Source organism: Populus alba, chromosome 1, assembly GCF_005239225.2.
Source record: "Populus alba chromosome 1, ASM523922v2, whole genome shotgun sequence".
NCBI lineage: Eukaryota > Viridiplantae > Streptophyta > Magnoliopsida > Malpighiales > Salicaceae > Populus > Populus alba.
The window spans coordinates 28363336-28435424 of NC_133284.1; the positions used below are offsets into that span (position 1 = coordinate 28363336).

The window sequence follows — 72089 nt, forward strand, 5'->3', positions numbered from 1 at the left end:
CAGATAGTCCTTTCCACATCCATCACATAAGATCTTTTATAGAGACTAATTATTGCCACCTTGACTTTCTAGACATTACCTGTTACAACAAACTACTAACAATCTTGAATTTTTTATATCAAGCTATAAAACACCTTTACTAGAAAAAAAAAAATGAATTAAATTACTTGAATGAAGTGATTAATTACATTCTATCAGAAACCAAAATAAAATGTATGTTCCACGGGATTTCTTCATGTTTGAGACTTAGATGAAGCATTGATTAGTAGTATAAAAGACTGAGGAACTTATATATATATATAAAAAAGCTTTAGGCTCCGTTTGTTTGCAGGAAAGTGGTTTCCTTTTGGAAAGTGAATTCCGGGGAAAGTGAATTCCTGGAAAGTGAATTCCGGGAAAGTATTTTCCGATGTTTGGTAGTGTTATGGAAAATGAACTGGAAAACACTTTCCAGTGTTTGGTTGTGTGTATGGAAAATGAACTGAAAAATAATTTATTAATGAATTAATTTTTTTTTCAAGTTTATCTAATATATATAAAATATTTAATATAAAATATTTAATCACTTACAATTGTCATAACCCAATTTTGATCTTTTTATTTTTATTATTTAAAAAAAAAATGATGAAAAATAAAAATAAAATAAATGAAGGATGAATTTAAAATTTGGGTTAAGGGCAACATGATTGGAAGTTTAAAAATTTAATTAAACTCTTGACTAGTTTAATTAATTAAATCAAGAGTTTAATTGGAGAATTGATTTAATTAAATTTTAGATTATTTTAATTAATAAAATCAAGAGTTTAATTGAAGAGTTAATTAAACTTTGATTTAATAAAAAAACCCATACTTAAATAAAATAAACCAACTCTTTGCATTTTAATTCACTGCTACAGTAGCAGCGAATTATAATTCAATGCTACAGTAGCATTGAATTTATAATTCGCTGCTACTGTAGCAGTGAATTAAAATGCGATGATACTGTAGTAGTGAATTAAAATTCACTGGCAGGCGTGCGGAAAGTGTTTTCCTTTCTTTAACCGAAGGAAAACACTTTCCTTTCTCAAGTAAGGATTTTACGTTGACCGGAATTAAGTTTCCGTTGACTTACTGTTTAACATTTGTTCCCAAACATGGGAAAGTCAGGAAAACGAATTCCAGGAATTCGTTTTCCTTGAAACAAACAGAGCATTAGTGTTTGTTACATAGGAATATAAAACCATTTTAAAAAATTTCATAAAAGTTTTATTACTTTTTAAATTAAATTAGTTTTTTTTACATAATATTAAAGTGTTAAATGATCAAACAATGAGTTTAAATTTCATCAATATCATTTTTCTATTTTATAGTTTTAAGTTTTAAAAAAAATTATTTAATAATTTTTAATAAAAAATAATATAAAATTATTCATAAACCTTTATTTAATAACTTAAGTTTTTGGTAGATAATAATTTTTTGATTATGTTGGAATATATAATATTGTGAAGTCACCGATTTTCTCCTTGTATTTGTGGCAAATAGTCAATTTTGTTTCAAAATCCTACCAATCGACAAAAAATCATTAAAATGGTTGTCAATTCATCCTGATCAATAATTTCCGTTAAATAGGCTATCATGAAGGAGAAATTCGCATGTTTTCAAAATATAATTAAGTATTTGATTAAACTAGTTTGAAAAATTCCTCCCACAATGGTGTTGTTCACCGATCAGTTGTTCGAGCGGAAAAATCTTACGGAAGATTTGAATTTTAAATTTTGTATGACTAGAAATATTGTAGCTTAACGATGCAGAACACAGCCTCTCCGGCTATACCATAAAAGTCCAACAAACAGGCCTTTTAAAAGAAAGATTAAGAGCCTGTTTTCAAATTCAAAAACGATGTGGACAGATCAGCTCCTGGCCACCTTGTCCGCCCTATCCAAGTGCAGTTCCGGCCAGAATCAACAACCGAAACATCATGGCCGACACCACCACCGGCGACAGCCAGCCCCGCAATCCCACCTCATCCTCTATCAATTCCAAAACCCACAGCACAAAAAGACAGCTTCTCCAGCCCTCTTATCTGCCACGTTCCAAAATTTTGCTCACACCGCAAACTGCAAATTATAATATACAAATGTTTCTTACAGATAACACACTTGTCTTTAGGCCCGTTGGTTTTTCCTTTTTGTGAACTTTAGGCCCCATTAGCTTTTCGGGAAGGGTAGAAAAACTATTCTAACCTTCCTATGCTTGAAGCAACTTTTGAAAACCAGTGAAAAAAAGATGAAACAGTAAAAATTATATCTCTCCATTATTCTTTCATGGCTTGTCCCTAACTATATGCAAAATAAAAAATTTGTTAGAAACTTTTGATTAAATATTATATTCTTAATCCTATTCTATAATAATATCCAAGTAAAGTATAAGATTTTTAACTGAAACTCAGTCGATAATTTGGCCATTCCCAAATCATATGGTTTCTTGAGACAGCCTATACGCTGTATATAAAGGTTGCAGCAGCTGGCTTTTTAATTTATGTCAGACTGCATGTGCAATAGTGAACTAAAGCTTCCTGTTTACATTATCTGTTTTGTGATTCTTCCAAGAATTAACGCGCAGGCGCCACTTCTATTACAGCCCTTGCCAAACATGTGGCGATCTCTTTCGCGAAGCGGGAACCATATGTTTATGATGCAGTTGACCTGTTCTTAATAAGTTTCGTACTTCCATCAGAGCAAAAGCTCCATGATTCCATACAAGACTAGCAAACAGTTAACTGGTACCATTGGTTTTTTTTCTTTGGATGATGATAATAACACAGTTCTTTATTAGGATGCATCATCTGCTGTAGATTTCGCCAATTAGCCTGTCAATGAGACGGGGAGGGAGCGGGGGGGAAGAAGACAAGCGAATGTGTTAAGGCTGCAATTCTACTTTCCTTTACGGCAAGAAATTTCTAGATATTAGGGATAGCATTTCACATGAAAGAAAGCAAAAAAGCCGTACCCTGTTAAACGTTTTGATAAGGAATTAGATTCCCGCACCACTTAGCTGCGTTCTTTATGAGGTTTCACCTCTAATCAAATTAAAGCAATCTTCCAGATTTGAGATAAAATCAACTGCTGGTTTCACGATGCATGCAAATTATTAATTTATAAATTAAGTCGAAACTAGAAAGTTTTATGAGCTTCCATGCACGTGAAATGTTGCAGTTTATCGCAATTTTTAAAGAGAGCTACAAGTTTTAGTTGGAATATCAAATCCAACACACCCTTTAAAGCTTAATTATAGAAATAAAAACAATAAAAAAAAATTAAGAATGAGAAAAGGAACAATATATAGTGATAAATATTTTTACATGATTTAGCTATCAGACTCCACAATAAAGACCAGAGTGATTCTACCAACTTCTTCTTTATTTACAAAATAAACAATTTCTATTAGAATGATTGAAAAAAATTAAAGTGAAATCAAGACAAACACACACGTGGTGGGAAAATTAAAATTTACAACGGATATATTGATATAAACTCATTCTTTTAAAAGTATTTCATAATAATATATTTTTTATTTTTTTTAAAAATTATTTTAATCTAAAAAAATAAATTTAAACTAATTTAAAAAAAAAATTCATAGAATATTGCGTTTCCAAACAGTACCATAACCGCGTCCATGAACATGGTCCAGATTTCCAGGGCCGTATGTAGATTCCGTAGGACATGGTTTAGGAAAGTGGCTCTTGTATTAGGACCTACCTTCTGCTGACATGCTGTCTTTAATTCCCGACCATGAGCATCGTGATAATGATTCTTGATTCGTTGTCGCTATACATTGCATGTATCACCACCATCTACTTCTTTTCTTTCTGCCCATCAAGAGTCGCTGCGTGCTTTTGACATACTATGTGATAGCTTTTTTCTACTCTCAGATCTCATCCCCATTTTTCCTAAACTTACAATAATGTAAATCTCAAAATTAATCTCTGAAATGTTACCGATCATTTGTTTTCATGGATAGACCTCCAACCCTGCTATGCTACGCCAGTGAAACTGTGTAGCAGAGATAAATAAAACTCTGTGATCTGTTTTTCTTGGCTTTCACTGACCAGTCCCAAAATTTAACAAAAAATAAGTCAAACCAAATACTATGAATTTGTACGTGGGGATCGTAGTGTAGATTACAGATCATAGTCTAGAGTATTGTTAGTCATGAAATCATTATAGCACCTATTTTTTATTATTTTTTTCATGATTTCATATATGTACTTTGAGATAGTTAGATTCAAAAGATTTTATTATCACGAGTTCATTCATATCAGTGAGGCTTGAGAATCTTTTTGTCTAAAAAACTAAAAACCAAACTTTTGTGTTTATTTGAGGGTGACAGTGATTTTGATATTGGGATATTATTTGTGAGATTGAAAGTCTTGTTTTGGTTATCTTTGGAGGAGATTTGGTACTAAGAAATGGTGGAGCTTTGCCAGTGAACAATGATACAGGGGATTCCAATCCAAAATATGCTCAATATATAATTCATATATTAAAAAAAAAAATTACAAATTAAGGATGCTGGTAAAAATGGAAATAGTTCTGAGAATTTTGGTATATTTTAACCAGATTGTTGAGAGGTAATTGAATAATGAAAGTAAACACAATTTATCATCAAGACCTGAACATTCATTGACCGGATCATGGCTACACTGAAAATCCTTGGAAGGGCATGCAACGTCAGAATTGGACGAAAAGAGGAGATGGAAGAATTTGAACCAGTCCACCACTGGTTAAAATCTTTCCCTTTTTCACTCTTACATTATAGTTACTCTAAACATGTCACTTAAGTTACTTTAATATGGAAAACACTCCCTTGAACTTCAATTTTAACAATGCTGATAGTATAATTTCTTTGTAAAGTTGAAATGAGGACCCTGACAGCATCAAACTTCAGATGATATTGTAATATGTCTCCCTCATGACAAACAAAAGGATCGAGAAAATTCAATACCCCAGATCTGAAGAGGGATGCCTTCAATCCTAAGCCAGACAAATCTTTCTTTGGCAATCAATTCAGGTTCCCATGGCCTCAGACTTCCAGGCCATTGACTAAACCGATCACCACTACACCCAATAGCCTCCAACACGCTTTCTCTATATTCAAAGGTCACAACTCACAAGCATCCACCCAATAATTTAACGTTGGTACACATATTGTATCCCTCAACAATGCGATAAAAAAAAAAAAAACTCGGAATAAGTTCAGAATTGTAAGCGTAGACCACAGCACTTTTTATCCATCCAGCTTGCATTAATTATCCTCTAAAGGTTCAAATTGAGGGATTGAATGATTACGGTTCATATATTTGTTGTTAGTGGCCACCTTCTTCGTCATCTCCCTTTCAAACAATTTCTATTCAGGCTTCAATTCCCAGTACCCTTCTCATCGAATTAGCCTTTACCACATCAGAAAAGGTCCTTCCATCCACCTGACTATGAAGAAAAGAAACTCCCTTCTTCTTAAACTCTATTGATTTATCCGAAGATTTCCTTTTAGGACCATTGTTACTTCTCTCAAATTAAGCTCGCCAATTATGCATGGACCTTGTATATACCTTCCAACCCAGATATCACCAATATCTTTATACAAACTTTGCAGGTTAGATCAATCCAAACAAACAGACAAAACCAAATCTTCGTCCCGCCTTCGAGAGTCTTTACGAGATGAAGAGATCAGAAACCTGACCAAGCTCCCCAAAAAGTATGCGCGAATACCATGGTGGAAAGTTCTCAAAATAAAAGGAACGACGTAAAGAGGGTTCAGGATGGTTGGTGGCTTGAGGAGAAGGTTTATATATATATATATGGTTGGGTGAGGGTTTTTGATGAGGAAAGGATATGTGATAGGGCGATGTCTTTTGGTGGGGAAAAAGAATCCTGGCAGGGAGAGAAGTCATGCCCTAACACCACCTTATATTCTCGCTAGCTTTTGTTAAGGGTGTCTCTTTGAAATGCAGTTTTAACCATTAAGAACATGCTACTAAGACTTCGTACTTTAATTTTTAGTTTAAATATATAGAGTATGTGTGGTTAACAGTGTAATAACACACATAAGGCTTCATACAAATAAAGTGTTAAAAATTTAAAATTTAAAATTAAGTCACATGCTTGCACAATTGTTAAATAATCTTAGTAGAAAAAGATATGTAAAGAATAATTGTTGTCGCTCAGCCTCTCTTCTTGACCTCATTAATTAGGCTTCTTTATAGAGTTGGTCAACACATGAAATTGCATCTTTAAACAATGAAATGACTCGGTATTACCACCTTGCCTAATATCTTTTAAAATGCGATTATCTTTAAGGATTTTTAAAATAAGATCATTAACCTAGATTTTTTTTTTAGCTATGATCATGTTCATCATTTATAAATGAATATGTAATTTTAATGTCTCGTAAAAACTAAAAATTTTGAGCATTCAGATGAAAACCTGATACAATTAAATAAGGATTTGACCTAGATATACCATATATATGGTATAATAAATGTTTTTATGAACTAGTTGAATAGGTCTCAATCTAAGAAAAGATCTGGTTTTGTTGGACTGTATTAGTACCTTAAAACAACGATAATAAGAGATTCAACTATTAGATTGCACATAAATATTTTAAGGTGATTCTACAAGCAGTTTTTCTGTGGGAAGTATTGTGTTGTTTATTAGATTGTTCGATCTTTCAGGATTAGACCCAGAAGTTGTTTGAGCAATTTTATTATTTTCCTATATTTTATGGATTTATTATTTTTATTTCATATTCTATTTTAATTTCCTTAATGTTTCTAGATTTTAGGTTGTTTAGTAGTAAGATGTAAGTTTTCTTGGCCTATTTAATTAAAAGCATTATAAACCTCGAGGCATCCAACATATACTTAATTTTTAGAAAATAAAATTATTAATTTAGGGTTTATATTTGCAATTCTTTTTGTTTATTAAAATTTTCTTGTTTTTTGTGTTTTGTTGCCTTTCTTGCTTTTGCCTACATCAAATTTATTTTTTAAAAAAATTTATGTAATCATATCTAATCTAGGATGATTCAAAATCTAACTTAAATCTCTAATAAAGAAATAAAATATAATTTTAAATATTATAATGAAAAAAAAAACTCAAATATAGCAATCTGATCTACCTAAAATGCATATTTTTTATCGCTTCTATGACCATGTGTAAATATAACAACATGTAAATAAAAATAAAAATTCATTTATTGAAAAGGGAAATATTAAAAAAAAAAAAAAGAAGTGCTCTTGACACAACTTTAAAGTTTGTGTACATTAGTTAACATAAATAACCCTATTTCTTTCACAGTGTCAAATAATCATCTCAATCCAATTGCTTAAACTGTTAAGTGATGTTTCAAGATATAATTTATTTTATTATTTAACATACCCTCTCGAGTGAAATCTCTTTTGAGCTTAAAATTTGCACAGGTCCATATTATATTTTGTTTAATGTTTATTAAATAAATGAGGATGATGAGATTTGAACTCGTGACCGCTTGGTCATCAGGCTTTGATACCATGTCAAATAACTAAGTTAACCCAAAAGTTTAAGCTATTAAGTAAGGTCCCAAAATATAATTTATATTAAGATGTGTTGATATAAAAAATCTTAAAAAAATTATTTTGATGTATTTTCAAGCAAAAAAGATATTTTAAAAAGCATTATATATTACAATACCAAACAATCCCTAAAACACAAAAAAAAAAAAAAATAGGAAAAAGCTATGCCAACCATACGCTTTCTTAAGAAAAAAAAAAAAATAAAAAAATAAAAACAATTAAATCCTTCATTTTTTCCCCTTTCTATTTCAATTTTTTTTAAAAACTCATAAATGCATCAAAAGTTGCAAACTATGTGTATTGATTCTCTTAAAATTCATAAATCAAACTAAACTAAATTGAATTTTAAACTTTATTATCTTTTGCTTAGATTTTCTCACTTGCAATTATATCTTTGACCAAGCAGTGAATAATTTTTTTCTCTTAAAGCCCCCTTCTCTCTTCTTTTTTCTCTTCCCGGTTCTTCCAAAATTATAAATTTTATGTCCTTCTCTCTATTCTCTTCCCGCTTCTCCAAAAATTCAAAATCCAAAAACTTTTGAATTCCTTTCTTTGCAGGTAATTTCCTCTTTCACATGGATCAGAAAGAAAACCCTAAAAACTTAGCCTCACTTACCCAAACGCCACACTAATGGCGCAAACAATCAGTCTACGCAAAGGCAACACCCGTCTCGTCTCCTCACTATTTATAAAAGCCACACTTTTGACATATTCATGGATGGAATCATAAGGATCTTACATCAATGGCAGATCAAAAGGGCATTTGAATACTAGTTTAACTGATCATTGGCTTTTCTTGATGACAACAAGCATCGTCTCTTTGCGGATCATGTCAAGAAAACTCGTTCTATAGCATGGATGAAAAAGGATGGCCTCGAGTTTTTAGTTTCTCTTCTTCCCAGCAACTTCTTACACATTTCTGTATAACATGTAGTGAATCTGTTAGGCTTTCTTTCTGTATAAGCGTAGCTAATCAAAGTAATGTATAATTCATTTCAGACTGAAAGATGTAATGGAAAGCATATCGAAATGTTTTGCATGTTAATCTGCCTCTGTAGAATCTGAATCAATCCCTTATTTTAGTGCTAGGGCATAAGTCAATTTCAAAAGATCTTGTCCTTCAAGATATGAGAATAGTCAATGGATTATTCGTTTAATTTCACTGCTAATAAATCAATAATATATAGTCCGTTGTTGATCAGCAATGAATACAAATTAAAAAAATAAATTTTTAATTTTCATAAATTAACAATTACAAATTTGCTAATTTAATATATATATATATATAGTAGTCATGTCCACTTAGGATACGTTCAGAGTAAATACTATTATCAGCATGCATGTTTTTCTTCTTGATTAAGGAATCTGATACTATTAGTACAAGATGTCCAAATTAGAGTAATAATTACTATTTGCTTTGTATATTGTCGATTCTCAACAAGGGAAAAGCGAGCGTTAATATGCCTATGCATCTCGACCGACGATCCATGTGTGCCATTGCTGATGATCAAGAAATGAGCCCTAAAGAACACAAGACCGGTGCTTCATGCTTAAGCAATACACTGATATATATACTTTTGTTAATTAAAGCTGAAGCTCAAAGCCGCAAACAATTAGAAAAGAAAGTCGCCAAGTAATTAACATAGTAATATTCTAGGCTTTTATGAACACTTATCTTAAAATTAAGATTGCGAGAGAAACACTGAGAATCACTTATCTTAAAATTAACTAGCTGATGATAAGAACATTAATAATGCGCTAATATATAGTAGTTTTCATCGCTTGGGCCAACGCACCAGGGAGGATCATAGTAAATGTGCAGCAACAGAATTAAAAATTTAATTCCGTGGTGGGGCACTGATCCCACCACAATGGACAGACACTGATGATCTGCTTTGTTATGCTCAGCTTTCCCTCTCCCTATTCCATGCATGAGTCACAGCCCTCTTTTTGAGCACTACAATCACAAAGCCAGTCCACAGCATCACAGATTTAAAGAAAGCTTACAGTCGAAGAAACTTTTTCCACTAGCTCAAACCCTAAAATCATAAAAAAGAAAAGCAAAAAAAGATGGGAACGAGAGAATAAAGCAGGGGGAGAAAAATAATTAAGGAAAAGCCTCATCTATCTTTCCTTCAAACCTTGCCTTTAATTCTCTTTGCTTTTCCTTTCTTTGCTCTGGTACTCTGTTAGTGTGATTCTCCACCTTATTTTCCTTCCTAAATACCCATCAACCTTTATAAAAGAAAAAGAAGAAGAAGATCAAAACTATGGTGTTCTCTTCAGTTCAATTCTATTTAGATCCTCCCAACTGGCAGCAGGTAAGGTTTTCTTCAATTTCCATCCACATAGCTTCTTGAAAACTCCCCACTCCCATCCCAAAAGAAAAAAAGAACCATATCAAAAAGAAAATTGTTCATATTCCTTTTATTGAATATACTAGATTTAATTTCTTTCCCTTTAATAATATTAGCAACCCCTGAATGTTTCAATCTTGCAGCAGCAACCAAGTCAACAGCCTGGAGCAAGCAATGAAAGCCCCCAGCTTCCACCTCTTCCTCCACCAACTCATGTTGGTGGTAGTGGCACCGCTGGCTCAATTAGACCTGGTTCGATGGCTGATCGAGCTCGGTTGGCCAAGATACCTCAGCCAGAGGTAGCTCTAAAGTGCCCAAGGTGTGAATCTAGCAACACCAAGTTTTGTTACTTCAATAACTATAACCTCTCTCAGCCCCGCCACTTTTGCAAAACCTGTCGGCGATACTGGACTAGAGGGGGTGCCCTTAGAAGTGTTCCTGTAGGTGGTGGATGCCGTAGAAACAAGAAAAGAAAAGTCCAAAGTAGCTCAAAGTCTCCAGTTTCGAGTGAAAGGCAAGTGGGTTCAACTTCCAGCTCCACAAGTGCACTTCCATCACAGGTTATTGGTCATTTGCCTCAACAACAATCTCAATTACCCTACATGACCTCACTGCATAACCTGGCTCAATTCGGCGAGGGAAACATTGGGTTAAACTTTGGTGGAATTCAGGGACAGTTGGGATCAGCAAGTGGTGCTAGTGGACAGGCTGACATGGGGTTTCAGATAGGGAGCAACTCAGGAATGAATAGCAGTGCTATTTTATCAGCCGGAGGAGTGCATCAATTTCCTTTCTTTGAGTTTTCACCCTCAGGTTTATATCCACTTCAAAGTGAGGGTGCTGAACCTCCGATTAGTGTTAATGGGGACAACCAGCTTCAATCTATGACTTCGAGCTCTAGGGTTTCTCAGTTAGCTCCAGTGAAGACAGAAGGAAACCAAGGTTTAAATTTATCGAAGCCATATTTGGGTGTCCCACAAAATAATCAGTACTATTGGAGTGGAAATACCTGGGCAGATTTATCAGGTCTCAATTCTTCTTCCACTAGCCATCTCTTAAGATAAGATATTGACCTCTTGATTGAAAGGAAACAATTATCAGCACCATGAAGCATATATCTAAACCATCAGTCAGTAATTGACTCAAAGTTGCATGCATCTTCGACTGAAGTACTGCCTTGACTTGCAAGTTCCTACCCAATGGAGAACCTATCTGATGATCACTATTATGGTGGTCAGATTGAGAACCAAGAATTGGTAGAACAATTTGTTATAAATTTTAATTTTCTTTTTACCTTTGTTTGGGGTTCTGTATTGTATGGCTTGTTTACAAGTTAAGCGTGTGAGGTCATGGGGTTTAATTTGTGATAAGACATGCTGAGTTATTATAACAATAACTTGTTTTCCTTTTATTTCTTCATGCATTAATTTAGCATCATCGAACTGAAAATTGTATGATTTATGCAAAATTTCCTAATTAGGTTAATCTTAAGATTAAGAAGAACTAAAACAAACTTGTACAATTTGACGTGGTTTTAAATCCTAAACACAAATAAACCTTCACATTATGGGCGAGATGGCTAAAGACCTCACAAGAAAGTGATGTTGCTGGAGCCGAACACCTACAAAACAAATCTCTTTGAAAGGTTTTAACAAACCTCCAATACTTAATTAATTAAGTCCAAACGGGAGTGATATATGTAAGTTAAAGGAGGTTGTGAGTGCGAGTACGTATATTATAGAGAAAATGATGAGAGGTTGAAGAAGGAGATGAGTGCAAGGCCTAAAAGAATGGAACCCCTTGTCGTGGGTTCATAGCTCACCAACTTGTGTGAGGACATACAAAAATGTTAGCTCGCTTGAATCTTATTATTTAAGGTGATAGCCTCTAATGATTAGTGAATTACAGTTAACGTCATAGACATTGCTCATATGTGAAATGAGCGCCCGCCCTAGCTCTAACATCATCTCGTGAGCCCCTAAATAACAAGAAGATAGATGTGCATTTAGTGCTCGGACCAATCTAAGTTTAGTATGTGGAGTAACAGGAGTGATGTCTGGCGAGCACACACCCTCGTATATACATGTGTTATCTGACTGATCTAGTTGGATGGGTTTGATAGGTGTTCCGAGCCAATTGTTACACATGGCGATGATGTGGGTTCAAGGACTGAGAATCCCCTCCTCGGATACATTGTAACTCGGCTATATCACAACTCATGATGTGCCTTGAACGTTCTACGTACCTTTACATAAATATTATTCAAGCTTGAATCTCTTTTCTATTTCTTGTGTTTAACTGATCTTCTTGATCATGATAAAACTCTTAAAACTAGCTATTGTATATATGATCATCTGGTCACTTCGTTTATGAGTGTGGCATCTCCAACTATAGGCAAAGGTAGAATTACTACTAGCTATAGTTTATTAAAGATTTAATCTCCTCAATCCATATCTGGTTAAACTGTGAAAAAAGACTTCATAAATGATTTTATATAATCTTTAATATACGTAGCCCCATCACTATACTATGTTTAGTTTTTAATTTATTAAGGAGAATGAAGCTGTTAGATTCAAACTTGTGACCTAGCAGTAACTTATGATATATATCATATTGAAGAACATTTCATTTCAAGAATTTAGTCTATTGGATGAAGCTCTAAAAAGATTTTATATTAACTCTAACACAGACTATCAAACAAGTATGCTAAAAACATTGAAGTTGCAGGAACTTTTGGAACCATCTAAGTACGTCTGTTTTGCTCAGCGCAAGTCTCTCTCTCTCTCTCTCTATATATATATATGTGTGTGTGTGTGTGTGTGTGTGTGTGTGTGTGTGACATGTCTCGCATTTATGAAAGCTTCAATCGTCCATTCGTTCCAAAAGGCTTGATGCACCATATGTCGTCCTTAATAAAATGAGCTACTCGATGTTCTCTGCTCCAGAATTTATGCTGCTTTGTGACAGACACTTCCCGTTTTGAATGCTTTCCATATCCGTGGTTATGTTTTAAGACTTGATTTCCAAGAAAGCTCCTTGTTGTCTCACATTTTTACCTGATGTATCTACGGGTTCGTACTAGTTTTCCGCCTTCACTTCCCTAAAAAACTGTTTTTACATAAATTGTATCCGCGAGGTTTGTACTTCTTTTCAGTCTTCACTTCCCTGAAACATTGTTTTTTACTAGATTAAAACTCCATGACATCTAAGATATGGTGTGCATGCATGGAGGGAGGGAGAGAGAGAGAGAGAGGATTACCATCGCATACCGTTTTAATGATTTCATAATTATGTGGAAAGGACGTGATGCTTGTTCTTTTTACTTGGTGGTGACTCCTTTCCTTGTGCTTTTTGCTGTCGTGAAGTGAATAACAACAAACAGTCTAAGAAAACGCCAAGAACCCCCACTCAAAACCATGCAATTCCATTTCCAACTGTGAGAGGAGTGTCCTTGAGTTCCATCAACAACGAAAGTTGAAACCTACACGGTCAAAAGCATTAAAGAAGTCATAACACCTTTGAACCTGTGGCCTCTCTCTCTCTCTCTCTCTCTCCAAACCAAACCAATCGTTACATAAAAACAAAGTTATCATCATAACTACGCAAATCTTCCACACTGATGACTACATACTATATAGAAGTGTATTGTATTATAATCCAACTGGGGTTTCTGTGGTCTCGTATAAAAAGAGCAGAATCGATAGGATTTTTTCTAGCTTTTGCAAGGACCAAGACTATTGCCTTGCTAAACGAATAAAGCAAAACCAATAGTCTTGCTAAAACGAATAAAGCAAAGCAATCAAACCAGCTGCAGAGACACAAGCCAAAAAGCGCACAATCCCCCCCCCCCTCTCTCTCTCTCTCTATCTCTCTCTTAATTATAAGTCAATTGGACATGAGACGTAGGAAAGTGAAAACAGTAAAATTTTGATACCAAAACTATGAGGATATATATGGCTCTGGTGTAGAAAAGATAAAGCAAGTAAGAGAAAAAGAGGAGTGGTTGCCGTTGATGTGATTGTAAGTTGTGGAGTGTTAAAGTACAAGGAGAGCAATCACAGGCGGGCACGGAAATCCACGATTTTAATGACGTGTAGACGTCGTTATGACCACATAGATTTACGTGTATTAAATTTAATATTTAAGTTTCGATTATATTAAAAAAAAAAAAAACTTGAAAATTCATGTTGGCAAATATATTATTATTGTTGTTATTGTTATAAAATAATATAAATTATATTTTAAAATTGTATTTAATAGTTTAAGTTATTGGGATAAAATGATTTTTTGATATAGTATCGAAAGCCTTAATAACCAAGCGGTTATGAATTTGAATATCATTATCTTCATTTATTTGATAAAAATTAAATATAAGGTAATGTAGACTTGTGTAAGTTTCTAGCTCAAAGGGCTTTCACTTGAGGGGGTGTGTTAGAGAATAATATAAATAATATATTAGAACCTTACCTATAATTTAATCTATTGAGTTGAGATGATTTTTTGATAATTATCGATTAATAATATTATTTTGAATTTTTATATTTAAAAGATGTGAGATCGTTTTTTTTAAAAAAAAATTTTTTTTATTTATAATTTATATTTTTATATTGTTAAATTAATGATATGAAGTTTGGATTTTTGTTAATAAGTCTCATTTTGAGAAGCATATTATTAAGAAATTTTATATATATTTTGATTGATGTTGTCTCTTATTAATCAAGTTTTAGTATTACTATTCTCTAATGTTGTGCGAGTACTATCTTTGAGTTAATTGGCTCGAAGGTATATGCACGGCTGACCTTGTCGTAATGGTATCCTTTATCTTTAAAATTTCTTAATTTAATTCTGATTTGCTTTTTTCTAGAAAGGTGTTTATTTCCTTTTTTATGATTATTTTTTTCAAATGTAAAAGAACATACTCCAAAGAATATTCTAAAGTACCTAACAATCAAATAACATCGTCAGAACCACCAATCACATATGAAATAAATAAATAATATAATATAATATAAGGGTAATATATAAAGTTGAGAATGGATCAATCACCTGTCATAGGGTTAAGTCTTAAAATAAAATTCAAACTTAACTACTATAGGTGCGGAGCCATTAAAATTCAAGGATCCAATAAAGATCTTTGAGCTCAATCCACTTTCACAACCCTTATAAAATAGGTTGTAAATGAGAGGAATAGTAAGAACAACCAATCTTATATATAGAATAAATAAGCATTAGAAAAATAACGTATAAAATTAAAAATAAGTTATTAAGTATGTTGCATGTGTGTGACATCGCGATAATTATTCTCCCGGATCAGGATGAATCAGGAATGATATGGGTGGAAAGTATAAGGAATTTTGATTCTTTATCAGTAGAAAAAAAAAAACTGAGAGTCGTTACCTAAAATTTTTATCACTAGAAATCCTAATTGATTTCAAAAAAAAAATAAATAAAACCGATTGTGTAAAGAAATGTATGAATACCCCTAATACTCCTTACCTAAGATAAGCTATACTGTTTACTTGTTTGATATAAACTAAAAAAAAATTATGTTTTATAACCGTTAATTTATCTAAGGTTTTAAAAAAAATCATTTTCAGTAAGAAGGTCTTTATCTTATCATATTATAAACATAATTGTTCTAATGCCAACAAAAAAAATAAATTATCTTTTTTATTTAAATTAGAAATATATTTTACATATAAGTTCATAATCCCGCGTATTAAAAGAAACAAAATAATTTTTTTAGTCTTTTTAAAATATAGGCCAAAATCCTTTGGAAATTTACAAACTTGTTGTAAAATCCATGCAATATATTTTTTAAAACATGTTAAAGTATTTTACTTTTTTAAAAAGAAAATTGCTTAAATAACTTAGCAACGTGAACTCAAATCTAGACAAACACATAGATTTCATGAAATCAAAAGCAGAAAAAGGTTATAGATCATTCACTTGGATTATTATTAAATCATCACGATTTGTCCAAAATGGATTTCAGTTTAAAACATAAATTTTAGGATTAAAAATCATTATAAACATGTTATTGATGCAAATAAACACTAAATTATTAATTAATTAGCAAAATAAAAGGTTATGTGCAAAGAAATGGACCAACATTGATCCAAATAAAAGGGTGAAGGCAGTATTCTTCTCAAGAACACAAAGAATATTGCACAGAACCTAGCAAAAAACCCATCTATAAGGTAGACATTACCAAGCTCATAAATGGGAATTTTTGGTCTCTAAAACATGCTTTCTTTATTTAAATGAGTCACAATATCATATACAAACATGTATGAGATTAAAACTAAGAAAAAAAAATCAAAATCAAGTATGAGATACCAAATTTAAAAACTAACAACCTAAAACATCCTACATGTTCATGCAACATGGATTCAAAATTGATTTTCTAAATCTATTTTATGCATGAACAAGCTTAAAAAAATAAGGATAAATGCACTTGCTTTAAAATGCATAGCTTACATTAAATCAAAGCTAAAACAACATTAATATATCAAAAAGAAACCTTAAACAACAACTTTAATACATCAAAAACTTTTTTAAAAAAACCTTCATTAAATAGAAATCATAACAACAAAGAGGTGAATGCAACATTATTTGTTAAACATTCCAAATATATTTTCTATATTTGTAACTATAAATGCAAAAAAAAAAAAAAAAAAAAAACAACAACAACAACAAACCATAAAGAAACCTACTTTTAGGTCTGCAATGTATACCTAAAATAACTATTCTCTCTTGGCTTTCCTCTAGAAATTTTTACCTCTCACAAACTTACAAAACTTTTAAAAAAATTGTTTTTCTTTTTATCGAACCTCTACCCTTATATTTTTTTTTTATTGATATTTCTCTCCTCTTTCTTATCTTATCTTATCTTTTTCTTTTTTCTTTTGTTTTTTTTTTTTAGCCCTTTTTTTTTCATCTTAAGGGGAGTATTGATAGGGTTTTGTTATGATTTCAGGATGTCTTGAATCCATTTCTGATATTTTGATCTTGAGGGAAGTATTATGAACCTTTGATAAGAACCCATTGAGGAGTCTTTGTGTGTGAACACATAAAAACCAAATTATTTTTTGCATGATAGTTACACTATTAATGCTGATTGAGTTGCCTACTTTTGAGATCTCATCAGAGCAATTCTGACATCATCGTTGCATGAGACCACTTGAAATTAGTAAAGGGGTGTGCACCTTTTATTTGGATCCAACCTTGCCCAATTTAAAAGTCTGTAACTTCATATTCATGCGTTTGAGGTTGCTAACTCGATTAGCTAAAATTATAAAAAATAAAGGTGCAAGCTGATGAATGACGTGTCAGTTACCATTTCTTCATTAAGTTTGAATGACATGTCATTTGGGATTCTTAATTTTGGATTTGAAAAAATTCAATTGAGTCCGTGTTCTTTCAATTGCTTTTAATTGTACCTATAATTGCCTTCAGACTTTTAATTTCATACAATTTTACTATTATCAAACTCAATTGTCATCCCTAAAGTTGACTGCTATTTTCAAATTAGTTCTTAGTTCTGAATTTGTGCTTTTTAACCCTCAATTGACCAACAAACTTTTAATTTCTTCAATTTGGCCATTGATTTGGTCTATTTTAACTCCTACATTTACACGTCTTTTTCAGTTTTATTTTTTATTTTGATTTTTCAATCAAGTTTCTAATTGCCCATCAAACTTCAATATTTATGCAATTAAGCCTCTAATTTGACCAAATTAACTCTTAAAAATTACAATTTAACCCCTAAATTTTATTTTTTTTCTAATTACAGCTTAAATTAACTTCAAAAATAAATTTTTCTTGCAATTAAGATCTTAATAAATTTAATTAAACCTTGAAAATTTTCAATCTCAGTCCTTAAACATCCAATTTTGAATTTTCTTTCTTAAATTGAATTTTCATTTGCCATCGAGGCTTTCATCAATCGAAAAAATAATGTTAAATTTTTTAATCTTATATATTTTGATCTTCTTCAACTCATCTTTGGTAATTTTCTGGGCATTCTGATATATTCTTTTTAATAATATATATTTTTTTATTTTCTTCCTATATATTATATATTTTTTTTTTTGGTATTTTCTCTTCTTTCTTTTTTTGTTTATTTTGGGGGGGGTAGAAAAAAGGTAACAACAAAGTACAAGATTTAAGTTTCTTAATGTGACCTTACTTAATTATTAAATTCAATAATGATAAAGGGACTGACGACATGGATGGAGCAATAACACAAAAGCTAGATTAAGAAATTTTAAAAAAGTATGAATGTCATTAAGACAATATCAATAGGATATATAGCTGAGTACCCTCGAACACATTAGCATTCCATAAATCACGTAATAATGTCCAAACAATCATGTATCACGCTTAGAATCTAAAATCTCATTGAAATTAAAATTTATAAAATAAAAAATCCAGATTAAACTCAAAATCTAAGGAAAAGTTAAGAGAAATCGGATCCTATTTAAATTCAGATCTTCAGACTATAAATAAAGAAGAATAAACTTAGAATTAACGTTTCTTAATCAATTTTGTTTCATTTGTTTATTTTTATCCCCACCTAACATATAAAAATTAGCATGTATAGTGCTGCCATTATGACGTCATACACAATTAATCCCTATATGGTAAAAAGAGTGTTAATAAATTAATGAAGAGATTTTCAAAAGTAGTAGAACGATAAAAGAGTTGCAGAAAATAAAATGAGAGATCAGAAGTCAATTTCTCTTGATGACAAATATAAATGAGCAATTTCCAAAACTTTGACACTGGATCATGACTTTTCTTAAAATTTTCTTTATATGTCATCAGGTGTCGTTTCTTGACTTAGTCATAAAGAATGTAGATGTGGATTGGCTAATTTCATGATATAAAGTCTCTCTCAATTTTCATATTAATGGAAATTCTATCTTAAAAGGAAAGGGAGAGAAAGGGGGCATGATTTTCCATGTCGTTTATTGCTTGTAGAAATCTGAACCCTCCGACTAACACCTTAATTTATATGGACTCACAAGAGCGACTCCACGATAAAAGGGTTGGATAAGACGTTCTCACCCTTTTTTGGGGGGCACCAACCAAGCCCACGGGTCTCATTTATTTCGCAGTCGTGCTAAAATGGCTAGGACCTTATCCAAGATTTATGTAACTTGCATTGAAAGAGTATGGGCTTAAGTTACTTGTCCGAAGAAAGACATGCAAGCAAGCAAATTGTTGTTTTTTCTTTTTTTTAACCTTGAATCGCTAGGTTGATGTATTTTTTTTTATATAATTATCATAGATTTATTCAATATTAATTATAAAGTAGGTTAAGAAAACAACTGTAAGTCTATATAATTATTATAATATTTTTTTTATTCCATCTTACGGAATTTTTTATAATTGCCCTTGAAACAGGACAGAAGCCCATGTTGCAAGGTTTGTTGGAAAGATATTGCCATGTATATATGGTGCTGCAATAAATGCCTTTCTCGCTCTCTCTGTCCCCGTACTAGTGCTTCGTAGCAGAGCCAAATTGTTTCGCTAGAACAAATCATAATCCCAGTGAAGCTCCACAAGCATAGAGAAACAGTTTCTTCTTCCAAGGGGCTGGATCACAACAAATTGTTCACGCTTGAGGAGCAGCTAAACGAAATTAGAAATATAGTTTCCGTTGTAGCAAAGGAGCAACTAATAAAAGCATTTACATAGACTAATGTCATTTCATTGTTTCCTTTCTGTAAGTTGAACCGTGGTATCTTATTCTTATATATGACTTGATGTGAGTAAAGAAGACATCTCTTCAATAAAAACCGAGGATGATTGCATGTTACAATGGTACAATTTCACGTACAAGTAGGATTCATTTTGGAGTTTTCGCTTCATTCTCCAATTCCTGTTGGATCTTGAGTAGTTCCCTGACAGAGCAGCAGTCCTCACCCCACACAAACAAATGAACGACTTAAAGAGAAAGGCAGCTTCCACCTTTCTCTTCCAAAGCAAGGATGCCTCTTGGAATCTTGAAAAGGAACAAAAACCAAACAAACAGACAGTGAACCAAAATGTCAACTATCACCAAAATTAGCCATGGAGGATGGCTGAGGCTGCTGGATATGAGCCTCAGTTTGTGCCTGAGAGTGATTTTGTTGCTCAACAAATCTGCTTATACGCTCAAGCAACTGTTGAGCCTTCCTCTTTCCCCGGTCTGTGCCATTTTGTGCCAAATCCACCAGCGGTCCCATAACTCCATGTTCTTGTGCCTCTACCATATGTTTCTGGTCTCCAGAACAAAGATGCACCAGCACTGCTGCTGCATTCTCTCTGTTCCTGGGTGACCCATTCCTGATAACTTCCACCAAAACTGGCACTGCCTCTGCAGCTCCAATGGTTGCCTTCCCTTCAGGGTGGCTAGCCAGTATTGCTAGTATAGCCAGTGCCTCATCCACCATTCCACCTCCCGTTTCTGTTAATAGACACATCAATGTGGGCACAACTCCAGCCCTCACTGCCTTTCCCTTGTTCCCCTGGTAGATGCACAAGTTGAAAAGTGCAGTCGCTGCATCCTTCTTCCCCCTTTGTGTACCTTCACTTAGAAGTGTCACCAGAGGTGGGATAGCCCCCAGAAAACCAATTGTAACCTTATTTTCATCCACAACTGAAAGGCTGAAAAGGGTGGCTGCAGCATTTTCTCGAGCTTCCATGCTGCCCTTCTTGAGCACATGCACAATACCAGGAACTGCCCCAGCTGATACAATGTTTCCTTTGTTATCTTCGCATATGGAGAGGTTAAGAAGCGCTGTAATTGCATGCTCTTGGATGCAAGGGTCAGGTGTCGAGAGGAGGCCAACAAGAAGAGGGATTGCACCAGCTTGAGCAATAGCCACACGATTATCAGCGTTGTGCTTGGCAAGAAGACGGATCTCCCCGGCAGCAGACCGCTGGTCTTCTACACAGCCAGATTTAAGCTTCTGGAGGAGAATTTTAATCTTTGTAAGCTCAGCAGGTGAGCAAGTAGATACAGTTTTACTTGTTCCAGAACTGCTGGGCCTTTTTGGTGGCTCAATGCCATTGGCTTCACACCACTGTGCTATGAGGCTTCGTAGAACGTAGTTGGGTGTCAGAGCAGTACTAGTGAGTTTCTGTTGCGTCTTTGGACAAGTGTCATGTCCTGCTCCCAGCCATTTCTCAATGCAGGAACGTTCATAGGTCTATAATCAACAGAGAAGATATGTTAAAAAGGACAGCCATAGAAAAATGTATAAGTAAGTCCCTCAGTTTATACAGGGCGAGGACCAAGCAAGAGATCTAGTAAAAGATCAATCAGCTATCAACCCCCCAGAAGTTTGTTGCCCTCCTACCCAAGAAGCACCAAACCATCAGATTTGCTTTTGCAAGTTTCCCATCTTTTTGAAGCAACTTAAAAGTGATTATTGGAGGACAAGAATCCTCCTCTGATACAACTCTACACCTTCAAATCTCAAATAAAGGTCTCATCAAAGGGAAGATCTTAATTACTTGATGCCCCGTGACCTAACTGTTTCAATGCACATAACAAGTTTTATCTAAGCATATGGCACTTTCTGTAGACATTCTATAATTGTGGTTGAAAAATGGAAGATGGAGGCAAGGGCTGAAACTTCACATCATCAAATCAGAGACAAAAACACATGAAAAACAGAAATTAAGGTTCAACCATTGTTGAGGACATCATAGGATAGAAGATTCGGGATCCATATACCTGCCCTGTTGAAACAATTACAGGATCCTTCATCAATTCCAGGGATATTGGACAGCGGAAATCATCTGGTATAACTGGCATCTGGCGACTTCCATCAACAATAGCTTGTCCACTGCCACTTGGGGGAAGATTCTTTTCTCTTTCAGGTGCATCCAGGTTTGGATTTTCTGTTTGCACAAAATCTTTAATTTTCTTCAATAGCATCGACATCTTCTCAATGCTCTCCCCAGGATCTCCTCCAGTAGCACCAACCATCTCATGCAAAGCTAGAGACTCTTGTGTAAGGTCAGCTATTCCCATCAATTGTAATTTTTCAGATATTCTTCTTAGGACAGCAAGATCTGATGCTGAATCATTGGTCTTGTTGTAAAGGGACAAGAGATCTTCATACAGCTCAACATCAGTAGCATCGACCCTTCCTTTGGCTCTTCTAAATTGAGCAAGGACAAGCTCAACCTGAAATTAGAGTTTATTTTTAAAAAAGAAAAAGAACAAAAAAAGATGTATAAATAAAAAAATACAATAACACAGAAAAATTGATGCAAGGAGCTGTAAGGACCACTCATATTCTAGTTAAAAAGAAGCAGGTGTAGTTTTAAAATGTGACAGGATCATCTTAGGATCCTTGAACCATAATTTTTTTGAAAATGTCAAGAAGAAAAACAGTGAAGTCTCACTAAGCTCCTTTGACGGTTATGATTCCCAAGAAATCACCTCAACATTACGCAATGCATATGACATAAAATCTCAAATATCACAGGGCAGGATATTAACTTGTTGGTTCTGGGCTATCTACATCCCCAAATATATATATAAACAAATAATTTTCAACCTGTTCCTTAACTTCATCAGATATGTCCAGGCCTTCATAGGAAATTCCAGTTAGAGCTTGCTCCAATTTAGCTGTCACCTCATGGTATTTATTCATAATTTGTTCCCTCTCTAGGACCTGAAAGCAAAATAAACCCGGTGATTTTGGAAGAAAAAAGAACAAAGAAAACTAGGTAGCTTGCAGGAACCATGACAGACCAAACCAGAACCTAAATAGCATTTTGAAAATATTACCGAATTTTGCCTCTACTCTTTCGCAATAAGAACAACGGAGGACTTGTCTAACAACACCAGGGCATGGTAATATTTAACAATAAATATACAAACGATGCAACATTACAAATATAGAATATACATTATATACATACGATTGAGGAAGTTGACATTGATATAAAGATAAACAAAATGTTCCAATGCTTAAAGCCATTCCATCAATGAATCGGCATCAGCTGAAAATCTTTAGACAAGTCTCTGCGCAGTATTTGTATACAACGCAGTGGTTAAAGGAAAAAGAAACAAACAAAAGTATAAAATATTCCAATTCTGAAATCCCACAGCATTTTCTTTCACGGTAGGCAATTTCATGGCTCCCCTTCTCTATTATTTTATTTTTCCTGTATGACATATTGCCTATGAACCCATACCAAAGTACCAGCGGTGACTGATTAGCGAAATGCTGTGGCATGACATAAAATTGAAATCCAAAGACCTCGACAAGAAAGGTTTTGACAACAACTCGCCCAAAAAAAGTCAATCCAGAACATTCACTGGGTTGTATTCAGTAATATGCATGATCAAAATCCAAAACCCCACGAACCAGCTCCACACAAAGAAATCAATGTCCCGTCAACAGAGTCTCTACAATCAGATAAGGAACTAAAATAGAAAATGAGAAAAAAAATTATAGAAAAAAAAACACAAACCAAGTAAATCTTGCTTCCTTCGCAACCAAATATAAGCAAATCTTTAGCGGAATCCAAAGCTTGTTTGAGCAAAACAAGAGCTTTGAGAGTTTGTTGAGGGATGATGGAGTCTTTGCTGTCTCTAATCTCTTCCAACATTGGTATCAACAACTTCAACCTCCTGGCTAGATTGCAATACTGTTTCTTGACCGTACATCTGTAATCTGAGATCGAAGCAATCTTGTTCACTGTCTCAATCAAAATCTCTACTACCTCACCTCCTCCTTTCTCTTCTTCCTCCATTGCTATAACCCAAAGAATACAAAACCAATCAGTCAGATCTATCACTGCACTAGCAGATACTCGTTTGCTGAACCGGATTAGTGAAATCCTAGCAGGCCACTTGCCATAGTCGTCTCTTCGTCTCTGTCTACACGGGAGACTTTTAGAGAGAGCGAGCCAGCCCTTTTTCTTGTGGCGCGGCTAGATTGAGCTAACCGGGTAAACGTAGCGGTTGATTGATTCGGTTAAAAAAAAAAAACCGTTCACAGAAACAGCGAGTGCTGTTTCACACGATGGGTGAGATCAGAAACAGTTCCGCAGTAATTTAATGCGATTGACAAAAAATAATCAAGGTGGAGGGGGCTGCTGGAGGTGGGGAAACTCCAGCACAAGGTCACTAGAATCTTAAGCAATCCATATGTGTGTTGTAAACATAATGTATATGAAGTTTTTCTAATTTGATTTTTAAACTTTTTTATTTTTGATGATTTAGTTATAATTGAAGCCATTTGATTTCCTTATAAAAAAATAAAATAAAATAAAATAAACTTGAATTAAAAGGAAGTCAAATATAGGTGGTATGTCATAAATTTCATAAAAGATACAATTTGGTCTTTAAATTTTAAAAATCATGCAAATTATATAATTTTAATATCTTAATATTTTTTTCAATTTAATTTTGATATAAAAATTATTTTTTATTATTTTTTTAGTCCTTCATTAAAAAAGCAGAGAGGGGTTGCCGGATTCCAGTAGTAAAGAGAGAGAAATGTTGTTGAGGCAGATTTAGGCCACCAAAATGAACGATATTTATGTCAAATAGTTTCATTTGATTAAGAGAGTTCATATTAAGTTATTTTTTTTTTTACCTTTAAAGTTCATGAAAAAACAGATCTGAAGATCGGGTTGATATTTGGATTCGGGTTGATTTTGGTTTTTGGGGTTGTTATTTTTATTTTTATTTTTAGGCCATAGATAAGTTTATCACGGTTTTTATGGTGTTTTAAGTAAAAAAATAGGTTGAAACTAGTTTTTAGGTAAAAAAAAAAAAACTTAAATCCTAATTTTCCAGGGCAAATCAAAAGACTCGTCATCTTATTTTTGTTTTCAAAATAATTTGGGGTCAATGACATGTCATCCACCCCAGTAGCAAAAAAAAAAAAAGGAAAAAAAGAAGGCCAAACGCACTTAAGCTAGGCACACTGCCAAGCACAGTTGTGGTTGGGTTTGGCATTGGCCTACCCAATGCATCAAGATCTTGACACACTGACAAGCCTAATTATAGCTAGGTTTGGCTAACGCCAAACCCAACACATCTTCACTAGGGTGTGTTTGTGTTCTGAAAAATTTATACCCATAAGTTTTTCTTGATCTAGTGTTTTTTGGTAAACATATACTGATAAAATATTGGTTCTTCATTTGCCACCCAATATTTGCGATATAATAATAAGCGAAGACTTTAATTAATTTCCTAATTCATGTAGATAAATGAGTTTTGCTCATATAAAAAAGGGATATATGCTAGAAAAAATGCGAGAAAATATGCATTTGGACCAAAAGAAATTCTTTCAGACGTAAAATATCAAGAATCTATACTTAGAAAAATTATAAGAGATCACGGATACCATGCCTATTATCTATACAAATTCCTAAGTGATTATGCAGAACCCAGAGAGGATGAACCTAAGAAATTTCTAAATGATTATTGATTTTTCAAAAAGTGAGTGCTTGTAGCTTTCCCAACATTATTATAAGGCTTAAGAGCCCTCCACTAAAGAGTGGGCATCATGATCTTCTTTTTTTTTTTTAATTTTTTTTTGATAAGGCATGAGAGCCCTTCATTGAAGAGTGGTGATTAGATGATTTTGCTATTTGTACTAGAGAGACCAAGTCCATCCCTTGAAGAGCGAAACACATAGCATTAAGGAGATCAAGTCCATACCTTGAAGATTGATGTGTATAGCATTAGGGAGATCACATACATCCCTTGAAGATTGGTGCATATAGCATTGGGGAGACTACGTCTATCCCTTGGAGATTGGTGCATATAACATTGGGGAGATCATATCCATCCCTGAGAGATTGGTGCATATAGCACTAGGGAGACTACGTCTATTTCTTAGAGATTAGTGCATACAACAATGGAGAGACTATGTCTATCCCTTAAAGCTTGGTGCATATAGCATTGGAGAGATCAGATTCATCCCTTAGATATTTATGCATATAGTACTTGGGAGACTACAATTATCCTTTAGAGATTATAGTATATAACACTAGGAAGATCATATTCATTCTTTAAAGATTGATGCATATAACATTAGGGAGATCACATTTATCCTTTGGAGATTGATGCATATAGCACTGGGAAGACTACATCTATCCCCTAGAGATCAATGCCTATAACACTGAGGAGATCACTTTCATCCCTTAGAGATTGGTGCATATAGCACTGGGAAGATTATGGCTATCCCCTAGAGATCGGTGCATAAAGCACTAAGGAGATCACTTTCATCCCCTGAAGATTGGTGCATATAGCATTGAGGAGACTATGTATATCCCTTCCTAAGAGAATTGCACCTTCTTAGGATAAGTGTTGAGAGGCCTTCAGTCATCACCTGGAGAAAATAAAAGTTCATTTTGAATAAGTCATTCATATTCAAGAAACTTATATTTTTATCAATGATTATACATCCTGAAATTATCTGAGTGATAGGTATGGAGGAGGTTCTTAGATGGAAACATATCTTGAAGGTGACACTAAGATGTTTTCTTAGAATACTCCGATTACTTCACTTGAAAGGTCAATCACGCTAGCTGTCCTTATAAAAACAAGTAGGTCCATCTAGTAGTAAACTGGTTTTTTCAATATGTATGTGATTTTTCATGAATTGCTTCATTCTGGACAAGCTTTTATTTGGCAAGGTATAAAGTTTTCTCTAGAGAGCATGTTCACTTACTCTTCTTATTAAGGCTTTTAGGGCCATTGGCTCAATCAATTCTTCTACCTTAAACATCTTCTCGATGAATCTCTTTAAATATGCTCGTGTAAACCCTTCCTCTTGTTGGGCAAAACAAAAAAAGGTCTGTGGATTATTTTTTTTTTGGCAAGTATACTGATGCTAAAATATGCCACTAGCTTGACGAATGGGTCATTGAATCCTTCAATAGAGTTTAGTTCCAAGTTGTTATACCAAGCACATGTAGATCCTCTAAAGGTTATAGGGAGTATCTTTCATATTAAGTCACGATCTTGGATAATCAATTCCAAGCTACTGCGTATATTTTGTACATGTTTTTTTGGGTCAGCCAAGCTATCATAGTTGTCCAAACTCATTTTAATAGAAATATAGTCTTTAGGGAGTCAAGTGCTCAATATGTGTTTGGACAAAGGAGAAACTCTCCACTGATGGGTGATTAGTACTTAAAAGTAAATTTTTATCAAGGTTTTATATCATCATTTTGCACTTAAAGTATCAATAACTCCTTAACTAAAGCATGCTTTATAATAACATATCTAATAATATAAAATACCTTTAATATATGGTAAATGTTCATCTTAAATGCAGGCTTATCACATAAATAAAAGGATTAATTGATAAGTTTAAGTACTAAAATTAAAAGGACAAAGAGAGGGTTAAACTTAGAAAAGAGATGCTAGTTCAATCCAAACTAGAACACTGTTCGGTAATTGGATCCTATCTGGAGCTATAGATTTCTGATTTAGGTATGTTTTATATGGATGGAAAGCTAATATATAGGCCTAAAACTTTCATGTGGAGTCTAAGATTTAAAAAGGTCATTTTCAAGTCCAAATTATAGCAACAATGGAAAAGTCCGAATCTATCATGCAGCCCAGACACTATTCAGTGTTCAACCTATATCTTGAGTTCTATAAGTCCAAATGACCTCAATTTTTTTTTCTTTGAAAGCTGAGACAATTTCCTAGAACTTTCATTAGTAAAGTTGGTTCAAATTTGGACGTTATCAATGACGTTTTGTTTAGACAAGAAGATAAGGATTGTCACCAACTCAAGATGTGGCCACCCACTCAACAATTAGTTATCAAATCAATAGTTTCAAATTTTGGCCTATAAAAGGGGGTATTTGTCATGCATTTAGGCATCTTAGTTGTTCAGATCAAGATCATGCTCTTTATTTCTCTTTTTATATTTTTGTAATGCTTAAGTTTTGCTTTCATTAATATCTTGTTTATGATTTTCATTTTCTTTCCTTTACTTAGTTAACTTATATCTTATTTATGTTCTTATCTTATTTATTTATGTTTCTCTTCTTCATTATGTTTAGCTAAGTTTATTATGTCAAGGTTAAAAGGTCACACTAATGGTGTAAGAATAGATATAATATAAACTCAATATAGACTTCAATGCTTATATCCTAAACAACTTACTATTAACATGTCGTATCATCTTTATCTTATTAATTCTTAATACCTTGCTTGTTAAATGGTTAATCTAGATTTGTGTTGTATAATACTTGGTACAACAAATGCTTAGCACTTTTATAGCCTAACTGTATGGTATAACCTACACATGTGCTATGAAAGGAACTTAATTTGTTGTTAACATAAGTTAGTATCATGAATTCCTGACAATATTTAAGAGTTTGGTGTTACTTAAATAAGATAATTTATATGATCATGTTAACAATTTATAATGAGTTATTAATGACAAATCATCCTATTAGAACCTCCTTTGTGTGTGGTTTTCAGTTGAGTAATAAAAAGAGTTTATATTATACTTGCTTGAAATACCATTAGTGAATCCTTTAACCTTAACATTTGTTTTTATCATTGTTTAATCCTCACATTAATTTTACATCTCAAAGTCCTCTTTAACTTATTGTTGTTGTTGTTGTTGTTGTTATTTATAATTTATATAGTTAACCTCTCTGTGGTTCAATTCCGGTCTTGCCGGGTTATTTACTACTTCGATAGTCCTATACTTGGGAGAAGATATCAATATTTTGATCGTGTCAATGAGGGTTATAAATATTTCCCTAGGCATGCTCATGCATAAATTGTCTCTTAGTTTTTTGTCTGTTGGGTTCTTAGGAGCCTAGAGAGCTTGGCATAAAACAATAGTTATAGTAACCATTGTCCATCCTATAGTAGCTAGGGGGAGTACATTCGGAGTATTTATTATGTGCATGAATGTGGCAACGATCCCTTGAGAGACTTCTATAATTATCATTCTTATATGCTCCTTGTGCAACTGGTGGTCGTGGCGTTAACATGTTGTGTGTTATTGAGGGTATTAAGACTTGTTGGGGTGGCAATGTCTGATTTTTCCATCGAGTTGTTAACATGATCTAGGTGAGGAGTTGCACCTGATTAGTGAGTTTTTGAAGCTCTTGCTGGGTAGGAGTGTATATGGCCACGAGTTGATTTGTCCCGCATCCTAACCTATGTGGGCATTGGTTGTGTGCCATGAAATGTCCTGAAAATATTAAAAACAAGTTTTAGGAAGAAAGCGATGTCTTTTGTATCAACCTTCTCATAAATAACGCCACTAATGAAATCCTAAAAATCCAAGTGACATAGGAATAAGGCTTTCAGGTTGAATAATCAGTTGGCCCTAGCAATCTCATCCATTCTCCCTAGCTAAGGTGGTTGATAGCTTGTATTTGATGCTTGGTAAACTAAGGTGGCTTATGGATAATATCTGCAAAAGGTCCCCTTTGAAGGAGGTGGGGATTTTTCGATGCTTAAATAAGTATCTTTTTAAAGAGAAAAAATACAATAATATTTTAGATAAAGATTCTATATATATATATATATATATATATATATATATAGGGAGAGAAAGAGAGAGAGAATAAAGATTGTGAACTTTTGTTTTGAAGTTCTCATAATGTATTTATAGCTCATGAGTCTTGTCTTTTTGCGGAGAGGAGGGATTGAAGTTTAATTTTATTTTTGTGATATTTTAAGCTGTATTCCACTTATTTTATCCAACTAAAAGATGGTGACATGGCTAACCATAAAAGACTTTAATACATCTAATGATCTTGGTATAGTATTGACTTGTTTAATTAAGCCTATTTATTAAGAAATAATTCATCTATGATTTTATATAAAAATCTATAGAATTAATGGTGTTAGACCCAATCAACTATTAGGTCTGACCAACGCTTGGGTTAAACACACTGCCAAGCCCATTTGTGGTTGAGTCTAACTAGTGCCACTATCAGACCCAGCACGCTTGGGTTAGACACACTACCAAGCCCATTTGTGGTTGAGTCTAGCCAGTGCCATTGCCAGACCGAGCACACTTGGGCTAGGCACACCGTTGAGCCTAGTGTTATTAAACTTGTCCCGGCCTAGCGGGTTGACCCGGGACCCGGTAGTTGGACCGGTCTAGGTTTAATAAAAGACCAGCTGTGGCAATAGCTCGGCCAAACCCGAACGACCCGACGGGTCAACCCATGACCAAAGCGACCCAAGCGAACCCGGACGAGACCCAGTTTTTTTTTTTTTTTCAAATGTAGGATTTGAAACTCATTAGTATATATACTCTATGTTCCCAAGAAAAAAAATCATGTTTTTTCAATGTGGGATAAAAAAACCTTTTGGTTTAAATACTTCAACTTAAAAGGATAACATAGTATCTTTTCAATGTGAGATTTGAAACCTTTTCGTACATATACTCTATGTTCCCATAAAAAAAAGTTATGTTTTTTCAATATGGGATTTGAAACCCATTATTATATATACTCTATGTTCAAAAAAAAATCATGTATTTTCAATGTGGGATAAAAAAACCTTTTGGTTTAAATACTTCAACTTAAAACGATAACATAGTATATTTTCAATGTAGGATTTGAAACCCTTTTGTATATATATTCTATATTCCCATGAAAGAAGTTATGTTTTCAATGTGGAATAAAAAACTTTTTAAAATATTCTTTTAAACTTCATTATTTACAATATGTATAACCTATATTTACATGAATTTTTTCATATATATATATAATTTTTTCGAGTTGACCCATTATACCCGGGACCCGACCCCTTAGTCAGATCAACCTTCGAGCCGGGTTTAATAACTATGGTTGAGCCCATTCATGGTTGGGTCTGGCTAGAACCAGACCTATCATGTCCGGGGCTTGGTATACTACCAAGCTCAATCATGGATGGGTCTAGATAGCACCAGACCCATTATGTTTGGGGTCTGGTACACTGTCAAGCTTAATCGTGCATGGGTCTGGCATTGACCATCTCCAATGTGCCTGAGTTTTAGTGCACTGTCAAACTTAATTGTGACGGGATCTAACTAGTGTCAAACACAACGTGTCTGGGGCTTTGCATACTTTCAAGCCCAATTATGACTGGGTTTGACGTTATTTGGCTAGCGTTAGACCCAATATACCTTCACTAAAACGTATTTATATTTTAAAAAAATTTATACTCATAAATTCTTTTTAATTTAATATTTTTTTTAATAAAAATATACGGATAAAATTTTGATTCAGGTAATAAACATAAACTTGAATGAACATGGTTCATGTCTGACTTAGGCCGACTTTCGAATCTCCGTGTCTATATGCACATGATGATGACGATAGATAAATATTTTTCTCACGAGTCTCCCTTCCGTATTAAATTGGCGATAAAAGACAAGGAAAATAAGTTCTACTTTATTCCGAAACAACCAGCAGTCGTGAAAGGCAACAAAATAAAATTATTATTGTACTGGAAGACTGGACTTGAAAATCAAAGTGCACATGGCTCCTAATCTGAACAAGAGAAATCATCAAACATCGCTTTTGTAAGATCATGGCATGGTTTGGTATTCGGGAAAAATGATCGACTTGATAAACCAATTGATTGCTGTTAATTATGAAGCTTTGTCTTTGTAGGAGCTTTATATACATCCAATTCGAGATAGCATTTGTTTTGGGTAAAATCTTTTATTGATAAACATATTTTTTTTTTTTTTTCTGTATTCATTTTATATAAAATACTTTTAACAAAAAAAACTGGTCGAGGTTCTGTTAATGTCAAGCTTAAAAACTTTTAAAACTTATTTTAAACTTATAAGAGTATAAAAAATATATTAATGAGAATAATTAACTCAAAATTTTAAATTAATAAATAATATAGCTACCTAGAACCTCTCACAACCATTCATCTTTCAATCCATGAAAGTGATTATATCTCATCGTTGGCCTTTTATAATATAATGTTAGAGTTTTAATAACTAAAAAAACACAAGTCTAGTTTCATAACACCTTTATAGTTTTAATTAAATTAAAAACTTTATAATAAGATATTGGAGAGTCAATGCAATTTCTAATTTATTTATTTTTTTAGTTTAAAGAATTTTCATTTTAACAAATGTGTTAGTAAATGAATATAAAATCATTTTTAAAATCTTATTTATGAGCATATTGACAAACCACACATAATATATAGGAGCTATTTAGATCACTTATCTACGCTAGATTATACAGGGTGGTCAAAATTTTTTAAGCACGCAAAAGGATGCTTAAACGACGATAATATTTTTAAAGAAACAAGAAAAATTTGATACTCAAGTCACAAACTTGACTGTATTCAATAAGATCGAGTAGTTTAATAATTTGATTTAAATAATAGGCAACGATAATAGACAAACCGTAAAAACCTATCTGACAACAATAAACCAAAACAACTAAGCCACCAATATTAAACCCAGAAGGAAAAGAAAAGAAAAGAAAAGGATCCTTGGAAACCTATTGTCACTCTATTGTGAACATTGCCTACCACATAAGAGTTTGTTGAGTTAGTTCAAACCTTATTGCAACATTCTAGATAACAACATAAAAAGAAGTCATATTGGTCACTAGAGCAACGTTCCAGAAAAGCAAATCGAACAAAATAAAATGAAGCGGGCATTAACCTATATTCAATAAATCAATTCTATTTAATTCAAGAATAAAATGTATTGTAAAAAAATAAATTTAACAAAGAATAACAAATAAAAAGACATGAGGTAACCTAATAAATAAAAAAATGATAAAACCAAGGTCATAGAAAGCATGAAAAAAAAAATCAAATCTCAATCTTCAATTAAATTAATATTGAATGATGAAATAAAAAAAAAACACCAATTTAGAAAAATGATTAAAAAAAAAAAACCAAAGCAATCTTAGGCAAACCTCATGAAGCTGAGTTCATTTACAAAGATTGTAGCTCATGAAATCTTATACACAGGCTTTGATAAGACCAAAAGATTGATGTCTTATCTCAAGTGCAGAAGTGTCAAAATAATAAATAACCGGCAAGAACCGAAGTTGAACCATAAGGAGATGAACTATATAAATTACAAATAGTATACACACACACATATTTAATTAAATAAATAGTTTATGAGAATTTTATGGGATATTAATGTAAGGATTAAACAATGATAAAACAATTGTCAAGGTTAGAGGATTCACTAATGGTATTATAAATAAGTATAATATGAATTCTTTTTATTAATCAACTGAAAATCACGTATAAAGGAGGTTCCAATCAGATGATTTATCCTTAATAGTTCATTATAGATTTTTAACATGATCATATTAATTATCTTATTTAAGTAACACCAAACTTTTAAATATTGTCAGGAATTCATGATACTAACTTATGTTAACAACAAATCAAGTTCCTTTCATAGCACATGTGTAGGTTATACCATATGGTTGGTTATGAAAGTGTCAAGCATTTGTTGTACCAAGTGTTAAATAACACAAATCTAGATTAACCATTTAACAAGTAAGGTATTAAGAATTAGTAACATAAAAAGATAAGACATGTTAATAACAAACTTTCTTGGATATAAACATTGAAGTCCATGTTGAGTTTATATTATACATATTATACCACCATTAGTGAAACCTTTTCACCTTGACATAATAAACTTAGCTAAACATAATGAAAAAGATAAACATAAATAAACAACATAAGAGCATAAGTATAGTGAAGGAAAATGAAAAGCATAAACAAGAGATTAAGGAAAATATAACATGAAATAAAACTTAAGCATTACAAAAAAAAAAAAAAAAAAAACATGATTTTGATATGAACAATCAAGATGCCTAAATGCATGGAAATTGCCTTCTTTTATAGGCCAAAAATTGGAATGATTGATTTGATGACTAATTGTTGAGTGGGTGGCCTCATTTTGACTTGGTGACAATCTTTATCTTTTTGTCTGAACAAAACGTCATTGTCGTCCGAATTTGAACCACCTGTACTCATGAAAGTTCTAGAAAATTGCCTCATCTTTCCAAGAGAAAAATTTGAGGTCATTTGAACTTCTAGAAGTTGAGATATGGGCTGAACACTGAACAATGTCTGGGCTGCAGAACAGATTCAGACTTCTCCGTTGTTGCTATAATTCGGACTTAAAAACGACATTTTTAAATCTTGGACTCCACATTAAAGTTTTAGGCTTATGTCTTATCTTTCCATTTATATAAAGCAGACCTAAATCCGAGATCTACAACTCCAGATATGACCTAATTACCAAATAGTGTTTCAGTTTGGACTGAACCGGCATCTCTTTTCTAAGTTTGGCCTTCTCTTTGTCCTTTCCATTTCAATACTTAAACTCATCAATCAATCCTTTCATTTATGTGATAGGCCTATATTTAAGATGAATATTTAACATAAATTAAGGTATCTTATAGTATCAGACTTGTTATTATAAAGCATGCTTTAATTAAGGAGTTATCGATACTTCAAGTGCAAAATGATGATATAAAACCTTGATAAAAATACACTTTTAAGTACTAAATCAGGCAGGTTAACCAATAGAGGGGAGGTATCTCAGATTCGCAGTTTGTCAGAGCGAAAAGGAAACAATTGCAACAATGACATTTATGCAAACAATGAATTATTTCATTGCGTACCCTGCCAAAAATTGCTTTCCCTTCCAAGTTTTTTGCATACATGCCATAAGTTTTGATTTCTTTGTTTTTCTTTTTGGTTGTCATAAGAGCATAATCAAAAGAATTTAAAAAAAAAAAACAAAAACCACAATGAACAATGTGAAAAAGGACAAAATAGTTAATCTAACACAGAAACCCTAAACTTGAAATGATTGAAGGGTTTCTTTAAAATAACCGACTTATAACTGGAAAAAAACGAGAGAGGATCAAAATAAAAAAAAATACAACTCCAAAAAAATTATCTTAGATTGGAAAAAAAAAAAACCTTTAACCGCAATTTTTTAAAAATAATAGGCCAAATTTTTGACTAAATCAAAAAAAAATGAGGAAGAAAAATAAAAAAAATTTAATTCAGTGAATTATTTTTTAAAAAAAATCATAACCAAAAGAACAAGGACTAAAAAAAAAAAAAATTTAGGGGCTAACTTCAAAAATCAAGTTATGGGGCATAAAGACCGAGGTTGAAAGCAAGAAAAAAAGAAAATGAAATGGTTGTTGGTGACAAACCAGCGTTCTTATCGATGCATACACCACATATCCATGAAGGAAATACCAAGACGAAGCTGAGGCAACCCTAGAATAGCCTTTTTAGCTGTTGAAATCATATTGGTGAATATTATGGGCAAACATATACTAAAAAGGTATATAGACATTTAACTAGAAAACGTCAAGAATTTTTTTATTTTGTTTCTTAAAAGTTTTTTAGAATTTATATTTTTAATTTCATTATTCAACTGTGGATTTATTGGATATTGGACTTTATAATTTGTTTTGATTTGATTTCTATGGAATTATCTTGATCTCATAATCCGAGTTGTGAGTTTTATGGGTTAACCGTGTTAATTCAGATTATTTTTTTTGTTTTTTTTAATTATTTTTATTTCGACTTCATTCTTTAATATTTGGTTGATTGAGAATTGAGCTTCATAATTGTTTTTTTATTTACTTTTTATGTGGTTATCATGGTCTTATGACCTGGGTCATGAGTTTTACGGGTTAGCTAAGTTGTCCTGGGTTTTTTTTAATTCATTTTTTTTTTCAGTTTTATCATTTAACATTAAGTTTGTTGATAATTGAATTTTATAATTTTTTTTCTATAGAGTTGTCCGATCTCCTAACCTAAGTTTAGTAGGTTAGCCTTGGATTAACTCGAGTAATTTTTTTGTTATTGTTTTATTTGATTTTTTTTAAAATTTAATCCTTTAACATTGGATTGATTGAGAATTGAGCTTCATATTTTATTTTATTTTTATTTTCTTTGTATGAGGTTATCATGGTCTTATAACTCAGGTCACGGGCTATGCTGGTTGGCTCGAGTTTTTTTTTTTTGGTTATTTTCTTTTTAATTTTATCCAGCAATATTAGGTTGTTAGAGGAATTAATCTTTATAATTTATTTTGGTTTGTATTCTATGAAGTTATTTCAATCTCATGACCTATGTCACAAGTTTGATTGGTTGACTCGGATGGGTTTTTATGTTATTTTTTAATAGATTTTTTTTTTTAATTTCAACCTTCAATATTAAGTTAATTAAGAAATTCAGTTTCATGGAGTTATCCCGATCTCAAGACCCAAGTTTAATAGATTAGCCCAAATTGATTCAACTTATTTTTTTAGTTGAATTTTATTTTTAATTTCATCATTCGATATTAGATTAATTGAGAATTGGTTTAATATTAAGGTCTCATAACCTGGAAATAACAAATTTAACAAATTAACAAATTAATCTGAGCTGATCCAAGTCGATCTTATATATCGTTGTTTCAATATTTAAAAAAAGATGTCTTGATTTATTTTTTTATATATAATCATAATTATATTTTTATTGATCAACTGGTTTATCTTTGAAGGTGTCAAGTTAACCAATTATATCAAATCAAATCATCTTATAATTAAAAAAAAATTGAAAAAAACATATTAACAAAATTGAATATTTTTTTATATAAAAAATTCTCACCCAGGAGCACGAGTAATGATCTAATTGTTATTTTAAACTTTCTTGCAAAGAAATTAAATAATAGTTAAGAAGGATGGATCAATGAGAATTCAAGACCAAATACTTGCTAATCTTTTATTAATAACACGCTTTTCTTCCTTTTTTCATCATAACAAACACAATCATATTAATCTCACACTTTTTTATCCATTTTTATTGCTTCTCACACTCGGGTTTAGACATATTATAAAATATGATTTAGCCTGAAATCTCAATGGCCTTGACCTCGGCCTTCTTTTCCTCCGCCTTGGGAATAGTCACAGTAAGCACTCCATTCTCCATGCTGGCTTTCACTTGATCCATCTTTGCGTTCTCCGGCAACCTGAACCTGCGTAAAAACTTGCCGCTGCTCCTCTCAATTCGATGCCACTTATCATTTTTCCCCTCCTGTTCTTTGCTCCTCTCTCCACTGATTTGCAGGATTCTACCCTCCTCCACCTCCACTTTGACCTCCTCTTTCTTTAGCCCCGGAAGGTCAGCTTTGAAAACGTGAGCCTCTGGAGTCTCTTTCCAATCGATTCTTGCATTGACAAAAGCTGATGCTTCGCCAGATGAGGCAGGAACAGTGGCCAGTGTGGAAGAGAAGAGGCCCTCGAAAGGATCCCAAATGTCGAGAGAAAATGGATCGAACACGTTGGTCTTTCGGCTGCCGAAGAAGCTAGGGATGAGGGATGCCATGTTTGGAAGCAACTAGAGAGAAACAAACAAATTTTATAGAAAATCAGAGGACCGTTGAGAATTTTTACTTCGATTAGTTCTCGACGAAATAAAACGAGCTATATATAGGGGTGGGAAGAGGCTTCTAGCTTTAAAAAATCAAGAAAAAGAAAGAGCATTCTAGCACTTTGTTGCTCCATCCCTTGAATCATCACATTAGCTATAAATATTATTTTATTATCTTTATCAATAGTAATCTATGGAACCTTCCTTTTCTTCTCCACTCTTCTACTTCCTTCGGTGGAACGATCCTTTTCCGAAAGAGGCTACTGGAACTACAGTGGCACACAATTAGGTCAAGATTGTGTGTGTATAAGGAAAATAAATTTCTTCCAGCCAAACTAAGCTTTTTGCCCTATTTGTTTTTGTGTCTCAAATTTAAAAAGATTTAATTTTTTTTTATTTTTTTGGTTTTAAATTAATAATTTTTTATATTTTATATTATTTTAATGCATTGATAATTTTTAAAAAATAAAAAATATATTATTTTAATATTTTTTAAGTCAAAAATATTTTACAAAATAAACATAATCATACTTTTAAACATACTGTTCATCAAGTATATAAATTTTCTTTCTTTCAAATTTATGTTGCTACTATGTTGTCACTTGCATATAAGTGAAGTAATATCATATATAGAATTTTCTTGTATGCTTTTCTTTTTTATCTAGCCTTATGATATAACGCATATATATGACTTTGATTGTATAATACTTTATTTTTTCTTCCAGAATCAGTCTTCAAGAAAAGAGATTATTAGGAATTTAGAATTATTCTGTTCGCTTAGTAAAATAGAATTACTGGAGAAAGAATCATTTTGTGTTCGTTGCTTCCCTGAGGAATCTAAATATATTATTACTGGAGAGGAATCATTTTGTCACATAGAATAAACCAGCTTTTTTACTCGTATTGTACTGCGAGTTAGTTATTTTTTCAGCCTAAAAATAATGTTAAGATGTTAGAATATAAAACAATTTATGCATTATAGCCTAAATAATTTTAAAATACTTAAATTATGACATGTTAAATAATATGTTTTTTGAAAAAAAATACCAAGAAGATTGCATATTGAATTGAATCGACCCGAGCCAATAATTGTTAATTTGTGAAACATGTGATCTCCGAAATGTAAGATCGCAATAAAAACCATGGAATCCACATCAAAATAAATAATAATAAAAAAAAACTCAATTATAATGAATCAAATAATAAAGGCTAACAAGAAAAAAAAAAAAAAAAAAAAACAAAACAAAACAGTGACCAAATTAAACATATATTAGTGGCTGAACACAACACTTACAGGCCAGGCCAAACTTTCTCAAACGTAAGAAGAACAAAGTTAAGGTGACACTAGGATTTTTAAGAAAGTAAAATAAATTCAAGATCCGGGTTGAATTGACTAGGTTTAATATGTTCAACTAGTTTAATAACATAAAAAAAGAGTAACCCTAATTTAATAACATTACAAACCAAGTATTCCCGAGCGAATGTCTTAAACCTAGACTAATCTTCTAAAATTATAACCCGTAAAATCTCAAGCTCAATCTCAATAAAAAAGCTCAATTCCCAACAAAAATAAAGCCTAAAAAAATATTAATAACCTATGTTAACTTATTAAGCCAATGACCTGAGTCATTTGACTAGAATCATCAAATTTAGAAAATCTCAAAGCCTAATTTTCAACTAATTAAATGTTGAAGAATAAAATTAAAGAAAACATTTATCATACAAAAGGATAAAAAAACTATATATTATAACAAAAAAAAAAAGATTCGAGCCGATCTAGGTTAACCTGCCAAATCCACAGGTCGGGTTATAAGATTAGGTAATCTGATAGAAAGGAAAACAAAAGGAATCATGAAACCCAACTATTAAAAAAAACCACTGACAGCTTATAAAACCCATGACCCGGGTTATTTGATCAGAAACACCAAATATAGAAAATCACGAAGCTCAATTCTTAACAAACCAAATATTGAAAGACTAAATTTTTTTTAAAAAATTCAACCACACAAAAGGATCCAAAAGAAGAAATAGTAATTAAAAAAAAAAAGTGTGACCCACTTGGGTTAACTTGTCAAACCCATGAGCCAAGTTATAAGACTGAGATAACCTGATAAAAAGAAAAACAAAGAAAATCATGAAGCCTATTTTGTAAAAAAAAAATCAATGTCGAATAATGAGATTGGAAAAGAAAATAAGTCCAAAAAAAAAAACAATGTCGACCCATGTTGGCTTATAAAACCTGTAACCTAGGCTATTTGATCAGAAGCACCAAACTTGAATAAAACACAAGGCTCAATTTTTAATAAATTAAATTCAAATGATGAAATTAAAAAAAAAAATTCAAATTAGATGATGAATAATTTTGAATTGAAGGGTTAAGTTGAAAAGAAAAATTAATTTCACAAAATAATTAAAAAAGAAACCACAAAAAATAAGGACTAAATTAAAAAAACAAATTATAATTTCTTTTTATCAAAGAATTAAATTGAAAACAATTGAAAGTTTACAAAAAGGGAAGTAAAAAAATTAAGAGATAAAAGTAATCAAGACCAAAAACAGAAAAAAAAATTTAAATTAAAGGATGAAATTGAAAAAAGTTAAAAAAACTACAAAAGGATTAAGGACAAGAATTACAAATAAAAAATATAAAGACCAACACCCAAATATGCATAACTAAAGGAACTACCTTGAAATTTTAAATAGCCATAGTGAATTTTAAAGGAGAAAAGGGAAAAGATAAAAAAAAAATCGATGACAAAAATCCACCCAGAAACAACCATCATGTGTTGCCTTTTAAGGAAAAGGGCGTCACGGGGAATTCAATGACACGAAAAAAGGAAGTTATATCACTCATGCTGCTTGAAAGTAACAGAATAGTCACATCGATATTTTTCATTATATGTATTTTATTTATTAAATTACCACATTGCTCCTTGAACCAAATAATTACTATAAAAAAACCTTTATAAAACTACAAAAAAATCCTAGAAGCCATGCTTTGAGAATTTTGATTTTGAAAGTAATTGAGTCATTATACCATACTTCAAAAAATAAAAATCTAAAAAACATCATATACTATAGTTAAGTGTTCCCTTTTTATCAGGAGTATTCAAGTGATTTTATTATGCAAGAAAATTAAAAAATGATCGAGTTGCTCCTTAACAATTATAAAATGACAAATGGGCACCATAAAAAGACTACTCTACCTCTTAGAACCAATTCATCCTTTTTTCTTTTTCTTTTTCTTTTTCTTTTTTTTTTCTTTTTGTCAGGAACAAATGAGTAAATCACATCTTTGCTATAGCCTTTTTGACACACCATCTAGATTTTTTTTTATTAGTTCTTGTTAATGTGTAAGGAAGTATGGTAATGAAAATTTTCAAAGAAAAAAAATGTACAAAAGGGACAAAAAAAAATGTATAATTTAAAACTTGTGTGAAATGAATTAGTGGTGTATCATCTAACAATTACAATATCTTCATCATAATATTAGGTTATATTCCCTGTGCTACTGTAAAATATTTTTCTCATTTTCTATGTTTAGTTTATTTTAATATACTTGGTCAATGTCTAATTTTTAAGTGAAAAATAAACTTAAAACAATGAAAAACAACTTATAGCTATCAATAAATAAAAATATGTACAAGACTAATTTTGTTAATAAAACACGAGCTCCACCATCAAATAATTCATGTCATTTACTTTCCAACACATATTTTCTATATTGATGGATAAGCATATTTTATATATATTTTTGTTTTTCTAAAATTAATATTCAAAGCAAGGAATTAAATGTAAAGTGATAACCCAACATTCTCGAGCTTAGCCAAACACCAAACTTAAATATATATGGGTTTAACAAACCACCAGACCTAGTATTCTCAGACTCAGCCAAACATTAAACCCTAACATATATGGGTTTAACAAACTATTATACCTTGTATCTTTAGGCTAAGCCAAGCATTGAACCCTAATATATATATATGACGAACTACCAGGCTCAGCATTCTCAAGCTCAGCCAAGCGCTGAGTCCAAGTATGTATGAACTTGGTGAGATACCAAACTCATAACTCTTGAATTCAGCCAAGCATTGATCTCAAGTACACATGGCTTTGACAATCTTATCAGGCATCATATTGAACCACAAGATTCTAATGAGGGAGAGAGATTTTTCTCTTATTAAATAAGACAGAGATATCTTCCTCTCTTTTTTTAACACTTAAGAGATGTTTTAATGCTATAAAAAATAAAAGAAAGGAATTTAGAGTGTCCCCCTCAATTAAAGGGTAAGAATCATGAGCTATAAAAACTCGTTGATACGATCTCTTCAAGATGAAGGATTTTTAGCATACATACTCTTAGAGAAAATCTCTAAAAAACATCTTTGCATTTTCTCTATAAAAAAAATATGTACTTGAGTATTTGAAAGTCCCAAAATCTATGAAATGAGATGTTTTGCAAGTTTTAGCCACCAACTACTTTGATTTACTAGGCATTAGTTATCTCTTATCATTCATCTTGGTTAGAAAGAATGAATCAAATTGCTAGAATAAAAAAAACTAACCAATTATCCAACACATAAATTTTGCTCCTAAAATATATGAATTTCTTGGAACTTCATAATATACATACCAAATACCAAACAATTACTTTCTTTCAAGTGTTTTTCATTAATATAATCAAATATAAAAAATAAAAATATTTTTTGAGAAAATATTTCTTATGTATAACATTTTTCCAATACAAGTTAATTTACATGAAACAAAGCCTTAAACATCATTTTTCAAATTCGGAAAAGTTAATTCCTCAAATTAAATTAAGGAATCATTTTAGAGAGAGGAATGAGGGTTTCGGAAAGTAAAAGATTTATAGAGAAAATGGATTTCTCAAATAAAAAAACAATAATGTTTGGAGTTCACTTTCTTATCGTACTTTTTTCTTCCTAATTCGTGAACCATACGACCCGTAAATGGGCATCCTACAGAGTTCAAATGGTTGTGTCATTTCAACATTAAAAATAATATTTTTTAGATTTTTTTAGATTTTTTTATATTAATATATTAAAATTATCAAGAAACATTTTAAAACACATTAATTAATTTAAAGCATTAAACATTTTAAAAAAACAGAAGCTGGTTTTGATTTTATGCAATCTTTAAGTTCTTACATATCCTTCCTCAAGTATTACTATTTCGCTTCAATTTAACTGTTACAAATACAATATTCATCTCCATCGTCTTCTTCTTCTTGTTTTGTTTCTTCAACACACGATTTTCAATTCTTCTCGTGTTTTAACTTTTTAAGTAATTTTGGTTCACTTATTGCTTCTTCATCGCAATATATGAAATAAATTTTCGAGTGTCTTTGGTTTTTAGCTAATTTTTGTGATTGTGATTTTAAAAAAGTAAATTTTAAAAAAAGTATGGTTAGTTGAATTTAGATACATGTTTGATAAAAATTATGGTTGAGATTTATGTGCTGCAAAAAATATGTATAAAATATATGGTTATGGTTGCTTTTAAAAAATACTTTTTATTTGGAAATACATCAAAATATTTTTTTTAAAAAAAATTATTTTTAATATCAACGTATTAAAATGATCTGAAAATATTTATAAAAAATTAATTTAAAGTAAAGAAAAAAAATTTTAATTTAAAAAAAAAAATGCTTTTGAAACGCAAAAACAAACAAAGTTTTACAAAACTCAATTAAAAAAACATGTAAAAACTGCTTTATAAAAACTGCATTTCAAACTTAAATTTTTTAATAGCTCTATGATATAAAACACAATTTAATATATTATGAAATACCTAACAATATTTTTTACATCACAAACGTTAAAAAAAAATACAACTACACACCCAGTTCTGTCATCTGTCAAAATTATGATCAAGTAGTTAATTTATGTGTAAGCAATAACTCAAAAGCTATTAGTGGTCGAACTTTGATACTAGATTTTCGCATTTTTATAGTTTTTAGAATTATAAAAAATGTAAAATGGATATTCTTAGAATTAAAATTGTAAAAATGACACCACTTAAAGGTTTCTGGTTTTATGTTACGATATAATTAATCTTTTATTGGGCAACTTCTCATAAATTTTCTGTCTAATATTAGCATTATATCTCTTCTCTCTCTCTCTTTTTTTTCTTTTTTATCATTTCCATACCCTCACCTTTTCTAATTTGATGAGGAGATCAATTTTCAAAAATATTGCTAATAAGTGCCAGATCGACTGCAGAGTCAATAGAGCCCATAACGCGAGGGGTTTTGACTTTGGGCCTGCCAAACAATTATGGGCACCTCGTTAACCTTGGCCCGTTTCATCTTGGAAAACTTTATTAGGCAATTACCTTCCTTTTTCGTGCAAGAAATCATTTTTTCCTAACAGCTTAATAGTAAAAATTAGGTAGCTCTTCATGATTAAAGAAGAAAAGAAATAAGTAGCTCTTAGTTTGCTTCTCTAATTCATATTAACAGAAAGGACACGTAAATAATAATAATAATAATAATAATAATAAAGAACACATTATGTCGCTTTAATCCTCGCCCTCTGAGGGCAAACCCTTCAAGTAAAGATTGATCACTCAAAGAGCACATGATGGAGATGGACCCATGCATATCAGCATATATGCCAATCTTGTCGATTTCTTCATTAAAGTAAGTATGATGGTAAACAAGAAGCAATCCGCAGTTAACTAGACAAATCAGGCAATTGGTCACTTTAATTGTAATAATTAAATCTATCGCCACTCATCAGATTCCACGAATCATTAATCTATGGGTCCATATAGCATGGCGTACAAGCCATGAGTTCTACAAATTTACTTATTGAATTCTTGATATTGGATTAGTCTTATCACAACTTTATGTTCTTGCCAGAGCTAAAGCATATTATTTTTTTTTTAATTAATGGGGGTGTTCAAATCAGTTTATGTGTATCTCAACTAATTTTATGAGTCTTGAAGTTAACGATTATATAAATCTCCAGTAACTCTAAGATTTATAAGACTTAAATTGATAATTAAAAAAAAAAACATAAATATTTGTGTTGGTATTTGTTTTTGAGGTAGTTTTTGTGGTTGTGGTTTGAAAAAAATAAGTTTTTAAAAAGTATGGCTAGCTGAGGTTAGTTGGATTCAGACACTTATTTGGTAAAAATTATAATTGAAGTTTATCTACAGCAAAAAACATGTATACCATATTTGGTAGTTATGTGATTGCGGTTGTTTTTTAAAGTACGTTTTGCTTGAAAATGCATTAAAATAATATATTATTATTTTTAAAAAAATATTTTGTGTATTAAAATGATCTAAAAGTATATAAAAAATTTTAATTTAAAGCAAAGAAAAAAATAAAAAAATTTCAAATTTTTTCAAAAACTCTTTTGAAATTAAAAAATAAATAGTGTTTTACAAAACTAAATTAAAAAAACATATAAAAATTACTTTACAAAAAATATATTTCAAACTTAATTTTTCAGTGTGTCTCATAATATAAAATACAATGTTTACATTTACCAACTATCTTGCTGCGTTTTTTTACATAAAAAAAAAAGGTGCAAACAAACGCAGCCGTATAGTCTACCAGTAAATTGTTGCTGTGGCGCATTATTAGCCAATGAAGCTGCAGTATGTGGACTCTAGATGGCATCCATGTTAGAATCTCCAAAACTGATGAAGAACAGCGTGCAAGTTACACCCACCCTTGCTTTCCATTGCTCCATGTTTCTCTTCTCCTCATATATAATATAAGTTTAGCGTATCTCTTGCGTTCGTATCTTGATTTATGTCGGTGCCTTTCTTTCATAAGCAAATATCGATGCTTGTATTCTTTCTTTATTAATGGTTTTTTATTTGATAAATTAATTCTTTTAATGAAGTGAAGTTCGAGTCTTAATTACTGTAGTTTTATATAATTTAAATCTGTTATATAGCTTAAAATTGGATAATTGGATTTGTAGTTTTTTTTTTTTTTTTTTTTAAATCATATTCCACCAAACTACGAATTCTTACCCTAAACACTTTATATTTAATTAATTTACATCTTCCAGCATATATATATACACATCATGTGTTTTTAATCCTAAGTGATTCTAACTTATGTAAATCCAAAAGTACTAATTAAGTGGCCCCAACTAAACTTAATCCTAAATTAACGACAGGGCAAATACTTAACTTGAGCGACTAATATAAACTTTGTATTCCAAAATAGTTGAAAATTAACAATTAACGCTATGATCTTTTATTCTTGGGTAACATGCACAAGTAGAACGAGATGAAGCTTCATAATAAGCATGGTATCATCTTCTTCGCTTTTCAGTGCAGGGCAAAATCACACTGATGGTGCTTCTTTTTATGGTCAATTATTTATGGTTTTTTTTTTTTTTTTAAAAAGCAACTGGATGCTCTTAAAACACGAGTTAAGCGTTATCTAATTATATTTATTATTTGAGAATAATATAAATTATATTTTAAATTTTTATCTAATAACTTAAACCTGAGTTAAGCATTATCTTAACTTATTGTGAGAATCATTATCACATTCTCATTCTAATATATATATATATATAAAATACACGTGTTTTGCAGTAGTTTATTCAACCACAATTCTTGAGGTATAGAATTTCTGAGAAGCTATCTACATGGAAGACCTTAAGAAACAGATGATTTGCAGGTTAGTAAGCGAAGTTTCCTTAACCACGAGGAGCGGTGCAATGCTTCTTCAGAGATCATATATAAAAATGGCAGAGCAGCACTGTTCCAAATTCTACTTTGCTTTGGTCTGGAAACCACAGCTTTAAAAGCACTTCTTCATTTTTAAAGGAGGTTCCAAATGTTTGTTGAATGGAGTCAAGGTCTCAGTGAACTAAACTGCGATCTTGCCAAGGATCTGATTTGCTCTCGTACAAATCAATTATGGGAGCTGCTTTCAAGATTCATATGAACTGCTGCTTTCTATGAGCACTTTCTTTACGGGTTACAGCAATAAAATTCAAAATTTGACACCCCCTTTTGTTGACAATTTCCCCTCAAATAACTAGCCTTTGCTTTCGGTGAAAAGGGGAGGAATAAAATTCATTCAAATGGGTATAAACTTGTGCCTAGTAGCTAGTTATATAATCCAAGAGGATACCAACACTTTAGGATCTTATATGCAGATTTATTTTCATTAAAATGTGTACACAATCACGTATAAACAATATGCATTTCAATTTGAAAAGAAATCCTTACATTTTGACTGCCTTTGTAAAGTATTTGGCAAGAATAATAACACCCAGATACTCATTGCTTTTCACATATCTAACTATATATATATATATATATAATCTCAAGAGATAGTTTAATAGGTTAGATTTTAGAATTTGCGTTTTAATAGTCACAAGTTTGAGTTTCCTTAAAAATACTAAAGACTTACATAATTATTAACTTTAAAACTTATAGAATTAGTCGAGATGCACGTGAATTAACTCAAATACTTCACATTAATAATAAGCTTAAAGATCAGTCTAATAGGACACCAAATTGGTTTTTTAGCAACCTCATACCACAAAATATAGGTTTGTGTAAGATTATTATTGATTCAAATCATACTAACTTAAATAAATGAAATATCTATGTTTTTGACATTTCTTGCCATGCCAATCGACAAAGGAGGGGCTTCATTGTCAATTTGTCACACCCATAAAAATCACCATTACCATAAAACTGTTCCACTGTCAGTGTCTTTGGTAAAGAATAACATAAGACGAAGCTTATCTATTACCATAAAACTAATCACAATTTTACTACAGTTACTTTTACTCCCTGCTGCCCAAAAACTCCAAAACTGGCTGGTAACAATCCAACGGACAATAGGAAACCACCGTGAATTTTGAATGGCTGAGATGAGTCCAAGACTAAGATTTTAAGACGAGATGACGACTCTTGCAAAGGGGATAGAGAAGGCCCAGTTTAGTTTAACCGAAAATGCACTGTTTTACGGAATCTACTCTAAATCTGCCCGTACAAATATCTGACTCCTGCCCTAACTCCCACTCTATTACCGACACGGTCAGCTACCGGGCAGCTCCAAACTCCAATACTATGCTTTCTCTCTCTATAAAAAAAAAATAATACGATTGTACCACAACACCTCTCTCTCTCTCTCTCTCTCTAGACTTTACTTATTAAAGATACGAACCTTTGTTTCCCAATGACTATCCAGCAAAGCTGAGTTAGGGAACGGAGAGAGAGAGAGAGCCACCTCTCGTCGGAGAAGGTGGTGGTGCAGCGCCTCTCCGGTGAGCGGAGGGTGAAGTGCGCGCCGTTTTACATATAGAAAGTGAGCCAGTCTTTGCGATATTTTTATTTTATCTATATATCATGGGCCAGGGACTAAGTTGTGCAGCGAGTCAAGATCATAGGTTCTTCTCTGCTGTGCATTTCGGTGACTTGGAAACTGTAAATGCTATGCTTGAGAGAGACCCATCTCTGCTTTATCAAACTACTTATGATCGCCAGTATCCGCTTCATATTGCTGCTGCCAATGGCCAGATCGAGGTCCCTTTTCTTGCTTTTCTTCTTAAGCGTTGATTTTGGTGTTTTTCTGTACTGGTTAATAACTACTCTTTTGGGTTGTTGATTTTGGGGTCTAAACTTCTTACCCTTTCTTTTTTGGCGTGAGATTCTTTCTGTTTTGGTGAATGCTAATGGAAAATGGATTTTGTCATCTGTTGCAGATTTTATCAATGCTTCTGGAGCGATCTGTGGATCCTGATATGGTGAATCGTCAGAAGCAGGTAATATCATTGTAATCTTCTTTGAATGTGAATTCTCTTTTGGTTTGATCTTGTGGTATAGCTCTTTTTACTTCTTGTGATTTTGATTTGTTGATTGTGAATGGTAATAGACTCCACTTATGTTGGCTGCAATGCATGGCAAAATCTCATGTGTGAAGAAGCTCGTCGAAGCAGGAGCAAATGTATGTCGTAGTTCAAGACTTCATATTATTCATATTTTTATTTTAGAGGTTAACTTATTCTTATTTTAATTGTGAATTAGATTACTGATGACGTTAGTTTTATTTTTTTCAGATGTTGAAGTTTGATTCACTTAATGGAAGAACTTGCTTGCACTTTGCTGCTTACTATGGCCATTCTGATTGCCTTCAAGCTATTCTTTCTGCTGTTCAATCCAGCCCTGTTGCTGTTTCTTGGTAACTATATCTTTCATTCTGAAGATTGGCTTCGTTTTCCTTTTCTTTCTTCTTCTTCTTCTTCTTGATGATTTTGACTTTTAGTTTTTATGGTAATAACTTGTGTGGGAATTGTAATCTAGGGGATATTCGCGGTTTGTCAATATCAGAGACGGTAGAGGAGCAACACCATTGCATTTAGCAGCCCGTCAAAGACGGCCTGAATGTGTACATATCTTGTTAGACAACGGTGCTCTTGTTTGTTCTTCAACAGGCGGATATGGGTATAGTGATATTTCATCTAACTTATTTATTTACCTTTGATATGATTTCTTGTTTTAATTTTTGTTGATGTATTGCTACTACAGCTCCCCGGGGACCACTCCTCTTCATTTGGCTGCCAGAGGAGGATCTCTTGATTGTATTCGTGAATTGCTGGCATGGGGTGCAGATCGTATGCAAAGAGATGCATCTGGGTATTATTTGATTTCATCTTTCATTAATTTAGAACCTTTTAACACCTTCTTTATGCAATGGTATTGGCTAACAAAGCATATAGTTTCCTTGTTCTTTGATGTATTCTGGAAAATGTTTTGCAAGTGAAATAGGCAGAAAGCATAGGGTTCCGTAATGTTATAACAGTAGTTGCATTATAGCTTGAATTTTTTCTTATTTACATGGTCATCCAAATGCAGGAGAATACCTTATGTAGTTGCTTTGAAGTACAGAAATGGAACATGTGCAGCTCTTCTCAATCCTTCGTCAGCAGAGCCTCTTGTTTGGCCGTCACCGTTGAAGTTCATCAGTGAGTTGAATCAAGAGGCAAAAGCTCTGCTAGAGTGTGCCTTGATGGAGGCCAACAGGGAAAGGGAAAAGAACATCTTGAAGGGAACTGGGTACTCTCTTCCATCTCCATCACATTCTGATGATGGGACAGATGACAATATATCTGAGGTGATTTTCCATGCTTATCTGTAAGGGATCATGTTTTTTTTAAAAAAAAAAAAAAAAATCAACGGGAAATAAATGTAAACAAATGGGAGGCCAGAGTTACGAATTTGTTGAGAGCTGGAAAACTTTACGGCAGAAAATGGATGAGCTTGGCGAGTGTTTCAAAACTAAAACTAGTTTTAAAAGCTTTTACTTCAAAAGTCTCAAGTTTTCATGTGAACTCATGTTTTAGTTTCTGAACCATTGAAGACCCATAAATTAACTCATGTCAGATTCTCAAGCAAATATTAGATGAAAGCTAAACACGTCTTGCTGAGCTTAAAACTTGCTCTAGAATCTCTGGCTGTTATAATGTTTCCTGTTTTAGCTGTCGAATCCCTTTTATTTTATTATTAACGTCATTATATTTTGCAAATTTCTTTCCAAGGACCAATGTTGGCTGATATACTTTGAAGCGGGTAGCAGACAGTTTGACGTTATGGGACTAACTTATCTATTTTGTAAATATACAATGCAGGCAAGCGATACAGAGTTGTGCTGCATATGCTTTGAGCAGGTTTGTACAATTGAAGTCGAAGACTGTGGCCATCAGATGTGTGCACATTGCACACTGGCCCTCTGCTGCCATAACAAACCCAACCCTACAACCGCATGCCTTACCCCTCCGGTTTGCCCATTCTGTCGTAGCACCATTGCCCGCCTGGTGGTTGCGAAGATGAAGGATTGCAATGATGCCGATCAGGACATTGGGGACGGTGGTTCCCCGAAGCTGAGAAAGTCCAGGAGGTCACTGAACTTCAGTGAGGGAAGCAGCAGCTTCAAGGGTTTATCAGCAACATTTGGAAAAATGGGTGGCCGTGGCTCGGGAAGGATTGCTGCAGAAAATGAGTGGGTGGATAAGCCTTGATGATACTTGATAGCGTTTGATTATCAAATATTCTCCATTAGGCTATCAAGGATTCCTTGAGCTCCAAAGCAAGGGCAAAAATATCAAGGATACGATGTCGGTGCTGGACCCAATTGGGTTTTTATATATAGATAGATAGATAGCTGGCTCAAGGAGCCATGTAGATGTGAAAAATAAGAAAGCTTGGAAATATGGTTGCTGCTGTGGTTCATCTTGTTGTAATGACACTACTGGGGGCGTTTGGCGGCGAAAAAGCCGAGTGCCTAAGATTTAAATTTTTTTTCTGGACATTATATTTCCTTCAGTGTTTTTAGATTATTAAATTTAATATGCAAATATTAAAAATAAATTTTAAAAAAATTTAAAATGTTATTTTAATATATTTCTAAATAAAATATATTTGAAGTTCTGCTAGATGTCCAAATGGTAAAAGAGTGATTTCCGATTTCTTTCTTCTTGGAAAGTAACAACTGAATCACTGCTGCTAGCCTGGTTGGAATTGTAGGTAGAGGTGGGTTTTAAAGTGTATTTTTTTATATATAAATATATTAAATTGAAGTTTTTTATTTTTAAAAAATTATTTTTAATATTGGTATATTAAAATAAATTATTTTAAAAAGAAATTAAACTTTTTTAGGAAAAACACACATCTAAGATGAGTATAAACACGTGGATGGGCCAATGAGTGTCACAGGCACACCTAACTTGAATTAGGAGGCCTATAATTGGGTGGCCTTTGTTAAGTTATCGTTTTTAATTAGTATATATACTTCATTTGATATAATGACTTCCTCAGATAAGGACGCTACAAGCTCTTCCTTTCTTGGAAGCATTTATTTTCAGGTGACGGTAATCCGATGGCCTGCCCATCATATCCCCTTCCCTGACGTCAACACGGTATTGACTTTCTCCGCCTGGTTCCGAAGACTCTTGGGTTGCCTGAAGTGGTAAACGCCGTAAGAGGCGTTTTGTTTCTACTCGTTTTCCTCGCAACTCTCACATTAACATGTATGATCTGTCTGAGTAATTTCTGAGTGGACAAGGCCGATCTGCAAGGAGAAAGCATGCCCCATTTATTTGACTGTAGAAACTTAAAAGAGCCGTGCTTCTTTGTGCTGGGTAAATGTTGGGTTATTTTTCTATTATTCTCACCCAACACGCAATTTAATCGTTGGTTCTTTATACGTGTAGTGGCATTTATATTTATATATGATATGGTTTTCTTCTTTAAACAAAGGATTTGCTACCAAGCAGTCAAGAATATCCACCAATACGTCTTTTCGCTAACAAATATTAGATTATGAGTCTATGACCTTAGAGAGAGATGGGGCATTTTTCAGGGCCCTATTTGACTAATAATAACAAAAAAAAGGAGTAAATATTATAGACCTGAATTTCCGATCAAGCTAGCTCGAGGATATAATATTCACATGGATATGGGAACGTGTTATTTCCAGACAATAAAAAATAATTAGCCGTCAATTACTGGTGGAATTCACATCGAGCAGAAATATCAGCGGTTCGAAAAGTCGCGGCAGGCAGCCATCAAGAACTGAAAAAATTGGGATATTCGAACACAAATGAAGAATTAAGCATAAAGTGCCCATCCGGTGAAATAACATATATATATATATATCACGGTCCTTAACTATAATATTTTATTAAATTTTGCATTTTTTTAACTGTATCAAAATTTTAATGGACGGTGGTTGACAGCTGTGATATTATTAATTAAATTCAAGATTAACTAGGAGATTAGTTTATAATGATAGATCGGTTATGAAAATAACAAGAAAAATTATAAAATTATCAAAAATCAGGGTCATGATAATTATTTTTTATATTTAAAGATCTAATGGTTGGTGTAGCGATTCTATGGTAACATTTGAGCGCGATCTAATAATTAGATCAAAAGTTATGGTTTTTTTGAGTTATCATTTTGGTCTAATGCGACCAAATCTTTTTCTTGAGTTTAGACATATTTCATTAGTTCATAAATATATTTGTTAGGTTATTCATATAATTTGTTTATAGTAGATTCTCATCTAAGTATGACAGACTTATTTATGATTATCTATAATTACCTGTTGTCACAAATTTGACTACATTATCAATACTCATAAAACATATTTAAAAAAAAAATTCAAAAAATTATGATTTTTTATGTGAAACAGTAACCGATTTATATAACTGGATCAATCATATGACCGATTAAGCAAAACATTTATTGGTAAGACAACATGTCAAGTTGCACTCTTTAGAAGCATGATATGTTTAAATATCAAGCTTTAAAAATATAATAAAGTAAAAATGTACTATTTTTCCAAGTTTTTTTTAAATAATATTATTCTGCCAGACTTTTAACAACCAATGCTAATTTTAAAAAAATAAATCCTAAAGAATTAGACCAAGTAATCGTCATTTTCCAAATATTTTAAAAAATTAAAAAAAAAATATTTTGTACCGTCATAGAAAGAAAGCATGGGGTATTCTTCAGCACGCTACAGGCATTCAAGCCGTGAAACATCTATATATATATAATGCCTGATTTTGATTTCCAACATAGAAATTTAAGTGCTTTTTTGACCATGATTTGGTAGGATTCTTGATTCAATTCTTTTGGGTCAACAATGGAATAATATACCCTTAGAATTAGTTATAGATTGATTTCTTTAAGGAAAAGTAGCTAGCCAAACTTTTGTTTGATCTTCTAATTATTTAACTTCTCTCTCTTTTTTTTATTGCTTTCATGTAGTCTAGTGTTTTTGTGTGTGTGTATTTAAATCTTTTCAATTAATTTTTTTTTAAATTATTATTTTTAAAAAATATTATTCCGTATTTAAAAAATTATTCGCATGGCATAATAAACATGGTCGAAGAACTATGCAAAGATCAATGAATTTAACTACAGGATAAAGTTTTCCATTCTGTGAAAAAAAATATTTTTATGTTTAGGTTGAGATATATTTATATTTTTTTATAGATTAAATGTATTTTTTTTTCACGTTTGTATTTGTCTTTTTTTAAAAAAAATGATAAAATAACTAGAAGTATGTAATTCTGAAATAATATAAAATTTATAGCTAGCATTATTTACGGGAAGAAATCATTAAATCAAGCTAAATTACAATGGAATTAACCTTGACCAAAAAAAAAAAAAAAGGAAAACCCTCTGCCCAAGAGATCGAGTGCATAGGCATGATTCATGAAATAGATTCCTTTTCTCCTGATACCAGTAAAAATTATTCACTCTTAGTTTTCTACACAGGACTAGAAAAATTCAATCATCAATGGAAGACAACAGGATTTTTCTTGGTGGAGAAGATGATTCAGAGAGAGGGTTGTCCACACATGCAAGAAAATAGAACTGGTACTCCATAACCACTACAGTGCTCCAATTCTTCATTTCCGCTCCTTTCAGCTCCGGCACCGCAGCTTTGATTTAGAGTAGGAGGAGCAACATGGCCATTAACAAATAGAGAGTTGGGTTCTGTAACAGGCTGAGCAAGTTCAAGCTCATCATGAGGTCCATGAATAACAGGGCCGTGATTCCTTCTAAATTCACCAGCTGCTCTTCTCTCCACTGCAAGAAAATGGCCAAGAGACGGAGTACTATTCACACTTCTGGCATCGGTGGTGTCTCTTGAACATAAAGAGAAAATCCATGTTTTGGATTTGCAACTCTTCTTCTCCTCTACTACTTCAACTTTCCTTGCCCTTGTGGATTTTCTTGAGAGCTCTAGTATGTTAGAAACACCTATAAGGCTCCCCAGCGTAATGCTCTTGTCATGGAAGAAAGACCCTGTAGACTGAAATCATTCATATAGATGATCAGCCATAATGATTCTAAATTGACAAGACTTTCAGTTTTTCTATTTGCAAAGCCAAGTCAAAAGATTGAAAAATCTCAAACCAAGCAGTTGCTTCTACAGATGAGGCTCGTTAATTATAGATTTTCTATATTTATATCATATTTTCTGCATTTCATTTCTCCTATCAACAAAAAGTTCAAGCTTTGATCCAAAACTACAAGATCTGAGATTGATGGCTATATGTGAAAAACATGTTACACAAGGACCACAGAATTCAATCTGCAGACATCAATCTGTGCCCTGTTCTGTAATGTCACGAGGAATGCCTGGTATAGCAATTATGAGGTTCTGGTGCATTGAACTGACAGCTGATTATGAACAGCACCTAATTGCTTAAGTAACAGCACTCTGAAAAGGTACATAAAAGGCGCTTTGAGAGTGAATAAACAACAAAGATTGATAAACAAGCTCGAAAACAATGGGGAAGAGGAAAGAGATTCTCAATGCTGCGTTAATACTCATTTCAAAGAAAATGTCAAGGGAAGCACTGCTAGTCTTCATTCAAATTAATCTACATTGTTCATTGGGCACCGCACCCTCTATATTCCAAAACGGGGAAGACAAAATCAGGAATCAAGAAAAATCTCTTGTTAAATCCCGTAATTTATGAAGCAAATTCAGGTATGTGAACGAGAAAAACAGAAAAGATACAAAAACAGGTTACATTATAGTTGAAAAGACTACTGGAAAAACGTAATAAAGTGGACGTTCACAGTAAAATCTCGTCATTTTACTGACCTCGGTGTCTAGATCTGACGAGGAATCTGTTGACGAAGTTGGAGAGCCAGTGATTAAAGTGTTGAATGATCTTGATCCAGAGAAATCACCATTTCTAGCTATCCCAACTCTTGCATTCAGGGGCTGCAAACCCAGAGGCCAACCTTCTTCCTGCAATCAAATCAGTCAGCAGTATTATTCGAAACCCTGCAACCTCAAGATAATGTACATAAAAAGACAAGGAAGATAATTGTACTTGCATCAGAGCTAAGAACAACGGGACAAACAAATGGTAGACCCTCTGCTCGGGTAAATGATAGGAAAAGAACACACACCCACATTCGAAAACTCAGAGAAACATAAAAATCAAAGTGACAATCCACGAGGAATTATCCGAGAAGTGAACAAGAAGACAAAGACATACCTGCTGAGCCATATCTGCCAAGAGACGACTACTTGTGATGATTCTATGGTTGTGGTGATTGAACTATATGTAAAAGGAAGTCACTGTAGGGAGTTCTTTCAGGCACTGTTTTAGAAGAAAGAAGGGTCATTTCCTTTGTGTTTTCTACTCTACAAGACAAGACAGGTGGGTGTGATGGATTCTGAGAAGACGAGAAAGTGAGGTCCAAAGCAGGAGCCCTTCACTAGTGCAGTAGCCATTGATTACATGTGGGATAGTAAAAAACAAGCAGAGAGGGTCAAAAGGAAAGATGACTTATCATTTGCATGCGATCTTTTCTTCGCTTTACTTCAATTTTGTTGACTAGAAACTCAAAAGAGGGAACAATATCATATTGTACCATTAGAAAATTTTAAAGTTAACCCAACACTTGGCTGGTGGTGTCCATGGCAAGATCAGGAACTGTGCTCGAGAAAATTATAGAACTACCCTATATTGGAAGCTGTCAAATCCAGTTAAAGGGTCCAAGGAGAATTTTCTTTCTTCCATGGAATGCCGGTATCCGTCCCTATTTTTAAAATGTAATACTAATTAATTATAAAACTTTTTCTTTAAAATATTTTAAGTCTGTTTATGATTTAGTCTTCAATTAGTTTTTTTTTTTTTTGTCTTACAATTCAATTGCTGTTTTCTCGAAGTATTTTATTTCTAGTCAGTTTTTTTTTTTTAATTTCACCTACTGTAAGCGAAATCAAAACAATATTTAAAAAAAAAAAACATTTTACATTTTCTTAAAACAAAATACTAGTCAATTCTAATTAACATATTTTTGATTTCCAAAACCAAAACAATTTATTTATAAAATTATTAAAAAAAATAGAAACTAAATATCATTTTTATCTTTCATCCTTCTTATGCATGTAACAATAGTCAACATAAAAACAGATGATATGATATTGATGTTGAGTTTTATGAAATATATATACTGTGGAAACAATAAATCTAAAAAAATTTGGAAGTCTTAAGATTTTATGAGACAAGTTTAGAGTTTTTTTAAGTTTATACAAAATTATTTGAAAATTATATGTTTTTTTTAACTTAATAATTATTTCAAAGTTGGGTTATCATAAATAAAATATAATTGAAGTATTTAGTCTCTAATGGTAATTCACACAAATTACTAGTGATAAATCTCTTAAATCCTTTTTGAAAAGAAGGATTGTTGTATACTCTGGAAATACTAACTCTTTTCTTTTATGTTTTTCAAGTATTCTATGTACTGTAAAAAAAAAAAAAAAAGAGATATGACATTTTATTTATAAGCAAACTAAAAACCCTATAAATGAAAAAAAATATCAATTTGCCCCTTAATAATAACACATATATTATTTTAGGATAATTTTATAAATTTATTCAATTAAATCTCTACTTAATTTTTCTAGTTTTTAAAATTGTAATTCCATATATAAGTTACATTCTAATCTTCAATTTCTAAAATTAATTTACAATAAAATTACATTTGATTAATTATTTTATTTTAATTTTTAACCAATGATTTTTATTAAAATTTCTATTAACATCCTAAAATATTTTAGGATCTATTAAATAAAACCTTTTGGTTATAAACTCTCTTCATTTAGAAAACTATTTTTCTAAAATATTTTTAATTAGAATCCTAATCTTATTAGGTTATTACAAAACTTAAAAATTTTAAATTAAATGTTTATTCAATTCTAATCCTATTAGAAAAATTAATTATATAATTAATTTAATTTAAGGTTTTAATTTAATATATAAAATCAACATTTTATGTGCGGAATGGTAAGAATCATAATTCTATCTAAATCCTAACTTGTAATTACGGGTAACATGGTAATTTTAAACCTTAAAACCCTAATGTATTTAGGTATATGGTATAAGGGAAAATTATTTATTTTATCCCGAAACCTAATTATTTTTGCTTGGGGTAAGATTATCATTATGCCCCCATTTTTTACCTCTATTTTTTTTGTTGGTAATGGGCTCTCTAGCCATTACCGGTGGCTATAGTAGCGGCAACCAATGTTGTCTTTACCAGCTAGCTACGCGAGGGACAACCCCTCGCATGGTGTAGCCTCCAGCATGAGGCAGAAGCCTTGTGTTGGGCTTCTAGTTGCTTGTGTGACGCATCAGCGACCAATGAATATTGCCTCTGTTGCTAGCAACGAGTTGGATTTGCACGCAGCACGGCCCAGCATGCTGGCATAGATGTCATCACTGGCAGCTATTTAGCAACCATAAAAACATTTTTTTTTTAGGTTTCTAACCAAAATCTGCAAACTTCCATCCATATTTAAAAACTTCAGCCAGATTTAGCCAAAAATAGTAGTTGAGTTTTTTTATTAAAAAATCATGAGAAAAAACAAATTTTTGAAAAAAATAATTTTCCATACAAATTTAATTCACAATTAACACCAATAATAATTAAAACATGCAATCAATAATCATAATTATTTAATGATGAACTCAACTATCACAATTAGATATCTTGATACACACATACAGTGAAAATAGTAAATTTAAAAAAATTTTCAATAGTCCCAAGATTCCACTAGACATATAAAAAGTTATTTGAAGTTTATATGAAGATTATTTGAAGATCAAATATTATTTTTTACTTCAATAGGCCGGGTTATTGTAAACCACAAGTTATCCAAGTATCCGATCTCTAACGGTAATCCACACAAATCATTAATGATAAATCTTGTAAACCCTTTTAGAAGAGAGAGATTGTTATACCTTTTGAGTGCTAACTCTTTTTTCTCCTTCATGTGTTTGGTGTAACTGTACAAAAAAAACAAAAATTATAACATTCTATTTATAAAGAAACCTTAAAACCATACATTCTATTTATAAAAAAACCTTAAAACCATATAAATAGCAAAATATTGAATTGCCCTTGAATAAAATCACACATATTATTTCAGGACAATTTATAAATTTATTCAATTAAGTCCTTACTTATTTTTTTTTATAAGTTTAGAATTGTAACTCCTTGAATAAGTTACATTCCAATCCCTAATTTCTAAAAATAATTTACAATCAAGTCACACTTGATTAATCATTCCGTTTTAATTTTTGATCAATTGTTCTTATGTGTGTGACTCATTAGATTCCCTAATAAGTTGATTTAAATATAGATCACAATCCTAAATAAAATAGAATTAAATAATTTAATTTATTATCAATTCAATAATTGATTGATTTATATTTGAAGATCAAGTATAATGTCTAGCAACCTATTATGATTCCCTGAATATTAGGAAAGTCTTAAATGGTTTGACACCTTTTAATGACCACTTTCTCAATGTAAATATTATCTCTTCATCAATAATGTTTCGATTTAGATATTATAATATGAAATACGTTTACAATGTGAAAGCATGTTTATTCTCATTATCATAATCATCAATTCTTTGAATAAGATTTAAAATTGTTTTCAAATCTCATTCCACTTTATGCAAGAACTTACAATCAATATTAGTTAACAACATATGAAATATTTTTCTTATTTCATCAAGGATGCTAACTTCTCTCATGATTACTAAAAGGCTTTTATATAGTTCATGTTATACTGAATATTTGCTTACTTATTGCCCTTAATTAAGACAATATATAGTATGATCAAAGTTTAATATTCTCTATACAAGATAACTTAGTGATCTCAAGTTTAAGGTTCACTTACACAATCATCACGTGAGTCTTTGCATAGACACAAGTGATCTCTCCATATGGAATTATCTTGTATGTCAATTCAGTGTACATGTCATATAACAAGCACCTGCATATTAGTTCTAGGTATCCTTCATACCTTAATTTATGAGAATATTTATTTTTCTTTCATAAAAGAAGAGAGTATAATATATATTAGTTTTAACGATTCTAATTAATATCCATTCTTAATAGAGCATTGACTATGAATAGTTAGGAATAATGCTTTAATCCAATAAAAGCCTCATAATTATAATAATTTTATAATTTTTTTTTGAAAAATATTTTTGTTTCAAGAACTTTATCTTTACTCTAAAATTCATTAATCAAATATTTGATGAATATTAAAGAATAAATAAACCTTTATTAAAAATTAGATATGTTTACAAGAAGAAAATCAATGTCACGTATAACTAACGAATTGACCACATGATATACATTAACAATTGACACACTAAATTATCCAACCTTACAATTTTTAAGATTTTTTATATGTTAAAAATATAAAATTGTCTTTTTTATTTTGCTAGCTTATTTGTTATGCTTGTAATGTTTGACTTCTCTGTAATTATATACAAAAAAAAAAAAATCTCATCCGTTACTAAATGTTACAATACAACTCTAGCTACTTGTACCATTCCAAATTTCTTGGAGGCCTATAAAAATTGAAGATTTTCTGAAACAATGCTTGAATATATGTAACAGTTTTATAAGATATTAATTTTGAAATATAAAATATAAATATAAACCTATGTTATCAATGGTATGTGAGCAAGGTAGCAGTAATGTGGTATGCATGCAAGGTTTTTAATTTATGTTACAAGTATAAAAAATATAAAATGCTATGTGTACCTGTTTTGTCTGTTTATTCTAGCGGGAAAACAATTTTTTCTGAAAAAGAAAAGAAAAGGTACAGGTAAAAGTTTTTCATAATTATTTTTTTTTTGTAAAAAAAAAACAGGGAGAAATAGATAATTACCTTTTCGAAACTGCTGTAAGTGGGCCAAAGCCATCACCCAGAATTCAGGGCAACCCACTAGGCTACAACCTTAGCACAACTTGATATTAACTCGTCCACAAGGGAAGAAGAGGAGCCTCCTTTGAGAAATGACCCTTTGGGCCTTTGCGATTTTCCAATGCCCCAACACCGTGAGTGGGCTTATTGAGTGGGCTCACTGGAGCGAGAATGTCCAAAGCCAGTCCAACAATCAGCCCACTAGTAATTGCAAGTGGATTAGCCCAATTCCGATGGGCCAGAGTTGGTATGTATGGTTGAAAACTTCAAATAATCGTCGTCCTAATATGCAACAATAAATAATAGATTTAATGCTACACAGAGGATTAAGAAATAGAAATGAGATGATTCATTATCACCTTTTGTTGGGTTGCAAGTTTTTTTTTTTTTCCTATGAAGTTTTATTTTAATCTCTGTAATATTTGAGGATTTTATTTTAATCCTATATCTTATGTTTATTTATAATTTGGTCCTTATTTGGAATCTTGGTGCTTGTTTTTTTTTCTTGAAAATATGTTTAGTGTTTTATATTGAGGAACCCTTTTGCAACAAGATCCCCACATCATCATATGTAATCATGTAATGGTTTATGAACAGCTTGTGATATATGAAAAAGTATTACGATTGAAATCATTCGCTACATTAAATAATTTAAAAGTTATAAAACCAAACATGAAGATCCAATGAACCATGATATTATATGATTCATCATCGAAACTTTTGAATTTAATAATTTTTGAGTTTGGGCGCCTTCTCTTGACATATTTTTCTTGTTACGTGTATAAGAAAGTTGTAAAACAGAACAAGGATGGAGAAACTAGGTAGCCCATGTCTATCCTGTTGACATTCAAAATACAATTATAACTAGAACTGTTCTGCTAACAGTACAGCTACAAAGTCTGCTAGAATAAGTCTCCCCTCACAAGCTTGTGGTTCCTGGTAAGAACATGAAGCTTTCAAGGTTAATTTTGTGAAGACATCTTCAAGCTGGTCATGTAGTGATGAATCAAGATTTATCCCCTTTAGCACAAAACACATAATGGTCATGAGCCCAATTTTATCCCATAATTTCAATATATCTTAATTAATCTTAATTTGAAGAGCTCGGCAAAACTCTTTAGCCTAGATATCGAGGTGGGCTCAGGCTAACACTAAAGCCCAGGTGCTCATCATCCACCCAACACCTTTCTTGGTGGGTTCGAGCACCAACCCTAGCCCGAGTGCTGGACGCATCCAGCATCTCCTTGTGGGCTCAGGCTAGAATCCATGTCCAGGTGCTCAACGTCCTCATAACACTTTTTTGGATGAGCTCAAGTACCAACCCTAGCCCGAGTGCTAGACACATCCAGCATCCCTTGTGTGCTCAGGTGGGGTGTGGAGTGCACTACCCGAGCCTAATCTCAAGAGATGTGTCTTGTTAAGTCTTGACCTTTTTTTTTCTGTCCAAAAACATGTTTTAAGATTTTTTTTTTCTCATTAATATTTATGTAAGGGATTATCCCACATTAATGTTAATTAATGCTTGTATAAGAGATTTTTATCTCTCATAAATGTTATTATTGTGAAATTGTTCTTTAACCCCTTCACCCAAGGAGAAGACAAGATTTAAAAGTTAAAAATACCCTTTGAACTATTAGGTAAAAGATTCAAGCTTTTCTATATAAAAAAAAACATACTCAACACAAGAACAATGTAATTTTTAGAATTTAATGTTATTTAGCCCATGTATTAAATCTTTCTCTCTCCAAATTTAATTGATTTTATTACCGAAAGTTCCTCAAACACCTTAAAAAAAAATTATAAGTACTTTTAAAGATATTCATCATAGGTTATGTTTTTGTAAAAGAGAAGAGAATTATTTAAAAAGACATTTTATCAACTCATAATTCAAACACCCAAAAAAAACCTTATTCCACTAGTATATTTGATTTTAACACCTTATCAAGTAGAAATATAATGAACTTTGAGTAACCCCTATGAGAAATGTTCCCGTAAAAAACGATAGTCTATCTCTATGTGTTTAGTACGAGCTTTAAAGACTGGTTTAGATGATAGAAATGCTGTATCGACATTATCACACCATATGAACACAGGTTCTTGAAGATCTTGATCCAATTCTTTTTCAAAGTGATCGCAACCAAATCAACTCTACTTTTGCATTAGTCTATGATCAAGAAATAAGGTTCTTTCCCAAGAAAATGGCAAAGCCACCTGTAGAACTGCTACATATCTTTTTGCGTGTCTGCCCGATCTGCATCAGCAAAGGCCTGCAACTAATTGGCAGCAGAAGGTGTAAACAGTAGTGTTAGATAGTCACTGTGGACTATGCATGGGGTCACCTAATTCGAATTAGATAGTCATAGGGGTTTTGACGGATTTCGAAGCATCCATGTATTTGTGCTCTAGTCACAAGATTAGTGAGGTGTTTCTTCTGAGAAAGAAGAAATCCGTTACTGTGTGCAATAATCTTGATACCTAATATAAGTGATGCAGCTTCCTTAAATTACTATGAAGAGAGCTTACGAATAATCCAATCAAGTAGGGTTAAGCTATACGTACCCAGTTAAGACAATTAACTGGAAAGCTAAAGAATGCGGAGAAACTATAGTTTATCCTTACCTATTAAATTGAATTCCAACAGTAATCTATAGTAGTGTATTGCTTCTCTTTTTAATCTTTGTTTTTAAATTTTGTTATTATTTTTTTTTCAAAATTGTTTGTCTTTTATATCTTTCAATATCATAGTGATTAGGAATTGAGTTTCATAATTTTTTTTTTATCTTTTTATAGGGTTAAAGTAATTTATGGGTTTGACAGAATAACCCAAATTATCTTGATTTTAGGTTTATTGAGATGTCTTTTTTTCTTGTTCTTTTTAATTGAAATTGACTTTGTCGTTATTTTTTTTTCTGATATAGTTAAAAAAAATAGTTTTAGAAAAAAAATGTTATTAAACTTTATAAAGTCTATAGACATGATCACAGGTTAGATTGATTGACATAATTTATGGGTGTGGCAAGTTTAACTCTCTTTTTTTTTTAATCGATAAATATTGTGTTAATTGAAAATTTAGTTTTATAATTGGTTTTGATTCGTTTTCTATAAAATTATCGCGATATCAAAAAATATCTTGGTAATGGGCTAGTATTTAATCTTGCTATCATATATTTTTATTATCGTATAGTTAAATAAATAAAAAAGCTTAAAAAAACAAATTATAATCCCAGTGTAGTCCATAAACCCGTTTGCGTACGAGTTTGACATGCTAGCCTAGGTTACCTGATTAATAGGTTTGATGGGTTTACCTACCAATCATATTATTTATTTTTTTATTTTGTCATTCAATATTGGATTGGTTAGAAAATAGATTGTTATGATTTATTTTTGTTTGTTTTCTATAGAGTTATCACAGTTTTAAATAAATGTTTATTTTAGGTTTGATGTTCAATTTTACAAGCATCTATTTTTATTATATAATTAAAAAAAAATATTGAACTTAATAGAGTCCATGACCTGAGTAGCAAGGAGACCAAGGTTGATTCAATTTTGTTTTGTCTCGATATTTTTTTTTTAAAAAATTATTATCTTGAATTTGTTTATTTTTAAAGTTAAGCTATATTTTTACCATTCATTTAAATTATATTTGGATCCATAAAATCGATCCATTTAAGTCGGGTTAGCTTTTACATGGTTTAATGAAAAACATAAATTAGATAAAAAGTTGAGATATGATGTCTTAACATCAATCCATTTAATTAGATTTGATAATACTAAAAAAAAAAAAAAAACTCTTCGTGTACTTAATATTATTTTTAATATTTTTTAAAAATTTATGTACAAGTATAAAAATATAAAAATGCTATGTGTACCTGTTTTGTCCTGTTTATTCTAGCGGGAAAACAATTTTTTTCTGAAAAAGAAAAGAAAAGGTACAGGTAAAAGTTTTTCATAATTCTTTTTCATTTTTGCAAAAAAAAAGAGAGAGAAATAGATAATTACTTTTTCGAAACTGCTGTAAGTGGGCCAAAGCCATCACCCAGAATTCAGGGTAACCCATTAGGCTACAACCTTAGCACAACTTGATATTAACTCGTCCACAAGGGAAGAAGAGGAGCTTCCTTTGAGAAATGACCCTTTGGGCCTTTTCGATTTTCCAATGCCCCAACACCGTAACTGGGCTTATTGAGTGGGTTCACTGGAGCGAGAATTTCCAAAGCCAGTCCAACAATCAGCCCACTAGTAATTGCAAGTGGTTTAGCCCAATTCCGATGGGCCAGAGTTGGTATGTATGGTTGAAAACTTCAAATAATCGTCGTCCTAATATGCAACAATAAATAATAGATTTAATGCTACACAGAGGATTAAGAAATAGAAATGAGATGATTCATTATCACCTTTTGTTGGGTTGCAAGATTTTTTTTTTTATGAAGTTTTATTTTAATCTCTGTAATATTTGAGGATTTTATTTTAATCCTATATCTTATCTTTATTTATAATTTGGTTCTTATTTGGAATCTTGGTGCTTGTTTTTTCTTGAAAATATTTTTAGTGTTTATATTGAGGAACCTTTTGCAACATGATCCCCACATCATCATATGTAATCATGTAATGGTTTATGAACAACTTGTGATATATGAAAAAGTATTACGATTGAAATCATTCGCTACATTAAATAATTTAAAAGTTATAAAACCAAACATGAAGATCCAATGAACCATGATATTATATGATTCATCATCGCAACTTTTGAATTTAATAATTTTTGAGTTTGGGCGCCTTCTCTTGACATATTTTTCTTGTTACGTGTGTAAGAAAGTTGTAAAACAGAACAAGGATGGAGAAACTAGGTAGCCCATGTCTATCCTGTTGACATTCAAAATACAATTATAACTAGAACTATTCTGCTAACAGTACAGCTACAAAGTCTGCTAGAATAAGTCTCCCCTCGCAAGCTTGTGGTTCCTGGTAAGAACATGAAGCTTTCAAGGTTAATTTTGTGAAGACATCTTCAAGCTGGTCATGTAGTGATGAATCAAGATTTATCCCCTTTAGCACAAAATACATAATGGTCATGAGCTCAATTTTTATCCCATAATTTCAATATATCTTTATTAATCTTCATTTAAAGAGCTCAGACAAAACTCTTGAGTCTAGGTATTGAGGTGGGCTCAGGCTAACACCCAAGCCCAGGTGCTCAACATCCACCCAGCACCTTCCTTGGTGGGCTCGGGCGCCAACCCTAGCCCGAGTGCTGGACGCATCCAGCATCTCCTTGTGGGCTCAGGCTAGAATCCATGTCCAGGTGCTCAACGTCCTCATAACACTTTTTTGGATGTGCTCAAGTACCAACCCTAGCCCGAGTGCTAGACACATCCAGCATCCCTTGTGTGCTCAGGTGGGGTGTCGAGTGCACTACCCGAGCCTAATCTCAACAAATGTGTCTTGTTAGGTCTTGACCTTTTCTTTCTACCCAAAAACATGTTTTAAGTTTTTTTTTTCTCATTAATATTTATATAAGAGATATTATCCCATATTAATGTTAATTAATGCTTGTATAAGAGATTTTTATCCCTCATAAATGTTATTATTGTGAAATTGTTCTTTAGCCCCTTCAACCAAGGAGAAGACAAGATTTAAAAGTTACAAATACTTTTTGAACTATTAGGTAAAAGATTCAAGCTTTTCTGCATAAAAAAACGTATACTCAACATAAGAATAATGTAATTTTTAGAATTTAATGTTATTTAGCCCATGTATTAAATCTTTTTCTCTCCAAATTTAATTGATTTTATTATTGAAAGTTCCTCAAACACCTTAAAAAAAAATTATAAGTACTTTTAAAGATATTCATCAAGATAGGTTATGTTTTTGTAAAAGAGAAGAGAGTTATTTAAAAAGACATTTTATCAACTCATAATTCAAACACCCAAAAAAAACCTTATTCCACTAGTATATTTGATTTTAACACCTTATCAAGTACAAATATATTGAACTTTGAGTAACCCCTATGAGAAATGTTCCCGTAAAAAATAATAGTCTATCTCTATGTGTTTAGTACGAGCTTTAAAGACTGGTTTAGATGATAGAAATGTTGTATCGACATTATCACACCATATGAACACAGGTTGTTGAAGATCTTGATCCAATTCTTTTTCAAAGTGATCGCAACCAAATCAACTCTACTGTTGCATTAGTCTATGATCAAGAAATAAGGTTCTTTCCCAAGTAAATGGCAAAGCCACCTGTAGAACTGCTACATATCTTTTTGCGTGTCTGCCCGATCTGCATCAGCAAAGGCCTGCAACTAATTGGCAGCAGAAGGTGTAAACAGTAGTGTTAGATAGTCACTGTGGACTATGTATGTGGTCACCTAATTCGAATTAGATAGTCATAGGGGTTTTGACGGATTTCGAAGCATCCATGTATTTGTGCTCTAGTCACAAGATTAGTGAGGTGTTTCTTCTGAGAAAGAAGAAATCCGTTACTGTGTGCAATAATCTTGATACCTAATATAAGTGATGCAGCTTCCTTAAATTACTATGAAGAGAGCTTACGAATAATCCAATCAAGTAGGGTTAAGCTATACGTACCCAGTTAAGACAATTAATTGGAAAGCTAAAGAATACGGAGAAACTACAGTTTATCCTTACCTATTTTGTTATTTTTTTTTTCAAAATTGTTTTTGTCTCTTATATCTTTCAAAATCATAGTAATTAAAAATTGAGTTTTATAATTTTTCTTTTTATCTTTTTATAGGATTAAAATGGTTTACGGGTTTGACAGGATAACCCAAATTATTTTAATTTACAGGTTTGTTGAGATGTCTTTTTTTTCTTGTTCTTTTTAATTTAAATTGACTTTGTTGTCTTTTTTTTTTTCTGATATAGTTAAAAAAATAGTTTCAGAAAAAAAAAAAAACATGTTATTAAAACTTTATAAAGTCCATAGACATGTTCACAGGTTAGATTGATTGACGTAATTTATGGGTGTGGCAAGTTTAACTCTTTTTTTTTTTTTTATCTATAAATATTGTGTTAATTGAAAATTTAGTTTTATAATTGGTTTTAATTTGTTTTCTATAAAGTTATCGCGATATCAAAAAATGTCTTGGTAATGGGCTGGTATTTAATTTTGCTATCATATATTTTTATTATCGTATAGTTAAATAAAAAAAAGCTTAAAAAAAAAACAAATTATAATCTCAGTGTAGTCTATAAAACCCGTTCGCGTACGAGTTTGACATGCTAGCCTAGGTTACCTGATTAATAGGTTTGATGGGTTTACCTACCAATCACATTATTTATTATTTATTTTGTCATTCAATATTGAATTGGTTAGAAAATAGATTGTATGATTTATTTTTGTTTGTTTTCTATAGGGTTATCACAGTTTTAAATAAATGTTTATTTTAGGTTTGATGTTCAATTTTACAAGCATCTATTTTTATTATATAATTAAAAAAATTTATTAAACTCAATAGAGTCCATGACCTGAGTAGCAAGGAGACCAGGGTTGATTCAATTTGTTATTGTCTCGATATTTTTTTTTTTTTAAATTTGTTATCTTGAATTTATTTATTTTTAAAGTTAAGCTATATTTTTACCATTCATTTAAATTATATTTGGATTCATAAAATCAATTAATTTAAGTCGGGTTAACTTTTACATGGTTTAATGAAAAACATAAATTAGATAAAAAGTTTGAGATATGATGTTTTAAGATCAATCCATTTAATTAGATTTGATAATACTATATATATAAAAAAAAACTCTTCGTGTACTTAATATTATTTTTAATATTTTTTAAAAATTAATCTACGGCAAACACAAGCCAATAGATTAGCACCATCTAAGTATACAAGTAGATAAATAACGTCATGATATCGTTGAAAATAAATAAAGAAGAATAAGTATGTCAACCTTGAAAGCTAATACTGAGCAAGAAATTACTGAGTCTATGAAACCACGCCCTTTGTGCTTGTTTCAACTTATATATGGACTTGTTAAGCTTGAAAATATAATTTGGGCAGCGCTAATCAATGAAGCCTTGGGATTGCAACATATAGGCATATTAAAAAGTAGGTTATGCAACGGCGGAGCCAGAAATTTTTTTTTATTATGGCTATTAAATAAATATATAAATATTTTTTAAGATTGATTATTAATTTATGTACATAAATTTTAAAAATTAATAGTAAAGTTTTAATTTAAATACATTATCCAAAATATTAAAAAATAAATTTGAAAGTACATAAATTAAAGCGAAAGTAAAAATAAACTCACTATTAAAGTTACATCCTTCGATGTTTTGTGGAATATAATTCATCTATAATCGAATCTGAATCGATATTGTAACAACCCCTCAACCGGGATAAAATAATAATCTCATATCAACTAAAAAAATAAAGTAATTAAAATTTTTTCCCTCTTTAATTCTTTCTTCCTTCACTTGATTTTTCCCTATATTAGTATTTTATAAGTTGAACTTTGTTAGTTTATAAGGTTATTCTCTCACTTTTTATTTTTTTCTTAGAATTTTTTTTTATATTTTTCCCTTACTTTTTTCTATTTCTCTCTCGCTTTTTCTTTTCTTTCTTCTTCTATTATTCTTCTGCTCAGTCGTCAACATATAAAAGGAAGGAGGAGCTGATTTTTTTTATTTTTTAATGGCAAATAACCATTTTACTCTTAATGAGTCATTTTTCTTTTATTTGATGGTCTTTTTTTTTTAACACTACCAAAGCTTCGTTCATCCTAAACTCTTAACTAGATTTTATTCAATATATTTTAAGATCCCTCGTAAAATTTCAACTCGATCTGATGGTTGGATTGAAAATTACGTCTAATAACGTAAAACTGATCAAATTGTAATTTTTCATCAAATTTCTAAATTTCTCTAAAAATTCTGAAATTTTAACCTAAGCTAAAGCATCATATTAGAAAGCTCTAAGTAAATTTTCAGAATTTTTTGATAACTTAATTGAGAATTATAAATTTGTTTTACATAAAACTAGTTAAAAATATATTAATAAAATCTTGACCTAGGCTAAAGCCCACCCAAGCCTTTGCCATGCCTCCGCCTATGAGGTTATGGAAACCATCTAGGTGGTGGCCCAGTGGTAAGAGCTTGGGACCAAGAGGTTTGCTTCCTCTGTGGTCTCAGGTTCAAGCCCTGGAGTTGCTCATATGATGGCCACTGGAGGTTTACATGGTCGTTAACTTCAGGGCCCGTGGGATTAGTCGAGGTGCGCGCAAGCTGGCCCGGACACCCACGTTAAACTAAAAAAAAAAAAGTAGGTTATGGAATGCACGGAGGTTCATGGCCTAGCGGTCCTAGTAAGGAATTCCCTATCTCTACACTCTAGGTTCGAACTTTAGTGTGCACACCTATCACCCCCGCGATATTTTACATGTCTACCAGGCTTCCAGGATGTTCAGTAGGTCCGAGGATTAGTTGTTGTGTGCGTAAACTAGCCCGAACATCCCGAGTTATATATATAAAAAAAGTAAGTTGTGGAAACCCGAAGTACATAATTTAATTGATTAAATTCTAGATTTGTTCATTAAAAATTATCAGTTCGAATCTCATAAATCTCAAGTCCACTGGAGGCTTATATAGTAATTAACTTTAGAGCTCGTGGGATTAGTCGAGGTGCACGCAAGTTGACTCAGACACCCATGTTAATTAAAAAAAGTAGATTATGGAACTTGAGGGGTAGCTTAACTGGTCAGGTTTTGGATTTGCTCCCCAGTAGTAACAAGTTCAAGTCCCCTCAAAGACATTGGAGGCCTATATGATCATTAAATTTAGAGCATGTAGAATTAGTCGAGACGCGTGCAAACTAGCTTGGACACCAACATTAATAATAATAAAAAAGTAGATTATGGAAATAAAAGAATTAATTATTAATAAAAAAAATGGTATTCAAAATACAACATTTTTAAAAAAAAATTCTTTCATGTTTACGAACAATTTTGAGTACGGTTGTAAAATTAATAAATCAAATTTAAATATATTTTTTTATTAATATGGATGTCCGGGTCAACTTGCACTCATCTCGACTAATCCCACGAGCCCTGAAGTCAACCACCATGTAAGTCTCCAGTGGCCCTAAGGTTTGTGAGACTCGAACTGGTAACTTGTAGAAAGCAAACTTAGAACCTAATAAGTTAAACTACACTCCTTAAAATTAAATTTAAACAACATTTTGAAGCATGGTCATGCTCGATTTAGTTTAGACTTTAGATGGAACCATTTTATTGATTATAATAGTTTAATTTTATTATTAGACAGAACCTTTCTGCTTTGAATAATCTAATATATAATCTACTTGTTTTATAAAAAATTTAAATTATTTTATTTATTTAAAATTAGTTTTTAATAATTTTATATTATTTTAATGTGTTGATGTTAAAAATAATTTTTAAAAAATAAAAAAATATTTTTTTTTAATATATATATATATAAGCAACTAATTCCTGCGGATTCAGATGTTTTCTGTAACACGAGGGAATATCCCACTGGAGTTTGCTTCGCACTGCACTGCTGGCACGCATCCAATACGGAGGATATTTGTCCCCCCCGGGAGAGTCAACGCATAAAACTTTCACTTAGAAATAGAGTCAACGCAATTATATCCATGTTCCAGAGAAATTTAGAGATCTATTCGTTTTCCCGTTAGATTAAGACCTGCATACAAAATCCATCTTCTTCTTTATCTTTATTTTTCAAACAGGAACAAAACCCATATTCAAGAAACATAATTTAATATTAACATCCCGATGGGTTTGTTCAAAAATAAAATAAAATTACTTGAGGGGACCAGTAAATTAGTAGAATCCTATGAATAAGTCTATCATAATCCAGACGAGTAATCCATCATAAGCTATAATTTGGTATCAATCTTTTTTGCACATAACAAGTTGCAGATTCAGAATCTGCGCGCAGAAATAGGGGCCAAAAAAGAAGAAACGTGAACCTGCCTTGTAAGGAAAGAAATGACATGAATCTGTGATATAGCAATATTGATAATATTAGCATCCTGGATATGATTTTGCTAGTCATGAAGATTTTGGAAAAAGAAAAAAAAAAGAAAAATGTAACTGTAAATTTAACTTCACAAAATTACAAGTAGCTAGCACCTTTATTTGGTGTCGTTGCCTTGTCTAACTTTCTTAATCTTGCCACCAAGATTTGCAGCAAGAGCTGGGGGAAACAAAGTTGCAACCTCGTTGGACAGATCAAGTAAGACTCTCCGTCGAGGCGATTTTCGTTTGGTTGATGGAAGTGATTTAGGTTTTCTAGGTGCAGGCGGACATTGAAAAAAGACAGGGATTTTGCAATCCGAAGAAGTTGGAGTCTTCGAACCATCACCATGATCACTATCTCCAACTTGGAAAGCTCCTAAAGATGAGAATTTTATCTTCAAAGTAGGTACCGAGATCTTGCATTTATCTTCTTGCTTCCCTTCTTCTTCAACTTCTTTTTCCTGATGAAGCTCTTGAGCTACAGTTTCACCGTCATCTCCAAGTTCTAATGTGGGTCTCGCAATGAAATTGAATTCCTTAGGATTCGGATCTTTCTCAGAGAAAAAAATCTGAGAGTTAGGCAACCCCGTTAACGAAAATGGTTTCGATTCCGATAACATGGCAGAAAAACCTCTCTTGATCAAATTAATAAAGCAAACACAGGACAAAACCCAGTCGAAATCTAAAGCTAGATCTTGAGAATACTAGCTAGGGTACTCTAGCAAGTAGGGAAAAGGGACAAGCAAATACTGAATATAGCTTTAGATTGCTAAGAGTAGGCTGTAGCCATGGAAGGAGAAATGCTTGGTATTATAGAATACAGTGGTGGTGGCTGAGAATCAAATCGTAAAAATGGCCGCCTTTTCGGTCTCTTTGGTGAATGTTTCTTAGCTTGTTTGGGTTTCTAGCTATAGAAATGTTCT

General features: G+C 32.0%; 6 protein-coding genes across 10 annotated transcripts; 2 read left to right on the forward strand and 4 right to left on the reverse strand.

Annotated features, from left to right (window-relative positions):
- Positions 1–9535: 9535 nt before the first annotated feature.
- On the forward strand, positions 9536–11356 carry LOC118028055 (dof zinc finger protein DOF2.2). 3 transcript variants are annotated; one of them, XM_035031576.2, is made up of 2 exons: positions 9536–9909; positions 10062–11356. In XM_035031576.2, exons 1-2 carry the CDS (start codon positions 9859–9861, stop codon positions 11007–11009), a joined length of 999 nt encoding a protein of 332 aa, XP_034887467.1. In that variant the 5' UTR covers positions 9536–9858; the 3' UTR covers positions 11010–11356. The 3 variants fall into 3 exon arrangements, with proteins under 3 accessions (XP_034887467.1, XP_034887466.1, XP_034887465.1); XM_035031575.2 differs by having other exon boundaries at positions 9537–9909; positions 10092–11356; XM_035031574.2 differs by having other exon boundaries at positions 9538–9909; positions 10089–11356.
- Positions 11357–19590: 8234 nt separating this feature from the next.
- LOC118028056 (U-box domain-containing protein 13) lies at positions 19591–24082 on the reverse strand. Its single transcript, XM_035031578.2, has 4 exons — positions 23431–24082; positions 22509–22625; positions 21677–22132; positions 19591–21146 (listed from the first exon to the last, which is right to left on the reverse strand). Exons 1-4 carry the CDS (start codon positions 23710–23712, stop codon positions 20004–20006), a joined length of 1998 nt encoding a protein of 665 aa, XP_034887469.1. The 5' UTR covers positions 23713–24082; the 3' UTR covers positions 19591–20003.
- A 12592-nt stretch (positions 24083–36674) lies between these two features.
- LOC118028057 (16.9 kDa class I heat shock protein 2) lies at positions 36675–37410 on the reverse strand. The gene has a single exon (XM_035031579.2). It carries the CDS (start codon positions 37301–37303, stop codon positions 36824–36826), a length of 480 nt encoding a protein of 159 aa, XP_034887470.1. The 5' UTR covers positions 37304–37410; the 3' UTR covers positions 36675–36823.
- A 10059-nt stretch (positions 37411–47469) lies between these two features.
- LOC118028058 (putative E3 ubiquitin-protein ligase XBAT31) lies at positions 47470–50670 on the forward strand. 2 transcript variants are annotated; one of them, XM_073407211.1, is made up of 8 exons: positions 47470–47890; positions 48070–48129; positions 48240–48311; positions 48424–48545; positions 48668–48808; positions 48893–49000; positions 49253–49478; positions 49993–50670. In XM_073407211.1, the coding sequence occupies exons 1-8, from the start codon at positions 47714–47716 to the stop codon at positions 50380–50382; spliced, it is 1296 nt and encodes a 431-aa protein (XP_073263312.1). In that variant the 5' UTR covers positions 47470–47713; the 3' UTR covers positions 50383–50670. The 2 variants fall into 2 exon arrangements, with proteins under 2 accessions (XP_073263312.1, XP_034887471.1); XM_035031580.2 differs by having other exon boundaries at positions 47471–47890; positions 49220–49478.
- A 2778-nt stretch (positions 50671–53448) lies between these two features.
- On the reverse strand, positions 53449–55673 carry LOC118028046 (uncharacterized protein At3g17950). Of its 2 annotated transcripts, none has more exons than XM_035031562.2 (3): positions 55396–55673; positions 54993–55142; positions 53449–54191 (listed from the first exon to the last, which is right to left on the reverse strand). In XM_035031562.2, the coding sequence occupies exons 1-3, from the start codon at positions 55405–55407 to the stop codon at positions 53712–53714; spliced, it is 642 nt and encodes a 213-aa protein (XP_034887453.1). In that variant the 5' UTR covers positions 55408–55673; the 3' UTR covers positions 53449–53711. The 2 variants fall into 2 exon arrangements, with proteins under 2 accessions (XP_034887453.1, XP_034887454.1); XM_035031563.2 differs by lacking the exon at positions 55396–55673 and adding an exon at positions 55228–55369.
- A 15609-nt stretch (positions 55674–71282) lies between these two features.
- Positions 71283–71786, reverse strand: LOC118028002 (cyclin-dependent protein kinase inhibitor SMR10). The gene has a single exon (XM_035031503.2). The coding sequence runs from the start codon at positions 71784–71786 to the stop codon at positions 71283–71285; it is 504 nt and encodes a 167-aa protein (XP_034887394.1).
- Positions 71787–72089: the final 303 nt, after the last annotated feature.

What these genes read in the sequence shown, in the direction of transcription:
- LOC118028058 (XM_035031580.2), top strand. Translation starts at nt 47,714, where the DNA reads ATGGGCCAGGGACTAAGTTGTGCAGCGAGTCAAGATCATAGGTTCTTC. An exon ending in TCTTCAACAGGCGGATATGG is followed by an intron (nt 48,809 to 48,892) that starts GTATAGTGATAT and finishes TTGCTACTACAG; the next exon opens with CTCCCCGGGGACCACTCCTC. An exon ending in CAGATGACAATATATCTGAG is followed by an intron (nt 49,479 to 49,992) that starts GTGATTTTCCAT and finishes TATACAATGCAG; the next exon opens with GCAAGCGATACAGAGTTGTG.
- LOC118028055 (XM_035031576.2), top strand. Translation starts at nt 9,859, where the DNA reads ATGGTGTTCTCTTCAGTTCAATTCTATTTAGATCCTCCCAACTGGCAG. An exon ending in ATCCTCCCAACTGGCAGCAG is followed by an intron (nt 9,910 to 10,061) that starts GTAAGGTTTTCT and finishes TAATAATATTAG; the next exon opens with CAACCCCTGAATGTTTCAAT.
- LOC118028057 (XM_035031579.2), bottom strand. Translation starts at nt 37,303, where the DNA reads ATGGCATCCCTCATCCCTAGCTTCTTCGGCAGCCGAAAGACCAACGTG.
- LOC118028002 (XM_035031503.2), bottom strand. Translation starts at nt 71,786, where the DNA reads ATGTTATCGGAATCGAAACCATTTTCGTTAACGGGGTTGCCTAACTCT.
- LOC118028056 (XM_035031578.2), bottom strand. Translation starts at nt 23,712, where the DNA reads ATGGAGGAAGAAGAGAAAGGAGGAGGTGAGGTAGTAGAGATTTTGATT. An exon ending in CTGATGAAGTTAAGGAACAG is followed by an intron (nt 22,133 to 22,508) that starts GTTGAAAATTAT and finishes CTCTAATTTCAG; the next exon opens with GTTGAGCTTGTCCTTGCTCA. An exon ending in TAATTGTTTCAACAGGGCAG is followed by an intron (nt 21,147 to 21,676) that starts GTATATGGATCC and finishes TGTTGATTATAG; the next exon opens with ACCTATGAACGTTCCTGCAT.
- LOC118028046 (XM_035031562.2), bottom strand. An exon ending in CGTCAGATCTAGACACCGAG is followed by an intron (nt 54,192 to 54,992) that starts GTCAGTAAAATG and finishes GAATGATTTCAG; the next exon opens with TCTACAGGGTCTTTCTTCCA.